A 72,089-nucleotide genomic window follows, 5' to 3' on the forward strand; every position below is an offset into this window, starting at 1 on the left:
GCTAACACTGGGCAATGTTCAACAATTTTGTGTTTGAACACATAACAAAAGCAGTTTGTCTTGTATATTATTTCAGTATAGGACACCCCTTCATTTTATAGATCAAATGCAATAGAACCCCAGTTTCTTTCAAAAGGAACATAAACTCTGGTGTTATTCAACTTGTCCTCAAAGGTCTTTAACATAATAAGTTGGTCTGCTTTGCAAAAGCATTTGTTAACAGTGAAATAAATTCACCTCTTGAAAGAAAACCTTGCAGATTTTTGAGATATTTCCACATCAGAATTTGTTGTATAACTGCAATGCATTACAAAGAGGCCAATAACTATTGAAAGCTAAGAGCTGAGAAGTTGCTGAGACAGCTGAATGAAAAGTTTTGATTTGTGTTGACTGAAACACATTAAGGGGAAAGGGAGAAAGACGACAAGCAATGTAACCCCATCAGGACTAGCTTTCTTTTTAATGGGAATGGTTGGTTTTGAAACCACTTGAAACACTTAATTTTGAAAATAAAGCCAGTGATGGTGAAACAGTGCAGAGAAACTGCTTTGGTTAATTTAAATTTTCAAGATCTCCATTTGTAATGAAGATCTTTTTTTTCTTTATAAACTTGATATACTATTGTGATGAGAAAGATTGTTTCAGACAGGCTCTACACCACTTTTGCAAGCATACGCTTATTATGTTATTGTGTTCAAACAGAGAACTTGACAAATAAGTTGGTGTCCTGTGATACAAATAATAAGGTAATGTTTATGAAAGTTTCACTTTCTAAACACTACAGTAGAGACTACTAGTAGTGTTAGTGCAGTGTAAAAACTACAGTAGAAACAGTACAAAAGTGTATAATTTAATGGCAGTTATAAAGAATCCAAAATGAATGTTAGACTAAAAACAGAGAGAGAGGAAAGACTGATTATGACCGAAAGCCCCAGGTCTTCACAACCCAGACTTCAGTGTGAGTTTCATAAATGTGCTCTGCCTTTAGGAAGTAAAAAGATCCCATTATTTTTAATTTTAGAACATTATAATCTGAGAAAAGCCATGAATTTAGATGTGGGTTTGAGACCTATAACTAGATATTACAGAAAAATTATATCTGTAATCCCTAATGACTGCCTCCTTAATTTAATTTTTTTTCCTAGTTTACTACCAAGGAGCATTCACACTTATTACAAATCACAGCCTCCCCAAGATGTTACAGAAAGCAGTGATGAACAGTCAATAGATAAAAAAGCAGCAATTTTCTGGAAAGAGGAGTCTCATAAAAGAGACATCTCCTATGTATAATGTCAATCTCCTATTGACCCTAGAAATCTCTGTTATTTGCTTATGAAGAACCCAAATTTATTTCTTTTTACTGTGTTTTCTGTGTTGGTTTTTCTTCATTTCCATAATGTTTTTTCCAGGCCCATGGATCACCCTTCAGTAGATTACTGGTCCATTTCAGCAGAAAGAGGCACTTGATATTCCTTTCCACCTTCCTTCCAACCTGTGTCAGGTTTACTTCTCATCTAGCAAAATTTCTGGGCCTTTCCCCACCATCTGAAGAGGCACAAAGTTAGCTACAGTTAGGAGCTGATGACCCATAAGGTTTCCTTACTTCACTGTCATCATAAGGGGAACTGAATATGAAGTTATTGCCAAGAAGCTACCCAGTATGCCCTTAGCTGAACACACAAAATGGATTAGAAAAGTAGAAACATATTGAATGCTGAAAGTATTTGCTTTAAACTACTTGAGTTTTGAATGTTGTGTTAATATGTTTATCAAAGCTTTTATAACTCAAGTTGGTGCCCAACTCTACCTGTATTTTAGACCCAGGATTCCAGGTTTCTGCTGTAGCTGCCATTTGTTTCCTTCCTTTTCCATCAAGCTTGAAGAAGGTTTCCCAGGGCCTCTTCAAAAACTGTCTCTTCAAAATCTACGTCTGAGAAAATACAAAGCAGAACAAAACATTTATAATGCTCACTTTCATCCCAGACTGATAAATTCAATAATTTAATTTTTTTTCCAAGTTGTGTCTATTTTGTAAGCGACAGTAATTGGTAAGGGATCTCCCTGTCTTCATCTCAAGCCAAAAGATCTTTCATCTTATTTCCTCCCTACCCCCAGTCCTGCTGAGGAGGGGGGAGTGAGAGAGCAGCTGGATGGACAGTTGGCAGCCAGTTAAGGACAACCCACCACAATCACTGTCTCACTTAAGAAGAATGCAGCAGTCAAAATCATAGCGCATATGCAGTAGGATTGCATGTGTCCTTTTCTCTCAATACATAAATTCATAACAATGCAGTGGTACCCCAGAAAATACAGTATGGCAACTAATAGTAGATTCCCAGACTGTGCTGGAATCCACCATGAAATTTGTGCAGGACAGACTTTACAGTTTTTGACCAATCTATTTAGGAAGAGTTCGTGAAATGTTATTTTAAAAGACAGTGTTAAGTAAACATCTAAAGATAACAAAATATCTGAGTAAAACTTTGCTCAAAAGTTTGATTAGTAACTTGGAGGAACGCACATCTTCACTGGCATGTCAAAACCCCACAAGACTTCTTAGGCACTCTTACCTACCCATACATCGACATAGCCATCATAATTATAACAAAAAGTAAAAACCCAGGATTCATTACACTGAAATATTATTTCTTCCTTTGGGGAGAATTCACACAACCATTCCTTGGAAACATAGCCTGTGTAACATCAGAAGATACTTAGAGAAATATGTGTGAGGGGCATATGTGAATGGAATACCCGCTGCATGAGAAGGTGTTTGCCCAAACCCTGGGCACTTTAAAGAGGTACACTGGGTAACTTCAATGATGAAATGAAGAATAATCAGGTTTCATAGGAAAACTATCCAATGGATGACACAGTAACCAGGAGGTCATCTGGGCTTTTAAGAAAAGAAGTCAGCTTGACAAGATATACAAAAGGCATGAAAATTTGTGCTTGTGGGGAGAGACCTGGGAGTGGAAAAGCACTCAGAACAGAGGCCAGGCTGCATCTGACACTAGCAGAAATCACCTTGCTGCCCTTGCAACTCTGCCTAGGCCTGACACTCCCTGTTCCATGCAGAGAGCAATCTGTGCTCCAGCTGACAGTGTGGGGTGCAGTGGCAGAAGGACCCACAGCTCAGGGTGCATGTGGGAACTCATGGGATGCCATCTCACCTCACCAGTGCACAGATTAGCAGATTGTAGGGAGCTGCACAAAGCAGGAGCAAACCCACCTCCAACAGGGTAAGCAAACAGGGAAACCCACACTTCCAGTGAGAGCGGGCATGCGAGCAGCCATTCATCCAAGGTATGTATATAGGGGTGGGAGAAACGTGTGTGCAAGATTACAAATTTTTGGCATTACTTTTAAAAAGGGTATTTGGAACATTGTAAGCATTCATTAAGATTTTTTAAGTATTGAGTGAGGCATATCTGTTGTACTGGTGGCGTAGATCCTGAATCAGTTCATTGATTTCCAGTTAACTGTATGTCACTAATTAACCAGAAAATGTTTCATTCCTGATTTGATTTAAACCACAGGAATTAATTGTTTTCCTATGATAAGTTCCCATATGAAGAGAAGAACCTGAGCAGTATTGCTGGACAAGTGCCATATATTAAATGATTCACCTGTGACTCAACTGCTCCATGTGCATATCTAAACTCATTTAGTTAAAAGATAACAATGTTAAAGGACTTGTCACTGTGGGATGGATGATGCCAAGCTGAGTCAAAAGACCAGAAAAGGAAATGCCGCAGCATTTTTCTCTATTTCTGTGGTCAAGACAAAATGTTAGACCTTGAGCAGCCTTGCCTAGAAATTTCAGGCTCCATGGCCACATTCTGTCTTAGTTCTCTGTGGCACAGTCTTGTCTTATGACCTGAAGATAGCAAGAGTTGCATTCTTTGCAAAGGTCAAATGTAAAACCTGACCTTGACTGCAGATCTCTCTCTCTGTTTTAACTTCTTACCAGAAGACTGTCAGCTCTGAACACTCACTCAGCAGAAGTTTGCCATCCTCAGGACACCCTGCAAAACTCTCAACCCTTTGCCCTCATAACCTCCAAAAGGTTTGCACAAAGAAAACGAGATTCGAGAACAAAAGCAAAATCCAACAACAGAACAAAAGGGTAGGGAAGGAAGAAAAAAAAAGATATTTCTAAAGAACATTATTGGCTACTAATAAAAGCCATCAGATACAGCAAATGCTTTAGAAATCAGTTCTGATATTCAGAGCCAGTGCATTTGTACACACATTTAAAATCTAAAATGAATACATACTCCATATATAGAAAATCCATTTGAGGTAGAAGGCGGCTGCAGGGTGGAGTAGACTCCCATAACTGCTGTGGATACTCCTCCCTCCTGTGTGATGACTAGCAGCACTTTTAAGTCCAAAGTACTCCAAAGACTCAACTGAATTCATATCCCCCCTCCTCCCCGAGTCTGCAGCAGAGAAGCGAAAGACTTCAGACTTACGCTGTCAGTAGCAAAATTGGAGTGCAGGATTTGGGTGCCCTTCGGCAGTAGAAGGGGAAGAGGGGTCTTATCCCTTTATTACTGAGCACAGTGAGCCAATCTATTAATAGATATTAATAAATCTATTCTCACAATTTCAAAATTGACTGGTGAATCCACCACGTATATCTGTTGCAAGCCCTGTTAATGCAGTAGCTCTGAGTCAGTGTAACTTTGAGCTAACAGGCTATGACAGCGACTAGAGCCTTACTAATAACTCCCAGTAAACAAGCTACTGGCAGTGAGAGTAATAGAGCCAGACTTTGATGAAAGGAGTTAGGGATAAACCTAAAAATAATAGCTGAGGCAGGGAATTAGCATCTTTTTAATCATGACCCCAATTACAACTCAAGACAAATTACATCCTTTAATACAACACCTAGTGCCAAATATGACCACTTTAAATTTCACCCTCAAAGGAGCTGACAATGATTTCTGGACTTCATGACAGTAGTTATTAATTTCTCTTGTTATGATGAACTTCTCTGAAGTTGAGACACTTCAAATAACTTTTACATTAATACAGGCAGGTAACAAAGGCACTTCTGCCATTGAGAATACATTAAGAAAAGTAGAAAACACACTGGAGTGCCTTGGTTTGATACACAATCATTTTCAGTGCTTTCCTAAATACGTAGGATTTTTTCTTTGGCATATTTATATGCAGAGACATGTACACACTTGAGTGGCCACACAACACTAAGTCCTCAGGTACTAGTGGACAGTTTTCTTATTTTTTCATGCATTTGTGAACTTTAATTTTTCTGTTACAATTACAGATTACTCACACATACTGAACTACTCCTGTCACTTACTTAAAGAGTAAAGAGACCTTATATGCATTTTTACATGACAATACTTTAGTCACTGTTTTTCAGGTCAGGTTCTACTGCTTAAAGCAAAGTACCAGTGAATTTTTTTTTCCTGTCAGCTGAAATTACAAATCTTACACTCTCTTATGCACCTAAACAGGTTTGTTGAAGGCAGCAAGAACATCAGACCTGTCAGTATTGAGTTCATTGTGTCATGTGCTAGACCTTCTGTGTGTGTGCAAATGATTTTTGAAAGCACACAGCCAAATAATCCAAAACCATGGATGATCAGTGCATGAGGTAGCATATTATTTTTAAAAGTAATGTTGAGTAACCAAAGAATGGTGCCTTTATGCCATAGTTTATATTTTGTGTCTCAATCACCTTGAACAACTGTCCTGGTTTCAGCTGGGACAGAGTTAAATTTCTTCCCAGTAGCTAGTATGGGGCTATGTTTTGGATTTTTGCTAGAAACAGCATTGATAATGTGGAGATGTTTTGGTTGTTGCTAAATAGTGCTTACACTGGTCAAGGACTTTTTCAGCTCCCCATGCTCTGCCGGGTGCACAAGGAGCTGGGAGGGGACACAGCTGGGACAGCTGACCCCAGCTGGCCAAAGGGATATCCCATACCATATGACGTCATGCTCAGTATATAAAGCTGGGGGAAGAAGAAGGAAGAGGAGGATGTTGGGAGTGATGGCGTTTGTCCTCCCAAGTAACCGTTATGCGTGAGAGAGCCCTGCTTTTCTGGAGACGGCAGAACACCTGCCTGCCCATGGGAAGTAGTGATTGAATTCCTTGTTTTGCTTTGCTTCCGCGCGCAGATTTTGCTTCACCTGTTAAACTGTCTTTATCTCAAACCATGATTTGCCTCACTTTTGCCCTTCCGATTCTCTCCCCCGTCCCACCAGGGGGGAGTGAGCGAGTGGCTGCGTGGTGCTTGGTTGCTGACTGGGGCTAAACCTTGACAACTGACTCTTGTAATGAGATGGCTTAGTCTAGTACCAAAAGGACATACACAAGCTTTCAGAAATTTACTGTTCTTTACCTAGCTATCTCAAAATTATTATTATAGATGGTTCATGTTAGAGAGATACATTATGTATAAACATAGATGGGATATATTAAACCCAAGTATTAAGGAAATATTCAAAAAAAGTTTTTAAATCTTATTAAATTTACTGATCAAAAAGCAATGATAAGCTAATTGCATGCCGAAGAATAGTGATAATAGATATTGTCTGGAAAATGCATTAAGACTGTAATTATTGCTGCTCATGGTAAAACACTCAAAAGAAACCAACACCTTGCGTGTTCTCAGACAACATTTACAACTAGGTGAACAAGCAATGTCTCTAGAGAACAAAATGCAGATGCTGAAAGGGCCCAGAAAAAAAGGAACTTTGTCAAATTTCACTTGATGACATACACAACACAGAAAACTTGGTTATATTCAGAAGACTGTACAGATATTTATGTTCTGTCAAGATAAGCTACAAAGATTTACATTTCATGTGATTCTGGTTTACTCCTTCCTGTCCTTCTGATTGTCTCTCTTAGTTGTCATGAAGTAAGAACAAGCAGCAAAGAAGTCTTGGAATGGAAATACAAAAGTCTTTTTTTAGTTTGTTTTTTTTTCTTCTATTTTAGGAAACCCTTTAATGGTTTTTTGCCTCTGCTAACAGTACTCAGAAAACTGGCAGAGGAAAATGGAACATTTGGAAGGATAAGGAAGAGAGCAGCAAGGAAAGTGGCAAACTATCCCCTTTAAAGGGCACAGACAAATGTTCCCTTCCAGAGGCTGCAGAGAGCAACCAGCCTAGTTAATGCTGAACAACCGTTCTAACCCAGACACCCTAGTTTACTTGTTCACATTTTTGCCATTCCTGAGTTTTGCAAGGATGTTTACTTGGGACAGTACCTTAACAGCTAGGAGATTACAAATACCTCACTACATTTGCTTTCCAGCATCTAACAGTATTATATTCCCTGGGAATGTCACATCTGGCACCTTGGAATGCATTCTAATTTGAGAAGTGTTTTTATTTCATCCTCGATATTACAGTAGTAATAGCTTATATGGTCACCTTATGCCATTTGTTTCTAAAGAAAGAAAAGGATTTACTCATTGTGCTGGTTTTCATACCATTGCTCCCTGCAAGATTCCTAAGATATCTGGAAGAAAATTCACTGCAAAATATTTTTCAATGTAATCTCTCTATTTGTACAAAATTTCATCTGCTTTTAAAAACAACACATATAAAATATTTCTTACTAATTTTGGAGGGTTAGTTGTGGAAATAAAGGTTTCTAGTATAAAATAAAAATTTTCCAGACTCTCTTCAGCAGTATTGCATCTCAGAGGAAAAGAAAGAATAAACCCCAGATATTCAGTGTGACTTTTGTTCTCAGTTGTTTATGGATGCAACATAAAATTCAGCTGTCTTCATGAAAAGGCTACCTTGGCTTCTGCCATTGTAATGTTGTAAGATCCAGTACTGAGAAACCAGAAATATCACCATACTATAAAATGCAAATATATCACCACTAACTTTAAAAGGTCACAAGACTTTTTAAAAAAGTTTTGCAGTACTCAACTATTTTCCATCATTAAAAAAATTACTGTTACCAAATGTTAATAAAAGAGATAATCCCTGAAGAGTATAGATTTTATTAGTTATAGTTCACAACAGCTCACAGCAGCAATTAGAAAAATGTATTCTTTCTGTACAAGATCAAGTACTGCTTTAGCAAATACGATAGAGCATTTACTTAAATGATATCAGAGTAATCTAATGGTTCAATGTATATTGTAATAGTATGAGTTGTATAGAATAATTCCTATCAACAAATATACATTGGTGCATGTTTTTTTTTTCCCCCCCACATTGTACGAAATGTATTTCAAGGAAAGAAAACTAACTCAAAATAAAAGGGGGCAGGAATATCTCTGGCTTATGACACTTTTGTTATTTAAAGGTTTATGTATCAGATTTGCACCTTACTACACTACAACTTCAGTAGTATTCATTTTGTAGCAATGAAGATTTATGGAGCACTACACATATCGAATTCATTTTATGATTTAAAGTTAAGCTTTAATCAAAGTTATTCTGTGAACAAAAGGTATCCATTAAGCCAGAAGAATTTGGTCTTGACAAATTATGTTTGTCATAATTTATTCGAGATCAGTACTTTTAAAACAATTTACAAAGCCAGAAGACATGAATTTCGGGGTCTTACCAAAATTCTTAGCCATAGTCTTATACAAGTCATCCCCAAGATACCATACAGTGAAAACAATTACTGGAAACATGGCTACAAATCTGGGGGTGGAGGTGACATTAATGTCCATGAATAGCAACATACGTGTCCATCTGATATGAAAACCAGAATATCCACTATTGTGCCATTTTGCAAAAAGAAGAAACTTTAAAAGCACTTCTCCAAAACAAATGATCCCTGTAATTTCTGTCCCACTGGGAGTCCCCAAAAGACAGTATTTGTGAGAAAGTGATTTTCTCTACAGGATGTAACCAAAAGTTTTTTCATTCCAGACTAACTTAACTGAGACAATAAATAAAAAATCTTTTAAAAGAGAGGATAAGAGTGGCCAAACCTGCTTACAGAAAAGTATTTTGTGATATAGAAAAACCTGGCTCAGACAGGCAGCTCTAAGGAATTTATAGTGAGGTCCTCTCTGTGCTGAGAGGTGTGGAGTGTCCGCCATGCTTACATCCATCACCACAGCTGTAAATGAGTGGAGCCTGCATCTCCCATCAGTTTGTCTCTCAGGAAGAAATGGTCCCGTCACTTCCAAGCATCTGCTAGAACTGAAACTCACTCTGATAAAACCACCACAGTCGCTCAACCAGGTCATGAAGAGATTCAGCAAAGGCACAGATTACAAATGTCTCTTTTCTTTTCAGCCTTGATACTGCAAAAGGGAACAGGTAAGGTATCCCCTTCCTACAGGACTAGACAGCAAGAGGGCCCATTACATTGACCAGAAAGATGGCCCAGGAGACCAAGCAATCACTTAGCAAGGTAGCACCTCCAAAATCTGCCCTGGACAGAGGACATAGGCAGTCCTGTATTCACCACATTTTCCAAATGCAACAGAACCTGGCTGTAAACAGGGAGGGATGTCTCTACTTGCAGCAGGCAAACGCACGGTGTCACATCTCCAACTTTGGCATCCAACAGCCTAGGGAGAAGCCCCTGAAGCAGCTAGTGGCTTCACAGTGGCTCTCCCACTTTGTCAAACCATGTTAGAAACCTGCCAGAGTCAGGGTATACAGCCATTGCACTTCTGAGCAGTGTGATTTTGGGGCAGAACTGTTTATAAATGGACTCTGTTAGTTCCCTAATGACTTTATGCCAAAAAAATATATATTTAAATGTACATAGATGAAACCCCAGATTAAAAAAGATGTGTAAGAGTAAGAAACAGTGAAATAAAAGTATTAAAAATATAACATCATACATCACCAACAGAAACTATAGAACCTTTTATCCCTATAGAAGATGAACCAATATATTCACAACCGCTCTTCAGAGCAATGCATGGGGTCTCTTGGCTCAATAAGGCAGCAAGGATGGGCCTTGCTTACCTTTGCCTTCTGTGTAGTCATTGTGCATGACTAAGACACAGAAGAAAGCCAGCAGTAGAGGTGGACCAACACTGTTCCTGCTTTTCTTTGTAACAGTAAGCTGTGGTTGTCTCACTCTTTGATGGCTTCAAAGCCTCTTTGTTAGATGACAGGACCTATTTAGAATTCCTCTACATGCCATAAAAAGTAATCTGTTGTGTTTGCCTTGTCAGTTATACCACCTTTATTATCTCAGCCATTAATTAGGTGAACAGTTCCTCAGCTTTGTTTAGGTGCCACATAAAGCCCAATGTTTCTCCCAGGAATGAGGTAAAAGTATTTTTAATATACTGATCCTAAATAAAGCACTGAGTATCATCTGTCTGTGAAGAGGAAGTTGCAGAGCTATAAGCAACAGCAAGATGGAAAATTAACCATGAAAGTTGCTTTACAGGAAGAACATGAATCATTTGTCAAAACAAAATCAGTCCATTACCTGTCCTGTCATTAATCTTGTTATCTTGCTACCTTTGAGGGATAAAGAACAATAAAATACTGAACACTGAGGCAGAACTCAACTTTTATGTCCTCTGACCTCTGCAAATGTTTATAGCATTCAAGTTCACTGCCTTTTCTCCCACATAACACCTGGGAGATAAGAATGGAAACTTACACAGTGGTGCAGTTCATGCTGCCAAAGCTAAGCGTATGAGTAGGCATTGTACAAGGAGTCTCAATAGTTAGGACCTGACAAAGGTACCGAGAGACATTTACTATAAAAATACCAAAGTAAAACAGCAATTCTCTGCTGTGTCAGGATTTACTGGACTAATTAATCAATGGACATAGTAGCAATGATTTATTTTGAATATAGTTTAACACATTTAGAAATAAATAAATACAATACATATTTGATACTGCAGTGTGCATTTAAGTCTGTGCAAAGTATAAACAATCATGTCTTTGCAATTATTTCTCCTTTTCTGCATTTGACTCCTTTTGCAAAGGAACTCCTCAACACAATCAGGATTACCTCTGAAACAGTGATTCTGAGGAGACCAACAGGAGTTTTGATATAAGAGGCACAATGATGTACTCAGGGAGCTTGTTTCTGCCTGGAACGTCAATCAACTTAATTTGGGTTCTCATGAAGGAAAGTCGTCAAAGACAAGGAGGTTTTTTGTTATGATTTTTTAAGCAGGACCACTGCTTACCAGAACAACTGCCAATGTATGAAGAGATTAAATACCGTACAACAAACTCTGGGAAGCAAGCTTAAAAAGCAATTGTGTGCTTCCTTTGGAACACTTAGCACCCAGGCCTAAAAAACAGTAACACAAGGTGAAAGTGAGGTAATATAAAAAAATATGCAGAAGCCAAAAGAGTTGCAACAGTCACAGTGAGACATTTAAAGAAAAAATAATTCTGAATTTTATATGAATAGTGTAGTTTAGAGGAACTAAGCTCTGGAGGGAGAATTTAGTTAAGAAAAGTTGATGTTAGGACTGGGAGGTGTTTGAAGTGCTTGTTCTTACAGTGAAGACAGGTGGCAAATCAGAAAGGAAAGAGACAATCTCAGTAATTAAACACTGCAACAGTGGACATTATGAATACCAATATATGTGTGAGTAGAAAAACAAAGCCCAAGCTAAGAAAGCAGGTGGAGCCAAAGTGTTATTCATTGTGGTGACGCTGAGCTGAGGCAGCTGCTACTTCACTGGAATACAAATTTGAATCATTCACATTTCCAACCTGACTGGCAAATTTTAATACTTCATCCTGCTGCTGTCTGATGTCAGAGGAAACGGAATTTCCTGACTGCTGCCTTCAAATACCCACTAAGAAAAATGGCATTTAACATCACCACGTAGCTGCCCACAGATGGAAGCTGTTGAAACCTACAATTTTACGCAGAGGCAGGACAGATACTGGCTGCTCCCTGACAAAAGATGATTAAGTTTAATGAAGCTGTTTTGGAATTCAGCCTAGATGGAAGAGGTGGACCCACTCACAACGTGGCAGGCTACTGTCTCAAAACCCTATATCCCAGAACACTGTGGAGAAATCTTCTAGGAAGACATGGATTCCAGCTGACTCTTCTCCACCCTAACAGACAGGAGAGCACAGTACTCTCAGCAGAGTATGAGTTCAGAAAGAGAACATCTACAAGGAAGTCCTTATTAATGGCTTTGCAAAGAGGACGAAATGGTATATGTACTTTTTCTGCTAATTTTGGTGTTTTATAGGATTATTTAGAAAATCTAAACTTTCTAAGGGTGTTGATTTTGAACTCTGATATTGGTAAGTGGCCAGTATTTAGCATAAATCCTGCCAATTAACATTTTGATGGCACGGTCATTAAGCGAGCACAAGCAATAACAAAATGTGAAGCAAAAAGAAGACTGTACATAAAATATTGGTGTGTGGGTAGGGTCATGTCATGAGAGAGATCATAACAGAGTTGAAAATTTTGTCTAAGTGTATAATTACAAAGATGGTACCTCCCCCACTTCTCAAACACAATCAGATCAGATAGGGAATGTGCATTTCTTTCAGCCACTTTCTCATTTTATTCTCTACCAAAGGTAAAGTGATAAAAAGAGTATGTCATGGATCTAGCTGGAGGGGGGAGAAAGACATATTTCACATTAGAATCATTACTATCATTATTTTACAAATCATAAGGCAGTATCCACTGCTCTACTTCAAAGGTCCTAAAGAATTATTAATCCACAAGTAAAATTAACATTTTTGAGATTCTGCACAGATTTTCCAAGGAAAAAAGTTAATGGGTGCCGGTGACAGAACATGGTAATGTTTCCACCTTCATAGGATTGGTAGTTTCTCCTTAGCCCCTTACTTTATTCAGCCCTAGCACTACCTCTCTGGACACTACTAACATAGATTGAAAGACTAGTACTTAGCCTATTTCTGTAAAAGCAGCCTGAACAACAGAGAAGGAAACATACTGAACACAAATTTAAGTGTTGCAGCTGGGACTTTTCATAATGATGTAAAATCTGTAAACCTGCCCTTACTAAAGTAGTGAACATCATCTCACCTCCAGTTATAGTGCAGATAGGAGAGTCAATAACTCAGAATTGATTAAAAAAAAAAAAAAAGGCTGTTTTGTTTTGCAAAATATTGCTGCCATGTAAAACCCAGACCAGATATCTCTGATCTCACTTTATTGGAACTTGAAATTTTGGAGTCTCCCGTGCAACTAACTTGTTCTCTGCACAAAATTGGAGTAAACTGAATCTAAACCATGCCTACTTCTTTATCCTCCTCATAGTCACTTGATCCAAGAATTGCCAGGAGTGGCAACTCCAACCAGTCATGAAATTACAAATGTTCTGGACACATTCTGGTAGAAAAAAAATTAAAATAATTATTTTCAAGACCAGTCATTGAAATCTAGTCATTCCTAACCTAAGAAAATTCACCATCTTCATGGTGTGTACATGTGATAATACAAATGAAACTCCTCAATAGCTCCAATCATTCATCTGTTATCATATATTAAAAAAAAAACTATGGTTGTTGATAATTCCACTGAAAGCTGATTAAAATTCTAGGGGAACACAGTCTGCAGATACTCTTTCTCGCAAAAGACAATGGGATATTTTTCTCTGAGAGATTTTCTGGACGTTTTTCTGAAGATATCCACAAATAAAACTTGGACGTTGAGTGTGAGAAAAAGTCTTCTTAATTTCTCAAACCAATTAAAAGAAACGGAGACTGGAGGACAACTCACGCTCATCACATATTGACAGTTTTTTATGTGGGACTGCAGCATAGTGACAAAAACAACTTCATGAAGAGAGGGCCATTCATTTCACTTTTGAAAATCCTACTTTTGTATTTCAATTCTGTAACAACAAGCTGCACACACCACCTGAACCACTGCCTGAATTCCAAGAAAAAGATTTCTGTTGTCACTCATCAAACTTAAAAACTTAAATATGTACAGATTTCCTTCACTGATATCCAAGGGCGAAATTACCACTCCAGCACCACGGGTCATATATCCATGTTTAATTACCTAAGAAAAAACAGATTCCATTCATTCTGAATACATAAAAATTCCTATCTGGGTCTAAGTAACACCTTTTAGTTACAATTGCCTACAAATACCACAGACAGTGTTAAAGTTTCTGTGATGTAATTATAAAATCACTAGGTTGCTATATTTCACGTTAATTGTTCCCCTTCTTTATTTAGCATTGCCCCCTGGCTCCCACCTTCTTCTTTTAAATACCCATAATAAAATTATTTCACACTAAATTTCTTTTCCTTTAAAAAGAAAAAAAAAAGTCTTACTTGTTAGAAGTTAGAAAAACAGCTCCCAGGGCACGATGATAATATGTGGAAGGGAAGTTTATAGTAACAAACTTTTGAAGAACTCTGATCTTAAAACCTGACCCTAACACACACACAAACACACACACACACACAAGTTTCCACAAACTTTGAACTCATGTGACCAACTTTATCCTCAGCAGCAGCTTCTCCTTTTCTCATGTATTCATATTCAAAACTTCCACTCCAATGTACACAGATTTACTTACTGCATGCAGGTTGTTTTGCATTTACTTCCCCCTTGTGACCTTTATTGTTTACTTCTAGTCCTCCAGCCCTGCAAATACTTATATACATGAATGGAGTACACTACTTACCTAAGAATTTTCTCCCAAAAATAACTGTAGTCTTTTAGGGATTACATTTTAGGAAAGTAGAAGCAACACCAGTAAATTTTTATTTCTTAATTAAAAATTTATTTTCTATTGGAGTTGAAGATCGTAAAAGTCTTTTCTAACCTAAATGATTCTATGATGTTATGATTATATTAAAATTTCCCAGGCAAAATAGAACATAAAATCCATGACATTTTTTTTGGGATAATATCCTTGTAAACTGCCTTAAAATTGGACTTTGAAACCTGAAAGTCAAATTTAAATGTCTCCTTGATATTATCTTAGATTCAATGTTGAATATGTTTTAGAAATTATGATTTTAATAGTTCAGTTAATACTTGATTTTATAGTTGGTTTATGTGGGATATAAATCTTCCCTCAAAAAAAGTCCTCATGTTTATATTCTTTAGAACTTCCTCCCACTACCTTTTTTTTGTCAAGCTCACCATGATTATTGTATACCCTTCAGACAAATATGGGGCTGAAAAAGGTTAATGAACTGTGACTTTCGAATGCTATTATGTATCTATTGAGTGCATTTCTTTAAACTGTAGAACTATAATTTGTCTTCCTCTGGCTCATTTCAGTGTCCATGTCTTTCTATAGCAATTAGCACGGAAATCCTATCTGACCTATACACTGTAATAATGTATTCTGTTCTGGGGAACTCTTCTTATGTCCAAACTGGTCTACACCAGAATTCAAACATCAGCACAGCACATCATATCAGTATACAGTAGCATAACTAGAGGGGGAAAATATATGTATTCATACATCCTTATTCATGTATGACTAACTAGAATTGCCTCCATCAGATTTTCTTATTAAGCCATGGCTAAAACTAGTCATAGTCTACAACAGCATTACATTTAACAATTTAGTCCAAAAAAAATTTCTACAATATCTACAAATGCTCAGAATGACTTAGAAGTGACTTGTCTGTTATAGTTTGACATAAAATCTACACAAGTAGGAATTTCTCCATTGACAATGTTGGAATAGGCTCCACGTGAAGAGTTTCCTTTTCCAGAAAACTTTACTTCTGTGTGGAAACTTGCATAGAAAAGAGTTTCAGCACTTTGACTTTTTGACGTGTATATTTCATATATTTCAGAACTTTTGATGTGTATATTAGGCACCCTGCTTATACAAGTAATGCAAATTGTCATAGAAAAATGTAAAATTATAACATTTGTTTTCCTAAAAGTGACATGTATGAAGAACCAGAATTTGAAGAGTAATGTCTGAAATTCTGTATGACTTCCTCCTCACTCCAGCGCTTTGACTATATTTAGTGTATTATTAGTCATATTGGACACAGACTGAATATATTTTGCACATAAAGAGAGAAACACTGACTAATAAAGTTACTAATTTTTTAATGAGGGGAATGCTGGAACACATCTCAAAGATAGTAAATTTGAAAGATTTTGCACCCTCCCTTGACCCCCACCCTCAAAGGCTTTACTTTATAGTGTTTCCTTACAGATAAATTATGGGAATTAATCTTTAATCCCCAAAACTAAACATTTAGGTGAACCTGCAGACCAAACATATTTCCCCTCATCAGGTCTTCCAAACATATTTTTAATTTAAATGTGAACTAAACAATACACATGGAAAAAAAATCATAGCTTCCCCTGTTTTGGTGAAAGCTCTAGGCTGCCAGCAACTTGGAGTTTGGTGTTTATCTCAGCCAAACATCTATGTGTTTGCTTCTCTCAAACACAAATAAAAGAAGTCACAAATTAAGAGTCAGGTTAGAAGCTTTTTACAGCATTTTTGACAAAACCAGACTCTCCCACAAGCACAACTTAGCAGAAATATGTGCCACTGTACCACAATCACTCAATTCACAAAAAATGTAAAATATATTTCAGCTACTGAGAAATATGAAATGTTAAGAATGGCTTTTAATCTTTAGTCTTCTAATTTCTCCCAGACAGTAAAGTGTTAAAAGAGATTTAAAATCTACAGTAACAGGGAGCGAGTTAAAAATGTGGGGGCCAAACTAATTTGAGGAACAGTTATGCTGCATATTTCTGTTCTGTCAAATGTGCACTCTCGAAGGCAACTGGGAAGAGGAAACTGGTCAAATAAACTTCCCAGTCTTCAGCACTGAGGCTCTGTAAATGGAAGATGAATGTATAAGATAATGAGAGGTGCGTTTTGGAAGTCTGGACACCAAGACCAGTGTACGCCAGTGTATAACTAATTTACTGAGAGCCATGCACTTGGGAAGTTTGGAAAACAGACTTGAAATATACTAAAATCAGTAGCAATCAGGAATTGGGAAATACTCCTTAATATAACAGCCAAAGCGTTCACCTGTTTTCTAGGACTTCTGCATGAAGAGTTTTGCATTCATGGTGATTATGCGCTCAGAGTTTGCTTCCACAAAACTTGTTAAAAAAATCATGTCTTGTAGCATGATTAAAGTCCTAGTGTAGTGCTGGCTATGACCAAATGATCACATAATACTCAGTGGAAATAATTGTTGGGGGGAAAATCTCAACCTTCTGAGTTATGCTTCTGGGAATGACTGACAGAGTAAGACATATAGACATTATTGGCTGAAGGGAACTGGCCTGATAATATATCTTCTAACCTTCACCAACAAAAATTCCCAGCTTTCTGCTGCAGATATTAGTGTTGGCATATATCACTGTGATTACCCTACGCCACATGCAATAATGACTGTCCTGAAGTAAGTCGTAAATAGGAACAAGAGGAACAGGCCTCACTGCATAATGAGCACAATATAGTAATAACCACACAATTAGGCTGCTAGAAATCACTGAAAAGGAGAGGGAGGAACTTTAAATGAAATTCTGTATTAAATAGAAGTTCCTTAAGGGACACTTAAAAGTAACAGTAATAACAGTTGCAGGAACAGACGAACAGAAAACACCAAGCAATCGTGAGTAAGATGGAAGAGTAAGAAACAGGAAGAGGAGCCAGTATTGTAGTGAAGTAAAAACATGCTCATGCAGTACTGAAAGATAAAAAAGAGGAAATGAGAATAAACGTAAATCAATTGTGGATTTTTCTTTTAGAAAGGACACAGGAGAAAGCAAGAACTACCAGTATAATGGAGATTAATATTTAAAACCCAGGTGTTTGCTTATAAATGGTATGCATCTCTTGAAATGGAATCAAACAGAACTTTTTTGGTAAAGTAGGCAGCCTGTACTCATACTGATGTTTTTTAAGGTAAGAAAGGCACACTAAGTGGTTACTAATAATACTGCACAACTCAGGTGTGTGTACATGTGAAGATGAATACAAGCTGCAAACATTAAGCTTTGAATTAAAAAATGGATTCACTGATCAACATAAAACACACATATACAAATTTCATTAAAATCACTCCTAAATTTGTTTAGGAAAAGCCTATATTTTAAACCTGTGAGCTAAACAAACAGGCCTGCCTGCTTTATTATTTCTGTTCTCCCCCAATGTTCCCATAGAATTTTAGTTGCAGTGAAGTATCGCATTTCTGTGAAAGCAACTGACAGCTTCTGAAATGTCTAAGCTTTTGTGGGAGTTGGAGAGAGAAGGAAGTGAAATGCTATTCTGGGAGGAAGTGTCTCTTTGTCAGCAGCAGATTAGATTCTTACCCTCACTACCTGGGCTAAGCTGTGCAAAACAAAACCTCAAAATTTTTGGTCAGATTCTCCAGCCTGTTACAGCTACTACAGAGCTGCTTCTCAAAAACCCCAATAGAAGTAATTTTTTATAAGTGAGGAATGAAATATAATCATTATTTCCAGTGTCTTTAAATAAAAAAAAGGTGTAGCAAATTGCATCAATTTACAAAAGGCACCCTAGGATCATAGGACAAGAAGTACAACATCCTCAAAAGTTATTAAAGTCTTTCATATTTTGCCCAGGAATCAAGGCATCAGAGATCAGAACCAGAACTGTCAAGTCATTACCTTGAAGAGAGAAGAAAATAGCAGAAAAATATTGGTATAAATCCCCTTTCTTGCTGATGGAAAATTACCCCATACAGCCCAGAAAATAGAACTGCTGACAATCGAATGGACTAGGACATAGAGTCCTGGTTTTATCTTCACAAATTTCAAAATGGCAACCCAGAATTACACAACCAGAATCATAGTTGGAATCAAATATGTGTTGTTATATTTTCTAACTGAAGCACCACAGAACGCCTTGGTAGCATTAACCATATACAAGTTCTTCCCTTTCTTACAGACACAGTTTTTCCTTTTTTGGGGAGCTGGCAATAATCCATGGAACTGGAGTAATGGAAAGGTCAAATAAATGACAAGATTTTCTGAATCTTCAATTTCATTTACCTATCCCTTCAAAATATTAATTAGATAAATTAATTAGACATTAAAGATCCAATTTAGCCCATTAAAAACTATTAAATTAAAAATAAAATTTACTAGAGGAGATAAAATATTTTATTTCTTATGGCTAAAATTAACACACAACCCTTTTCACAATTTCTAATTATTTGTGCTTTACAAGGAGGAAGGAGGGATTCATCCTTCTGCTTACCTACCCGGCAACTGCACTGCAGCAGACTTGCTCTGTTGCCAGACTTACTAAAAAATGTGGGTGGGAGAAGTATCTGTACAGCTCCTTCTTTTCTAAGTATGACTTTGAGTTAATCTTCTCAAATACAACCTCCACTCTCCATCCTCAAAAGGCTGGTGGTTCCATCGCTACCTTAAAATAGACAGGCTACTATCTCAGCTCTGCAGCCAAAGAGGGGTACAAAATACCAATGCCTCTGACTGTGCCCCTGAGAGACCATAAACTAGACAGAAAAATGAGGACATTAAATATATGGTTGGCCGTCCCTTTCCCCTCACAACTACATAATCTTGTTTGTTAGAGCTACAGTTTCAGATATTATTGAACAGCAAAAGAACAGATACCTCTCCTATTACTTTGTCCCATTGCACCATAAAAGAAGGCAACTTTTTCAATTCAAAACAGATTTAACACAGTAAAGAAAACACAATTTTTTGACATTTTTGTGCTGAAAAATATTTTGCTTCCCTGGTGAGTCAGTGGAACTATTAGCCCTTTGGGACTGTTCTTTTGCTAATTTATGGCATGTTTATCTGAGTTGCTTATGGAAGGCACTGTAGAGATGCAGATTTTCTTCTCTAAGACACAGATTCTTCTCTGACCTGTAATTCTGAATTGTTTCTCCTAGTGAAATATCACATAGACTTCCATAGTGTAGTTTAATAATCAAGTGCTCTGAGGTTCCTGATTTGGGGTTGAGATACAAACTTGGGCAAGTCTTTCATACTGTTGTTTTGACAATCAAATTCTAATTTCTTCTACACTTGATTTTGACCTGAAATTACTGATTTCAGGTCAAGGATCACTATGATCAGAAGCAGCTTGGAGTAAAACAGAAGAGTCAAATATAGATCTAGCATGAAGTCAACCTGTTTTTAAAGTTGTTACACATATATATCAAGACTGCATACAGCTTAAGATTAACCTTATGTGCCACTGTATATTGTAACAAGCTGAAAAAGATTTCCTGAAAGATTTCTTAAGATGGTTAATGTATAACATGGTTAGAAAATGAGAAAAAACCTAATTTATAGGAGAGAATAGACTCTAACTGACTAAAGTCAGATAGAAACTAAACACTAGATATTCATCAGTAATCCAAAAGGAACACAGAAAATATAAAATTGTTAGTCAGAAGACTAATCAGGAAAAGACATCATTTGCAAACCTTGGAAACATTAGATAATACTAAAGAGGAAATAAATTGCTTTCCATTTTCTTGATTTTAAAGCAGAATGAAGTTAAGGGCATCTTGACAGATATGCATAACAACTTGTACTACTCTAAAATGATTTTACTTTTAGAATTACAAAATTATGCATTTCCCACGGTCAGTAAAAAAATCAGGATCATAAACCTTTAAATATTGAATACTGACTTTTTATATCCCTCTTAAGGATACCACAAGCCTCTCAATAGCAAAAAGATCTTGTAGCAGCTGTTTATTAGGGGACTAATTATGATATTTGCCAACATCTCTGTTGTACATTTAAACTTTTTCTAGTTCTCAAATGGACTACTCAGTGGGGCATCTATTTGCTTTCCTCAATACAGTGTTAATGTTCATTTTGTTCCCTGAACTCTTTACATTATAAATAGTACTAATTCCATTTCACTCATTTTCTACTTTGTAGGATGGGAATTGGGGCTACTGAATTTTTCAAGATGACTGTTATTGCTGACAAAGTATGCCTGGCACAGTTCCAGCTCATTTCTTCCTCTGTTGAAAACTCATTTTCTGTAATTGTTGTGGTTTTACCCCAGCCAGCAACTAGAGCACCACACAGCCTCTCACCCGCACCCCCCGTGGTGGGATGGGGAAAAGAATCAGAAGGGCAAAAGTGAGAAAACTCATGGGTTGAGATAAAGACAGTTTAATAGGCAAATCAAAAGCCATGCATGCAAGCAAACCAATACAAGGAATTAATTTGCTACTTCCCATGGGCAGGCAGGTGTTCAGCCATCTCCAGGAAAGCAGGGCTCCATCATGTGTAACAGTTACCTGGGAAGACAAACGCCATCACTCCAAACATCCTCCCCTTCCTTCTTCTTCCCCCAGCTTTATATACTGAGCACGATGTTATATGGTATGGAATATCCCTTCAGTCGGTTGGGGTCAGCTGTCCCAGCTGTGTACCCTCCCAGCCTCTTGTGCACCCCCAGCCCACTCGCTGGTGGGGTGGGGTGAGAAGCAGAAAAGGCCTTGGCTCTGTGTAAGCGCTGCTCAGCAACAACAAAATCATCTCTGTATTATTAACACTTTTTTCAGCACAACTCCAAAACATAGCCCCATAGCAGCTACTATGAAGAAAATTAACTCTATCCCAGCAAAAAGCAGCACAGTAATGTTTCTTCCTATTTGTTTCTGCCACCTCAGTACTCTGATACACACAATAGAGTGACATCAGGTTATGCGGGTGTTACCACAGCAATGCAGGGTCCTTACATTTAAACAGTAGAATGTTTAAGACGGAAACTTAGTGGAACTAAGTAATATTGAGGAAATCCTGCCTTTAATTTTAATGAGGACCAGCACCCAGTGGAAAAATATGCAACAGGACTAATAAAATAATTACATGAATGAATATTTATAACCTATGTCTAGTGAGTTGGGCACTTCTGAAATTGAGAGTCAAACTCTTTATGTCTCTAGCAAGGGGGGGGATACTTTCATTTATGTTTGTTCATTCTTCTTTGAATGTTCAGAGTATATTTAGTTGTATTTAATATATTTAGACACTGGAGTCACTAGATAGTCACTGGAGAGTGCCACTATATGGTGATGTAAGTTCATTTTCTCAGAACGTTATTGCTAAAGGTTCTCTGACAAAATTCTGTAGCGCTAGTGGGCCAGCATAAGCTCCTTGGGGCCAGCTATGAGAAACAGCAAGGCACCTCACTTCCAGCATCATTAGAGTCAAACACTGGTAGTGTTGGCATGCAGGTTGAGGCTGAAAAGGGAACTGTGGTCTGGAATAACATTTTGGATCATGTGTGTTCAAGAACAGTGTATAGAGCTTGAACAAGCAAGCTTCATTAAAAATACTGTTCTTTTCACCTAACTGCTACTATCTTGTGCTACTACCTGTAATACACAGGATACAAGTTATTTCAGCTAAATATTTGCATTCTGCAGATGTCTGACAATTGTTAGCAATTGCAAGTTAATTGCAGGACTACCACTAGTAGCCCTTACAACCTCTTCCATACACAGATGCTACTAAGTTTCCAAGCTGGTGGTGTAGAAAGAAGAGACTGAACAACCTTCCGCATTGTAGATAGGGACCTCTTAGAGACAAATTCTCAAATAAAAAAAATCTGACCTCTTTTAAAAGTAAGAACTTCCCTGCCAAAATTTGCTTTAGATATTTATGTTCTCGTCAAAACAGAGAGGCTTTCTGAAAGGAAATTAAAGCTATTTTTATTTGAATTAAAATCACTCTGGAGTTATACAAAAGTGGAGGTTACTCACAGTTCTCTTAGAAAATTAATCTCCATAAAGACTATTATTATTATTTACTTAGACAGGCTTACTTAAGACAAGATACTCTTTAATGGTTTCCGCAGTAAAATAAATTAAATCCACAATTTAAATATAAGGAAGTTATTTACGATTGACTATATGAACAGCAATTCCCGACCCTGCTTTTATCCTGAATCACTTAAAAATGGCTTAACAGCATATTTAGCTCTTGGTAAGACCTAGGTTCAATTGCCTGTTCAGGCTGAGGAGATTTGCAACACTATCGTCCAAGTGGATACATTAATCACTGGACTTTGTTTCAATGACAAGATAATAACACAATCTCCTCCATGGGAACATCCTGCCGTGAACCTTAAGAATCACGCTCATTCTTAACAATTAAATACTTCTCAGTGTAAGTGACATTGATCTTGTTAAATCATATTTAAATGAATAGCCTCAGCACATGAAATGACAGCACACCATCCTTGAATATTTCAAAACACAGGAATTCTACTGGTCACAACATAGATGCCTATGGAAAAGTATGCAAAAAGTATGCATATGGAAAATAAGAGTGGGTTATAACTAAATGTAACAGCTCTGCAGGTTTTTCATTGCCAGTGTTTCATTTCTGTTCCAGTACTCTATAACTGCCTCATAATGCCTACATTATATCCTTTAATGGGCTAGCTCATTCAGAGGATAACTGCCTCTGCAGGTCCCAGCATTTGCTTATACACCAGAGAAGAAAGAAGCTATCTGCAGCATCCAAAGGCTGTGGTCCCAATACTGTAACAAAATGTCGGGATGACAAAAATCTTGTGTGTGATAATAGATGGATTTATTTTACAAAACATGATTCTTAAAAGTAAATACAGATTTTCTTTTATCCAGCTATTATTGCCTTTTTGCTGTATATACAGCAATGCATTGTCCCTGTAAGAATATTATAAAAATATACAGATTGACTCTTCATTTCAACCCAAGCACAGGAGTTCCATAAAAACTTGACTTTAATATAAAACACCTCTCCATTCTCAAAGCTGTCATGTCAACACACATGGGAGGAAGAAGGATGAACAACCTGAATTTTAGGACAATATTAAAGAGTATTAAAATTTTCAAGTGTTTCAGTTGGTGATAAAAACTCTTCCAGGCAGTCTGTTTTATGGATGTCTACTGGGCCTTCTGTAAGATTCCTGTCCCTCATTTCCAGCAGCCACAATACAGACCTTTCACCATGTTTGTCACTTTTGTGTGCCTTTCAAGACAGGTTTTCTCTCCTTATGGCTTTGTATGAAGGGTTCTCTGAGGAGAGGACACCACAGTAAGACAAAAATCTCACTTCAGAAAGGTCTGTAGGTGTTGGAAGCTATTCCAATCGCACATATGCATTTATTTACAGCAAGCAAGGGACATACAAAAGATAGAAAAGACAGATCAAAATATACTACTTTTTAATCTCCTGACTTGTGGTCCAGTCTCTTTAAACAGTAAAGGTAATGAACTCAAACCAAAAAGCAGATAAATATTGAATCAGTTATAAACAGTCCATTAATTCTGTCTTGGCTGTCTTGGTTTCCTGCTTTAAGCATCAGTGTGCTTCCACAGCACTTACCAGTCAAAGCCTTGGAACCAGAGAACAAGTGCATGACTTGAACATAGTAGGAAATAAGTCTGGGTCAAAAACTGAATTAGTCAGCATAGGATTTAAAATAACTATTAAAAAAGGTATGGTTTGCAACCTGGTTTACTTTGACGATTTCTTATTTTTGAGATGTACCAAAATACTAGCCACTGTAGCCTGAAGTGATTTAATTCATTTGGGTGTTTCATTTTAACTGAAGTTTTAGACACTCCAGCTGGAAAGGTTTTTTTGTTTTTTGTTGGTTGGTTGGTTAGTTGGATTTTTATTTTCTTAGTGAGGCCAATTATTCCTTCTTGAAATCATAATTGTATGTGTGTGACCTAACCGCTTTCACAGTAATAAATCAAAATATTGCAGGGAATACAAGCACCACAGAAAGCACAATGAACACATTCTTCATATGGAGACTATTAGTAATAATAAGAAAGGAGAAACTAAGTCATTAAACACAAACTGCATTGTCTGAATAGAACAGTCATCAACATTTCCACGAACTGCTAGCAGGCCTTCAACAGACGGCTAGTTCATATTTCCCTGGCTAGGAACTTAGTGCAATGTACTGTCTTTGGAGACTACGTATCGCAACACATGAATATCTTCATACAAAGTATCTGAGAGTACATACAACCTTGCTAGATCAAAACTGTTGTGACCAGACTGCTTTTTGCGCTCATCCCTTTCAAATCAATGTAGAAGCATTTCCGTTGATGTCAGAAACAGTTTGGGTGGAAGGAAGTCACAAGGACTAAATTAAATTTTAATTATTTCTAAGGAGAAACTCCAATATTTTGCAAATATGCAAACACACCTATGAAGTTTTTTAAATTGGATTAGAGTAATTATGTTATTTTTATCATGAGTTTTTTGGATTTTTTTTTTTTACTTAAGCACTATTTATAACTATTATTAAAGCAATGGGATGTCTGAGAAAACAACGTTTCACTTCCTTGTTTTTAAAATGAAAATGAAACAAAACTATAACAAGAATTGTAAAATGTTCCTTCACTCATGTTCTTATATTTGATTTGAGACCACATTTGGAGTAGTGTGTCCAGTTTTGGGCCCCACAGTTTAAGAAGGACAGGGAACTGCTCAAGCAAGTCCAGCAGAGAGCTACCAAGATGATCAGGGGACTGGAGCATCTCCCTTATGAGGAAAGGCTGAGAGACCTGGGTTTGTTCAGCCTGGAGAAGAGAAGACTGAGGGGGGATTTCATCAAAACTTATAAATATCTAAAGGGAGAGTGCCAGGACAATGGGACTAGACTCTTTTCAGTGGTGCCCAATGGCAGGACAAGGGGCCATGGGCACAGGTTGGAACACAGGAAGTTCCACCTCAATATGAGGAAAAAACTTCTTTCCTGTGAGGGTGACAGAGCAGGGGAACAGGCTGCCCAGGGAGGTTGTGGAGTTTCCTTCCCTGGAGACATTCAAAACCCGTCTGGATGCGTTCCTGTGCCCCCTGCTCTGGGTGTCCCTGCTCAAGCAGGGGGGTTGGACAAGATGATCTCAGAGGTCCCTTCCAGCCCCTACTATTCTATGATTCTGCGATTCTGTGACTTTCAACATTATACCTGCTGTGGACCAGTAAGTTATACTGCGAAGGAAGTATTACTGTTTAGTGTAATACTTGAGCTGACGGTAAAAATTCATCTTCAGGTTTTCTTCTGCTGTGAATGTATAACAAAAGACAATGTTTCCATTATCAAGAAGATCTGCTTCTTAGGGTCACTCAAAATACACCTCCTCAATAAAGTTCCCCATCAGGTTTCTCATGAGGAGACACACAGGAAGGACACGTCACAATTTTCACATCAGCTCAAGACTTTTTTTTTCAGGAAACTCTTTTTATCCTTGTCCAATTTGATGGTTTGCCTTCCAATAGCACATAGTCATAATTTTCTTCTAAATTCAGTTTCTCTGAAAGCTGTCCCGGATGCATGCTTTACAGTTATACTGTACAGTGGTAAACCAAAGATTAGCAATGTTTTACAGTTGAATTCATACCTTACAGAAAGTGTATTAGGAAGATTTAATGTTTAGTTCTTCAGGTCACTTCACTCTGAGTACACAGGGTTCCTTTTCATGAAAATGTTTTGGGTTTTGCCTATATGCAAAACTTGAGAGCTCTCTGTTTCATTGGTTTTGCATATCCGTCTGACATTTAAGAGCCACAAACAATAGTCATCAAGCATCTTGCAGCTGTCTACCATGGACTTTTTTCATAGTATCTGTAAACTCAGTGAGGATGATGTTCTAAAATTGAACATGAGAGCTCTATTCATACTGATGGAAAATATTAATTTTGTTTTATACTGATGTCAGTCCATTTTTCTTGAGAGTCATTCTCTTGATGTTGGTAGATTATCTTGAGTAGGCAGATATATATATATTTTCCTACAACTTCCTTAAATGTTCATCCATGACAAAGTGCACTTGAAAAAAGACATGGAAAGTATTTAGTGAAAGCTCTTTTGTTAGCTATTACTATTTTGCATGCTAAAAATAGAGAAAAGCACATTTGTAAACCACCACAGAACACACTGTTAAAGAATATGGTTTGATCAAACTGCAAATAACAATTTCTTCCTAACTTTATCTTACAGCATATCTAACCAGAAAAGGGCAGGGAACTTCAGGCTATAAGCTGGCTGGTTTTGCTATGTGTATGTTTAATGTACATACCTATATAAGGTCCAGTGAAAGATGTTTTCTTCAGGAAGGAGTACTAACTAGTTACCTAATGAAAAAGAGAACCAAAAGCATGGTCACTAACCAGGAAAGTCATAAGATGATTCTTACTATAGCAGAAAACTTATACCTATTATGAAAGCTGCAGGAAGCAGCAGCAACACTGCCTAGAAGACTTCAAAGGGGAGACTGGGTATAAAAGGTAAAGGTATCATCCAAGAGGAAGGAGAGGTGCAGAGACTGAGACCCTGAGCATTTCTGGACCAAGAGGGAAAGGGGTGGATGAGGGGGAAAAAAAAGATACTTTATTTGGTACAAGCAAATTAAACACAGATTTTCTGCTATTTATCTAGGAGTGCATCACCTTGCAAAGTTACAGATATTTGTAACTGTGTTGTCTCTTTTAGTTGTTGCAAAGAAGTGCTTGTATATGTATTTAGACTGTAACCTGACAGACAAAGTACCATTTTTCCAGTTAGAAAACAAAGTGTGTCCTTCCTCCAAGGCTATGGTGAATCTTTCAACCAGACCTGTGGCACCAATGGTCTACCCAGTGTGCCCTCCACTGTGTCTAACGGTGCTCTCTGTATGAACCAGGCAAAGGCCAGGTGATGGGCAGGCACCACGAGGGTCAAGGCAAGCAAAAGTGTCTTCCAGTGGCTCTTAGTTGCACTGAAAGCTCCCTCACATTCATCAGAATGAGCTGAGGGTCACAAGGAAAGTGTCCCAGGGACCCTAAACTGTGTGTTACTGCATCTAAATTCAGTTACTGGAATTTGCTAGCAATATAAATTTGAGCTAGTTTTATGTTTGATTTATTCCATCGTAATATAAATTTTAATTTTCTGGAGATATACACTTTCTCTACTACGGTAGACCACAAATACATGGTATATAGAACTTTTAGACAACTGAGATTAGCACAATTCCCATTTCCTAAAAGCCGTATTTAAGGAACTAAGGGGGAAAAAAGTTTCAGTATTTTTATTGTTCATCTTTTGAACCTTTAGGTCATGTTTTAAGGCTTAATCCTGCAATCATGAAGTCTAGAAATTGGTATCTGAGACTCTCGTGCTATTGCTGAAAATGCATTTTTAAACAAGAGATCAAAATTGGAAGGCATTGTTAAATTGTAGGTAATACACATTAAAAAAACATAGTCAGAACATAACATTCCACCACATTTTTTCCCCACTTATGAATTAAGGCATTTTCCATTGTTAAATTCAGTAACTGAAAGCCTACATACAGTCCTGATGTTTTGCCCTTTTGCAACAGGTCTGGAGTTTGCCTTGCATGTGCAACACCCTTATCCATTTATAATGCAAACAAAATACAAAGGAACACATATCAAACCACCACTTGCTGAGATACAGCTTTTTTGTGTTGACACAATACAAACAGTGTTATTTCACCCTCATCTATTAAGCATATTTTATTAACATTACTGAAAGGTACTGTATCATCGTGGAGCAGTTAGGAATGCTTTAAAATTGAAATATTTAAAGTGCATGAAAACTACATTTGGAGAATGAAGAAGGATGTTTCCACATTTCTAACAGAAGATTATAGCAAGTGTTGATAAAATGCTGTTCTATTTTATTCAGAACAGGCGCACATTAATCATCAGTAATTTATAGTCTGGATGACTAATATAATCAGTCACAAGAAAGTAACATTTTATATCTTCTCTCATTCAGCATTCATTTGCAATATTATCTGTAATTATCAACTACTTTGACCAGAAATAACCTTCCTATAGAAAAGAAAATCTCTGAGTCTACAAAACAGATCTTTTTGTATAATCTTCTGGACATTATTTACTAAGTCAGGATTTTTAATCATCATTTATTAAATAAATGGGCTATCAAACATGTGGGCTGTAACAGTTTCATTTCATGTCACTTTGGAAATACAATGCAAACAAATTTTAATACACAATATTACTCCAATTCTGTTGAATCCCAGCCCAGGATCTGAACTCTGAAAGGCAAATTTGTACTTACAGAAATGCAGAACAAAAACTACTGGGTTCAGCAGCCAGCAAACACTACTTCTGTTGCTGTCACAGCCTTAGAGTTAATGTTCTAAGTTCATAAGGATTTAGGAGCCAGTGGCTGGCCTGAGAACTCTGGCTTATAGTGTAGAAATCGTGAAATTTAGGTCCTAGATTGACTCATTATTAATAATTTCTTAGGGTGAAATTGAAGAAAATAATTCAGTCAAAAGGCTGAACTTCATTAATACAATACAAAATCCTTCAAACATCTACATGAAGTTTTACTGTGGTTCCTCCCTAAAAGGCTTGTATTAGGCTATGATTTTTTTGCTTTTGACATAAGACTCAGATATATACATATTTAAAGGCTTTGACTCTATGCATGAAACTATAATCTTTTTCCCTTACAAATGATATGTATAATAATGTACATTAAAAGCACAAAACCTTACTGAAGAAGAATAACATATTCTTCTTGAAACTCTCGCACAGAAGAAAGGTTAAAAATATCAAATCCTCAACTTCCTTGAGAAGCTTAGTAAAAATTTGGTAGTGTCTGTGCTATACAATCATCCAGTTTATAAAACCTTCCTCTTCCATCTTGAGCTTCTTTTCACGCCAAGGTTAAGTTTACTTGCTGCTGCCAAATAAAGAGAGAAAGAAACAAACAAAAATTGTTTGAAATTAAGGCAGTTTTGCTGTTCAGAGAGAAAAGGCAACTGTGGAGCGATACGACATTTTCAGGAACAGTCTACATATCCACATAAAAAATTAACTTGGTAGCAGAACAGTTTCTAAACTGGACATTTCTCCATGAGGGTACAGTCTTTCCACAGATTAAATTCACTAACACTTACTTAAAAAAAAACACAAACCCAAACAAAAAACCACCAAAACCAAAAACAAACATAAACATTATTAGGTTCCTGGAAATTTTTTGTTCTTGTTGTTGTTTTTTCCCCCTTCCAATTCCATATGAAATTGTCTGAATAAAAGTAAAAAGTAAACCATAGGAAAAAATATGCTGAGTCGGTACCACTAGTCAAACACAGAAAAGTGCCTTGTCTGACATATACATCTAGATCAAAGCCCCTGTACTGGCTACAATTCCTTTAGTGTACAATACTGTACAAGTTTAAAAGTAGAATGCCACACTTTTACTGAGAAAATAAAGAGCCAAAGTATGAATCTTCCTGCTCTTACAACCCAGGGAACAGAGTAGTGAGGAAGATGAAAAACAGGATATAAAAGCCCCCGAGGAGATGATTAGACATCTCCTCTCTCCCAGTAAGAACAAACTGAGAAGTAGAAAGATGTGTATGTGTGTATGGTCAGCCTAACACTGTCAGTACATGTGGCATCAGAGTCCCCTTGCCCTGATAACAAGGTCCACTGCCTTCCTCCAAGGCTGGGTGCCAGGAGGAACAAGCAGCTGGCAAAGCACACAGGGTTGCCACTGCAATAATGACAGGAAAGCTGAGTTGAGTACCTTGTCAAACCATTTTAATCCCTAATAACAACTTGGAAACTAATTTTCAGGGTCTGGAGACCATCTGCAATCTCCCTGGTTTCTGACCAACATTGCCTGTTTTGTAGCTTGACTTTTTAAAAAAACTCTGCTTCACCTTTAAAAACTATGCCTACTCCTTAGAAATCTATTAAAGAGCTAGTTACATTGCTTATTTAAAATTGAAAAGACCAGGGCAGAAAATGTGAGATACTATCTGTTGCTATCAGGGCTAATGTGAACTTGAACTTAAGAAACCTTCACGTAAAGCAGCCCCCTTTACAATGCCTGCTTCCTCCAGGAGTCATAGCAGTGGTATAAGGGATGATGACAATATTCTGGGAAATGTACAACTCGTATGAGGTTACAGCACATCTGTCCCTTGATTCCCCATGCCTGTGGGTATCAGGCTTCACTGGCCAAAGAAGAAAACCTTTCCACTAAATAAATCCCAGCCGAGCCATGCCACTAGAGGGAGAGCCAACCATATTTATTAACACAATCAAGCTACGTGTTGCTCAGTGGTACCACTGGCTGGATGAGGGTGGTGGAAGCAAAAAACCAAAACCCTTCGACTCCAGCCAAGGACGACCCAATTAAAAATAAAAAAGCTACAAACATGTGTAGGCTAGCTTATATCAAACATTTGGGAGAAAGAGATGAAAGTGGAGAGACTTCAAAGAGCTTTTCCACCCACTGCTAGCAAGACGAGAGTAATTTATTGCACTCCTGGCAAGTATCTGTTAAGCTGTTCGTAAGAAGCTCAGTGATGAACGCTGGAGTTTCTGGATAGAACATAATCGTTTTGGAGATCACAGGAGCCTATTTCACTGTTTAATATTCCTCTGTGCTAGAAAGGTTTTCTTCCTGCTAGCCTTAACGTTCCTCAGAGTCATTTAAGCTCGAGACCTCTCTTCATCCTTTCCACAGTGACTGTGGAGAAGATTTAATATTTATCTCTCCCTCTTTTTGTTAGAAACTGTTAAAGTTTTTAAGGGTGCCATCAGATCGCCTCTCAGACTTCTCCAGTGTAAACCATCCTAATTCCTGCAACTAGTCCTTACACACAGCCATTTCCAGACCCCTGATTGTTCTCATTGCTCCTCAACTCAACATTCTCTTGGTGATCAACACCTTTCTTACACTGCATGCCTCTGAATGCAGCCAGCAACCTTTATACATACCACTGACTGTTGTTACCTGAGTGTGATTCTTATGTTTGATTAATTAGACTTGTGGCTGGAAAAAAATCCCCAAAATTCAGTTCACCACAGAAAAGGTCATCTGAATGTTACTTTACTCTTGAAGGGAATTTGAGTTCCTAATGCAATGATAACTGCATATTTGGTAATTACTTTCAGTTCCAATTCCAGGTCAAAACTGTAAAGTATCGACCAATACTAAAACCAGAAGAGACTCTTTCAGAATCAAATTCAATGAGTAATTTTAAAACTGTGTGCCCCTCCCTCAATTTATACAATTGTATAAGATATGTCAGGTTTTATTTTTATCAGGTATCCATTGCTTATGACAGTGTATTCAGCAACTGCGTCAAAACTTTTCTCACAAAGTACTGTATTAAATGCTTCTCCTCTATGCAAAAGACCTATTAGTTTGTTCTGGAGGAAAGCTAGATTAGTTTAACCTAGCTAGTTCCTGGCATGTCCATAGTTTTATTTCCTATGCATCTGACAATGATTTTATCCAACATGTTTTTTTCCAGGAATTAAGTTGACCATTTTTCATATTTCCACCATTGCTTTTTGAAATTGCAATAAATCTCATCAGGTCAAGTGATTCTTAGATCCACTAATTGTTCTGAGGTCTAACAAGACCAAGTGCCAGGTCCTGCACTTTGGTCACAACAACCCCATGCAACGCTACAGGCTTGGGGAAGAGTGGTTAGAAAGATGCCCAGCAGAAAAGGACCTGGGGGTGCTGGTTGACAGCCGGCTGAACGGCAGTGTGCCCAGGTGGGCAAGAAGACCAACAGCACCCTGGCTTGTATCAGGAATAGTGTGGCCAGCAGGAGCAGGGAAGTGATCGTGCCCCTGTACTCGGCACTGGTGAGGCCGCACCTTGAATACTGTGTTGAGTTTTGGGCCCCTCACTACAAGAAAGACATTGAGCTGCTGGAGCGTGTCCAGAGAAGGGCAACAAAGCTGGTGAAGGGTCTGGAGAATAAGTCTTATGAAGAGCATGTGAGGGAACTGGGATTGTTTAGCCTGGAAAAAAGGAGGAGCTGAAGGGAGACCTTATTGCTCTCTACAACTACCTGAAAGGAGGTTGTAGTGAGGTGGGTGTTGGTCTCTTCTTCCCAGTTACTAGCGATAGGACAAGAGGAAATGGTGTCAAACTGCATCAGGGGAGGTTTAGATTGGCTATTAGGAAAAACTTCTACACTGAAAGAGTGGTCATGCATTGGAACAGGCTGTCCAGAGAGGTGGTGGAGTCACCATCCCTGGAGGCATTCAAAAAAACATGTAGAGGTGGCACTTCAGGGCACGGTTTAGGAGGCACGGTGGTGTGGGGTTGACGGTTGGACTTGATGATCCTAGAGGCCTTTTCCAGGCTGAATGATTCTATGATTCTTTAGTTTACTATTTTCCTATATACGCTAGTGTTTTTACCTCTGCTTCTGACAATGTGTTGACTACCTGATTAAAGCAAAAGATCCTTCGGAGGCAAATCTGGTATACGTCTGAGAAATACCTCTTGATATTATTTTGTATGTCAAAAGTTGGTGGCAAAAGGGGAGTAGTCCCTCCCTGACAGTGAAAACTAGAGCAATCAACAGCTACTTGTTGATCTTAGGGAACAGTTGATACCTGAGCGTCATGGGAAGCAAGAATTCATGATTGGAACAACTGAGTGAAGGAAAAGCTATTAATGATACCAGTGGAAATTCACCAGGAGAGGGGAAGAAAAGATTACAATTCCTAATGAAGAAAGAATGATTAAACAGCCACTCACTCTCCTTAAGGTCACTAAGAAGTTAGCAGCACCAAGATTTCCAGGAAGCTGTCCAATAAATCAGGAAAGGGTCATGAGAAGTTGTGGATTTTTTGATATTTAGAATAAAAATCATACTCACTTCCTCACTAGCAATCCCACCCGGCACACTTAGAATTGTATTCAATCATTATGGGTAAGAGACACATACAAAAAACCCAACCTAAACCAAACAAAAAAGCCATGCCAATGTCAAAGTCCTGCTGAAGCCCAAAAAGCCAACATATATTTCTGCTGTTCTGAATGGCAGAAACATGTGAGCTGTCTAGAGCCTCTTCTGAGAAAAAAACACATAAACTGTCTTCCCCATTTTCACATTTTTCATATTTTTAAGTTTGCTCTTTTTAAAAACTACATTAAGAATAACAGAGTATGTCAGATCATCATTCATTCTCTGTAAGCCAGCTTTAACAAGTGTTATATTTTAGCATAATATGCTGAAAAGCTTTCCTGGCAGAAGAATGATTTATTATTTAACCGTATTCTCTTTCTTCAATTTTTAGATTTACAAAAATCATTGTGGTGAAATCCCTGTCTTTATATAGGTTGAAATCCATCATAAAATCATAAAAATTCTTTTTCTTCTAAATCTGTTTCCCAAAGAATGGTGACTTTTAAGAATTGTGGAAGGTAAATAATAATCTCTTTTTCATTTTGGCTAATCAAGATGGCCAAAATCTCCTGATCAGGAGATTCTTGGCTCAGCCAAAGCCAAACCAGAATCTTGTCTGATTTAGCCTTAAACTGACAGAAATGTTAACCTAAAGCTGATCCAAAGCAAAATGCTGTATTTGTATCTCTTTCCTATTAAAACCTAAGACTAGTCAGAACAATTCTTGATTGTTGTTATTATTGTTTCAGGGGATTTAGATAGTGCCTTCTGTAACCTTATTCCACAAAAGCAAGAGTTGATAGTATTCATATGCCTTTGAATTTTCATGTTTTATTTATGTTATTTGTGTATTATACTTCTGGGCTACTGTGATATCAGCCCTTGGGAAAATTAAACCTTTTTGCTGAACAGACTCCAAAATAGGATTGGAAAGCACCACCACAATTCATGTTTACTGAAATATCACCCTTATTACTTTTTTCCATTATTAGTAGGATCAGTGATGGATTTGGCTGCATCTGGAGCAAGGATTTCACTTTCTAATTTAAAGAATGATAAGCAAGGGGAAGATAAACAGCTATGCAGGAGAACAAGGTAACATGTTTTTGCCATTTTTTGGCATTAGTTTAACCATTACCAATATGGTGAACAGAGGGGGTCAGACAACAGTCAGCAAGGAACAGATGCACTAAATATACATGCAGAACAATTTAAACAGTTTAGAAGATTATTACAAAAGTCAAAGGGTCTACAGAGTAGTACTGGGGAGCAGGGGAAGGACATCGAAAGGGAACTAACTGGCTCTTTGACATTGTTCAGCAGGTGGCTAACATTACCTGGTACGTGTGATGAAAGGGTTATTGCATTAGAGGAAAAGCTGATGCGTGCTTGGCAACATTTACCACCAAAAGCAACTTCTGCACACTTTTCTGACCCACTCATGTTCCAGCAAAAAGTTTTCATTCATTTGTTACAGCAGAGCTTCACGTCTGTGAGCACACCGGAGGTGAAAGTTTCATGCAGGTACCCAAAATGCAAGGGAGTGGCTGATAGCTACACTTCTTAAAAGAGGGCCCTCATGGGGAAAGTAATGGGTGTTGATGTTTATATCGTTTCATTCCATTGTGATTCGAATACTTGCAAAAAAGAATTGCTTCCAGATGTTGTCAAATTCACCTACTGTTTTTAGTACCATATGGTGTAATTTTAGGCCCAAAGAAAGTCACTTTTTAAATTTAAATCTTTAAACCTATTTTTATTTAAACCTTTATTTAAACATACAAGCTAGACTGATCTTCTGAGTCAATGTCTCCATGATACAATATCCAGAAATATAAAAGAATAAGTATTATAGAAGACTAGAATTTATTCTGGGAATTCTTATACAAAGAACACTATTTATAATACAAAATACACCATTACGCCCACTTATATAGCATTTATTTAACAGAATCTTCCTCAGAAGTTTGGAAGAAAATTCTCTGTTCCAAAACTTTTATTTGAATTTTATTCCGATTCCTAGTCCTCATAAGAAATTCAGCAGCTTCTCAGCCCATCTCCCTGTTATTGCCAGTTCTTTGTAGGAATTATAACATGAAATCTCTTTTCTTTTTAAAATGGGAGAGTTCTTGAAACTCTGTCATTTTCTTATGTTCAACATCACATTGCTAAAGATGGAAAGTTTTCCTCAAAAATCTTCCTTCCAACAACCCCGTGCATTAGGACTTTCCTATAAATACTGACATTCAGGCTCATTCACTTTTTAAAATAAAAATAATTAGGAGAGGCTAATACTTTCAATTCACCATCATTCAGAGTCTGGCAGGTAATAAACAATAAAAATGATTATACAGAAGGAAAGAATGAAATATTCCAAAGCTTCCTTCACTAGCAGTCAGGCTTAATGGTTATTTCTATCTGTCTCCTGACCCATCAAAAATAGTAATTATATTGTATTTTGACAATAAAAAAAATAACTGTTGAGTAGATCAGGGAAAAAGCTCTCAAGGCAGTCTCACCACCAGCTAGTACATCACAGCTATTGAGTCATGAAACTTCTAAAAAGTTGTTTGTTTGTTTGTTTGTTTGTTTGTTTGTTTGTTTAATAAAGACATTACAAAACAATGATTCATAATGTGAAGTTACACAAGACAAAAGAAATAGAATCTCCTTCTTTTATGTGTTTAAATGTTGAATTAATTACATCAATGTCCTTTGAAATCTCACTTATATGGGAGTGATAGAACAGTGCTGAATACAAATGCAGAAAATGACTGTTAAACTGTCTAGTTGCATTTGGAGTATGCATAGGGCTGAGGAAGCCGTTTCAGTGAAAAAAAATCACTGCTTCCTCAGAAGTCTTTTAAATAGATTCTAAGCATATTTGGGATAGAAACTATGCCAAGATTTGCAGAGTCAAAATAATTAATGGAATAAACACATTCACCTTAATTTAAAGCACTAGAAAGTTCTTGTCTTTGGTTTGTGTTAGTTTTTTTTTTCTTCCAGTCCAAAATATTTACATTCTCTTCACAAAAAAGCAAAGCGCAAAATATTCATGGTTTAGGCTAGGGAGTAAGACTGCCTTCCCACCTCAGCCTGTAGCTTTCTGGTAAAGACCCCCACAGAATACAGGAGCTCAGAGTTCAGCTTCTGTTAAATGATGGCAAGCTAATCCATGGGAAATCCCTGTTCATCAAACAGGCCAGCTGAGTGCTTTCAGGTGCTGCTACTGACTTTGTTCCATGTTTTTAAACTTTTATGAAAACCTCTGTATAAAACTCCTAAGATGCAGTACACTGTGGAATAGCCCTAACCAAAGGAATTAATGGAAGATCTTAAATGATACTTCAGATTTTGGGTTCTCACCTTAAAGATAAGAAACCTGAGTTTAAACTAAGTCCTTTCATCATTCAAGCCAGGGATCTGAATCTTGATCTTCTGCGCCCACACAAGTACAGAAGAAAGCTAAAATTGCTTTCAGCCTAGCAGGTAGAAAACTTGAGTTTCAGACATTTTCCAGCAAATTTTAAAATATTTTTGAAGTGACCAGGTCACCCAATTAACACCTCTACTATTTTAGAGGTGTTTTCTTTAACTAAGTGTACAAAATGACAAAGAATTTCCTTCTTGTTGGATGACAAGTACTTCGATATATATGGAACCTGAAAGTCTGAAAGGCAGAAAAATAAAACCTTAGGAATTTACATATGCCAGTAAAATGTACTGCAGTAATTGTTCTCATAATCCTACTCATTGTATAGTAAATGTAAAATAATGAGTCACATACTCTATTTCCTTGTGACTTGGAAGAATGCCATTCGTCCATTTAAGTCAGTCTTTTCCCAATATCTACTTTGGCTATCTGGATAGACGGAAAGCATATTGCAGTTAATGTTTTGTTTGGTGTTACGCACAGGACACTTCTCAAGGAGTCTGAAATACTGAAAAATGTAAAATAAGTTCTTAAGAACATTAATTTGGAAGCTTGAGCATGTCTGCATAATCCAAAACAATATTGAATAATAAGTCTACCTTTGTTAAAACCACTGGGCTGGATGAAAAAGGTCCCTTTGAGATGGTCATACTGACTTCCTGGTTACTGCCAATAACCACATCACTCACTAAGTCCTATTCTTACAAAATAGTATATCTCTGTCCTTATTATTCTTATTAGAAGATTGTTTTGGAATGTCACTGCTATGATAACTGTATAATGTTGTTTAGTTTTCAGGCTAAAGTAATTCTGATGAGTTTGCACACACTTCTTGCTGTGCCTATCGCACCTTATCTCATATACCTCTCCTTCCACTAATGTATTTTTAGATAGTGTTTATAAAACTGAAATTTGATAAGGATCTGCTCAAACAAGAACATTCAGGTATCTTCCCTGTTTATTCCAAGCTGAGTACATCTTTCTTGAGTATCAGTGCCCATAATCTTGCAGAGCATTTCAGAAGAACTCATACTTATCCTTTCTACAGTGATGTTATATGTGCCTACCTCTGCTGAGGTAAACAGAAATTGAATTTACTATTCTTATGGCACTATGACATGACTCATGCTCACAGGATAACTGAATCACTGCTTCATGTCCTTCTCTCCAGCTGTTGAAAGCCAAAAAGCGCCTACTTTACATCTGTTCTTAGTAACTTTTCAGCTTAAATATTACATTTTATACTAGTTTCTTTTATTCCAATTCTATTCCTTGAGGTTTCAAAATCATCTAGATATTAGTTATCTTTGAGATCTCAGATGTTCTTTGTATTGATTACACCTCCTAGCCCTGCATCATCAGCAAATTTCACTGGTACACTCAATATGTGAAAATAGCAGAGTTAAGCTCCCTGAAGATTCTGTTTAATAATACCTTTCTTGCAATCAATACTCATCTTTCAGTATTGCCGGCTTTCCCCTCTTCATTAGCTGCCTCCTAAAACATGTTACTATAAAAATCTAATATTCTCTGTCCTAACTAGTCATTCCTCGTAAGTTTTGGCCATAGCAGCTAAAAATTGTAATGAGGCAATTCTTTAGGGAAGGTTAATATTTCTTAGTCAGTCAACTGAACTGAGCATGGGCATAATGGGAAACACACTAGCACCACAACACTCAGGAAGAGACCAAACAAACTCCTCATTACTCAGGAACAGGCTTTGTGTGTCTCAAAATACACCAAATACAACAGTTTGTCAAATAGAATATTACATATATTCCACTTCTCCCAGAAAATAATACCTCCCTTACTGCAACTCAGATTGACAGATACATTGCATCCCTCCATTACTTCATTTGGTGTATGTAAAATTGTCAACATTTATTTAATAAACAATAAATGCCCCCCTTGACATTAAAAGGTAAATATTTGGTCCTTAATTTTCAACTTAATTCTTTTTATTAGAAAGACTGAACTATCCTTCAAAGTATCACTTACTTCCCCAGTGCCTTTTCACGAGTATTTAGTCAGAAATACATGAAAGGTGTAATATAAGTATTTGAGCAGAGTTTGTTTATTCATTATCCCTTTCCAACCAGGTTCAATCTGCCCTGTACTGCACAAACCACTACATAATTAGCAAACTGCTATCTCCTCCCATTTTCTCTAGTGTGAAGTAAACTTATCGTCAGCATTTGAATAGCATAAGTATCTCAAAGATAGGCTACTTCTGGACAAAGAATGAGGGGGGAAAGAAAGAGGTCAGGACAGGAGGAAAGACTTACCTTGCTTTGCACTGGGTAAACTGTTTTGTTCCTTCATAATGAATTGCTACATTCCTTTGACTACTGGGTAGGTCAAGGACTGAAGGAAGAAGAAAATTAGCACTGTATGGGTTGGCTTTTTTTTTGTTGTTTTTTTTAAGGAGAGACAGTTTGTAGGAGAAAACATGTTATTTTATTTTATAGTCATATGCATAATGAAGCAGTGTTCTAAACAGGACTTAACCATATTTGTTTTCTTGTTTTCCTTCACTGTCTGGTACTCACATTTCAGGAGCACATTTCTATTTCCCATTGCTTTGTAACATTTAACACATTTTAACACTTGAAAAAAAGTCCTGACAGAGGTATTATACATCTCAAAATATATAAAAGGAGATATGAAGTTAATAAGTGCATCGCTACTTCTAGAATGAATTGTTAGTCAGTCCAAGAAAAATATTATTCCTTAATATTTGTATTCTTTCTGCAAAAATAAATGTGAATATTAGTTACCATGTTTCCAGCATTTTAAATGGCAAACAGCCAATTCAAAGCTGTATTGCTCCCTATCATATTCTGTGATAGTAAATAGGAAAGATATTTTTTAAAAGTCAAGAATTATGCATTCTAATGTTTCTAGATTTATTTTATTTTTCAAAAGATCTTGTCAACAAGCATTACTAGTCAATACATTAGTACTCAATTGTTACATTAGTGTTCAGTCTATAGAAACTCAGAATAAACCGGGAATATATAAGCTCCGCCAATCAAATTTCAATGGCTTCCTTTAGAGATGTCACAAACTGTCTTGCTGGGTAGCTTTATACAACATGACACAAAACAGAACCCAGCTACCTTCATCAATGGCCACAAAAAGCCCTATAGCTAAAATCTTCAGTGAAGCTGGCATCCACGCAAAGCCCATTATAGTTCATGGTTAAGTTACCTGAACAAAGACTGACTAAAATCCTTCTCGCACTGACTACTAACATCTAACAGCGGTGCTTCAGCTCACCATTTGGAAAAAAAGGTGATAATGGACTTGAAAATCATCCATAACAAATACTGAAGGATGGTGAGGAGGTAAGGAATCCTTCAGCTGGTGGAAAATACACATAATTTTAATAGTATATATCGATGTTGCAAATATTGTGGGTCTTTTAAACAAATGTCACAACGATTACTGCAATGGATCTAAAATTACACTAACAGCAGTTCAGCTATGCCCGATTTTTTTTTAACAGAATGCCAAAACTCAGCTGCATGTTTTCACAGCTCTGCTCCAGCCTATTGCCAATCTGACTGTCAATTCTCACACACACTCTTGACAATGTCGACGTAGTTGATAGTTTTAGCTAAAGAAAGAATTCTTCAGTGAAAGTTTTTTCCAATAGAAAGAAGGAGGAGCTAATTATGTTGATTCATATTTACTTTTCTTCTTTTGTATCTGGTTTTATTCAAACTCAACTACATTTGATATTTCTATGTAAAGCAAAAAATATATTTTTCTCAAAAAACCTTTTAAGTATCTTATCGCAACACAGAACCCAAATTTTACTCAACCTATCCCCTTTCACATGTAATTACCATGTTCTACATTGTAAACCTTAAGAAATTACGAAACAAAAGCCCAAGAAACAATAGAGCATAATAAAATTTGCAAAGTTTGCTAGAATGGTCTAAAGACATATTTCTTGTGTAATGAAGCAGCTAAATGCTCGTCAGTAAAGTTATTTTCCCTTCACCTCATACTAACATAAACTTACCATTTACTTACCATTTACTCAAATTTTCACAAAAAGTTATACGTATGGAACCCAAAATACTGGCAGTCATCTTGTCTTTCTCTCATGCCATGGGTTCTGCATTAATTTCCTTTCCTGTCTTTACCATCTCACTCATAACCTACTATGTGCAACTGGTATGACCCTTACCTAAAGCCTCTGGTGTTAGTGCATGATAATTCCTGCTGTTTGGAGCATTGGCTTTTCTGAAATGCCATCAGACTTCGAGTGTTTGCATGGACAGATGCTCACAGCCATTCTGTCAAAGGGGTTTTTGATCCTTCGCACAAGTCCATTTAGACCTGCTATTTAACTAGCACAAAATGCTTCCTTTAGCGCTTCAATGACCTGGAGTGTCTATGTCATAGTTTAATCCCAGCTGGCAACTAAGCACCACACAGCTGCTCACTCACCCTCTTTCCTCAGTGGTTTGGGGGATAAAATCTGAGGAGCAAAAGTAAGAAAACTGCTGGGTTGAGATAAGAACAGTTTAATGATAATAATAATAATAAAAAGTAATAATAATAATAATAAAATGTAATGAAAAGGAAAACAATGAGAGAGAGAGAGAGAGGAACAAAATCCAGGAAAAACAAGTGATGCAACTGCTCACCACCCACTGACCAATGCCCAGCCAGTCCCTGAGCAGAAATCGCTGCCCCCCCGGCCAACTCCCCCCAGTTTATATATGGAATATGACGTCATATGGTATGGAACATCCCTTTGGCCAGTTGGGGTCAGCTGTCCCGGCTGTGTCCCCTCCCAGATTTCTGTGCACCTGGCAGAGCATGGGGAGCTGAAAAGTCCTTGACTAGTGTAAGCAATATCTAGCAACAACTAACACACCAGTGTGTTATCAACATTATTCTCATACTAAATCCAAAACACAGCACTATGCCAGCTACTAAGAAGAAAATTAACTCTATCCCAGCCGAACCCAGGAGAGCCTGGCAACTCCATATTGAAATTTCCTCCCTCTCTTCACAAGCAATAGACTTATATTCCGAGTGTAAAGGTGCTTTTTGCAATCAAGAAATAAAATTCTTTTAAATTAGTCTATAAATCTATGAAGAGCACAAAGACTCAACAGAGGGGACAAACCAAAGGAAAAATATTATGATCTTTGCAAAGATGAAGTAAGCTAATTTTTTTCTGAGGAATAACTTTTGCAGCAGCCAAGTAGATATATTTTATTTAAAAGAACAGCAACTTCTAGAACTACTCAAAGAAGCGCTCATTGCGTAAAGTGAGAAGTTTGAGAGTAGCAATAAACTTTCTTGGTTTGGGTACGTTTATGTTCCACTCTTGCTAACCATACAGTATATTCAATTCAGATGACAGAACCAAGTTTCTAGTTGGGCAACTTTGTGCAATTCCTTTACCTTCCACTGAGTCTGCAACTTGTGTAGAGCTATGAGTTTGAGCTTAAGGGTGCATTTATTCACACGTTTTTTTAATAAATTAGAGATGAAATCAAGTCGGCAACTCAGTGCTCAGCAAGAGATTACAATAGATCTCAGAACATTCTTGCTCAAGGGTGGCCTTCTGCTTGCTGAACACCTTAAGCTGAAGCTGCCTGAACAGGCTGTGCTGTTTCTGGAAGGTTAGTACTGCATTACTTTCCAGGTACACAGAAATTGCCATTTTTGTCATAGTATGACATCTTGTGGACTGCTGGTAGTACTACCAAAGGACTCACCGTTCTTAACCTAAATATTACTCACATCGAGTAAACCAGTACATAGAGCTCCTGTTTTAAAGCTGACTGGGTCATATACACAGCTGTCATCTATTTATGGATAAAAAGCATTGCAGAGGATAAGCTTGTGAGAAAGGAGATACATAGGCAAAACCTATTTAACGTACAAGCACTAAGCCCTGAGATGGCAATACGCAGGGCTCAGGATAGGAGAGGACACCTTTGGTTGCTCAGCACATTACTGGCAAGGGGAGGCTTCCAAGGCTGGCTCATTCCCATCTTCAGCCTACATTTTTTCTTAACCCAGTTCCTGGCAAGCAGTTGGAAAAAAAGATAAGGGTCCCCTGACATGTTGTCTGGCAGGCAGGTGGTAGGTCTTTCTTTCCAAACCTCTAAGGAATTAAGAATGGGAAAGGACAGAAAATACTGAAGAGCTTGAGGGTTGGGGTTTTTTTTCCCCTCATTGCTAAAAATGGAGAGTATTCAGGATTATTTTAAGGTTTAGAGCATGACTAAAAAGCTTGCTTACAAGACATGTGAGCTTGCCTGGTTGTATCACTGGCCCTCATCACTACCTCCTGATTAACAGAAATGGAAAAAAATCTGATCATTAGGCTGTCTGACTACATTTGAATACATCCCCATATATCTTCATCTAAATCTTTCCTAATGGACATATTCAAGGAAAACCTAGTGCTTTATTTCAAATAACAAGACAGCACTGAGTTATGAGCTAGCAGAAATGTTGAACTGTATGAAATCTATAGCCTCTTTTTCACAGGAACTGAGGCCAATAGCTTTAGACAAAATGTTTCTTTGCTTTCAGATTCCCTTGTTTTATTATCATTTTGCACACAGGGTCTCCAAATCTAGTCCCTGTTTCAGGTCACCCGTTAGCTCTTGAGATGTAAGAAAATGCCATACACCGTTCCAAACAGGAAGATATTATGAAGTGTGAATGTGGACAAGGAAAGGGAAAGGAGGCTGTACTTTAAAAAAGAACCACAAAACCCCTCACTATCATTATTTAGATGATACTGTAAAATCAAGTATCATGAACAGGTACATTCCACTGAAATTATGAAACACACTACCATTCGTGAGGGTGAATGACTGAGATAGTGTCTTTAGAGTTTTCCTCCACAGTTGAACTTACCTTTATGTTTTTGACTAAGCAGGGAAATGCCAAAATACTCTGAGAACTTGGCAGGAGTTTCCAATTCTAATTTTATGGGTTTGAAAGAGGTGGATGTTTCACCTGGGTATATAACCTCTGGATACCTAGTCTAAACAAAGGGAAATTCCAAAGCTTTCTCTTCTCCATCAGCTTCATTTTTTTTTTCTAGTGAAAAGATTCAGCAGCTTAAGAATGGCTTTCAAGTTAAAGTCTCAGTAAGTACAGAGCAACTGCTTCAAAATTAGGATAAGATTAGGGGTAGGGTTCAGCCCAGGATTAAGACCTCATTGACAGTGGCTATATCTGCGTGGTACTGGAAGCCCAAAAAGCTATCATGCTTTAGGAAGCTAAATTCAGCTCTCAGTCTCAAGCTGAATCCTATGCTATACTAGGCACAGGGAAAAAGATGTGTGGCTTATTAGGTAACTGTCAGTGCTGTACCAGTTTTGCAGACACAAAGATGAAAGACAACAAAAAAATCACCAGACTAATAAAGTACAGTATCAGGGTTAGGTATGATTATTTGATTATTAAAGAAAAAAATATAAAAGAAAGAAAAAAAATGAAGGCAATTTCTTTCCAAGGACATGCTACCAAAGTAATTGTACTCAGTTGAATTTGACCCACATTGCATATTAAGCCTGGCACAAACAAGTATGAACATAAGGAGAGCTAGGAATGATGATGTAAAACACTAAATCTAGCTTTCAGTGGAATCTACCAGCCTCACAGGGTCAAAAGCTGAGCTTTGGAGACCAGGGGGAAAACTAGTCTTTTTCAAATATTTGCAAAACTGGAATGTCCCTTTGAACCCTTGCCTTAGCTATGCTTTCTAGTTCTCAAATGATTGCTTAAGGAAAAGAAGCAGAAAAAATCATGTCCCATAGCTTAAACATATTTATTACTAGCAGGCAGCTGGAGGTTAAATATTTGCATCTATATAAAAAGCAATGGTAATGACTTAGGAATCAGTAAACTGATAAAGACCAGACATATTAAACAAGAAATGATCAGTAATTATTAAAAAATTAACACAATGCAGTTCAATCTCCAGATTTCTTCCCTTCCTTCCTTTTCTATAATTTTTATTGGTTCTGCTCATCATTCATCCCTTATGTCCCTCTCCCCAACTTCTACCTGTAGTTTGCACTGACCATCGGACTTGATCAGCCCAGTCTGCTAGCTGTAAGGTCTAAAGAACATTAAATCATGTTGTTGTTAGTTCTAGTGGCCTGCTACATGTCTTCTGTGCCCTATGAGGATCTGAACCTGTATTGACATTTCAGAAATAGATTTGCCAATAAATTCAAATGGGATACGGCACCTCCATGAAGGCAGGTAAGTCAGGGCTGTGTATCCCCTCAGCTGCTCACTAGCCAGCACAGACTGATTCAGTGCATAGGAGAGAGTCAGGCTGTAATTCTGAGCAACCTGCTAAAGGCAAGCCATCAGACCAGCTTTTCAGGATTGTGGGTACAGAGGTATGTTCTGAATCTATGTATGCACAAAAGTTTTTTAATGAATAAAGAGGCTTGAAAGGGCCTGAGAGATAACAAGTGTATCGGAGAGAGGATATTGGTCATTGAGCAGTATGCAGTCTGTAGCTGAGTTTTTTTGGAAAGTACCAGGGGGATGTGGATACAGAGAAGACTAGGAGTTAGGATGTAGAGAATGTGGGGATGGAAATAGAGATGACTGATAACTATTTCTCAGTCCAAAGTGTGACTCCTGGATAAAAATTCACTGTCTGTCATCAGCTGTTACAAGCTGCTCTTACTAAGCAGTCACCAGAAAGGAAAGCAGACGAATACATTTCCAACAGTTAGCTGCTCCAGGCACCACAATGAAAATGCACACAACATTCCAGCAACACCATGATGAAAATGCACACAACATTACAGCAACACATTAAGACCAAAATAGCTTCTTGATCACAGGCAGTTATACTCTGCAGTACCCAGGTGTTATCCACTGCATACTTGTGTAGGATATGCTCGCTTCTGGTAAACCGAAGTCTTGGAATTGCTTCGAGATCTGCACAGTTAGTTTACTGATGGAGACAAGATTAATATAGACAGGCTTTAAATTGCAACCATTAAACAAGCATGACCCAATAAAATTCTTTGGTATTCTACAGTTTCTGTAAGAAACTGTAAACTAAATGGATAACACCAAGGGAAAAACACCCCTCTAACTAGAACTGAATTCAATGCAAAAGGAACAAAATTAATCTAGACAACATAAAACTTAAAAGTCAAAGGACACCTTCTCATTTCAAAGAAAAAAATCTTGTATATTCTTGAGCACCAGCAGTATGATATTCATAGAATCATAGAATCATTTGGGCTGGAAAAGACCTTTAAGGTCATCAAGTCCAACAGTTAACCTAACACTGCCAAGTCCACCACTAAACCGTGTCCCTAAGCACCACATCCACATGTCTCTTAAATACCTCCAGGGATGGTGAACCAACCATTTCCCTGAGCAGACTGTCCCAATGCTTTACAAACCTTTCAGTGAAGAAATTTTTCCTAATATCCAATCTAAAACCAATCAGCAAAACTATTACCATGGACTTCAGGAGGGCAGACTCTGGACTGTTCAGGACACTGGTTGGGAGGATCCCTTGCGAGGCAGCCCTGAAGGGCAAAGGGGTCCAGGAAGGCTGGACATTCTTCAAGAAGGAAATCTTGCAGGCACAGGAGCAGGTTGTACCCATGTGCCACAAGACAAACCAGCAGGGAAGACGAGTGGCCTGGCTGAACAGGGAGCTTCTTCTAGTAGTCAGGAAAAAAGGGAGAGTCCACCACTTCTGGAAGAAATGGCAGGCAACTCAAGAAGAGTACAGGGATCTCGTTAGGTCTTGCAGAAAGAAAATTAGACAGGCAAAACCCCAGCTAGAACTCAACCTGGCCACTGTTGTAAGGCATGACAGAAAATGTTTTTACAAATACATTAACAACAAAAAGAGAACCAAAGAGAATCTCCATCCTCTATTGGATGTGGAGGGGAACACCACCAGTGAGGATGAGGATAAGGCTGAGGTAATAAATGCTTTCTTTGACTCAGTTCTCAATAGTGAGACCATATCCCTGGGGTATTCAGCCCCGGGAGCTGGAAGGCAGGGACAGGGAGCAGAATGAAGCCCCCATAATCCAGGAGGAAGCAGTCTATGACCTGCTGAGCCCCCTGGACACTCACAAGTCTATGGGGCTGGATGGGATCCACCTGAAAGTACCGAGGGAGCTGGCAGAGGATCTCGCCAAGCCACTCTCCATCATTTACCAGTAGTCCTGGTTAACAGGGGGAGGTCCCAGATGACTGGAGGCTTGCCAATGTGACGCTCATATACAAGAAGGGCCAGAAGCAGGATCTAGGGAACTAGAGGCCAGTCAGCCTGACCTCAGTGCGGGGGAAGATTATGGAGCAGTTCATCCTGAGTAAGCTTATCAGGCAAGTGCAGAACAACCCGGGGATGATGCCCAGCCAGCATGGCTTCATGAAAGGCAGGTCCTGCCTGAACAACCTGATCTCCTTCTATGACAGGGTGACCCACCTAGTGGATGAGGAAAAGGCTGTGGGTTGTATACCTGGACTTTAGTAAAGCCTTTGATACTGTCTCACACAGCTTCCTCCTAGAGAAGCTTGCAGCTCATGGCTTAGACAGGTGTACTCTTCGCTGGGCAGAAATACTGGCTGGATGGCCGAGACCAGAGAGTTGTGGTGAGCGGAGCTAAATCCACTTGGCAGCTGGTCACAAGCAGTGTTCCCCAGGGCTCAGTGTTAGGACCAGTCTTGTTTAATACCTTTGTCAATGATCTGGATGAGGGGATGAAGTGTGTCCTCAGTAAGTTTGCAGATGACACCAAGTTGTGCAGGAGTGTTGATCTGCTCAAGGGTAGGAAGGCTCTGCAGAGGGATCTGGACAGGCTGGATCGATGGGCTGTGGCCAATTGTTCTGAGGTCTAACAAGACCAAGTGCCAGGTCCTGCACTTTGGTCACAACAACCCCATGCAACGCTACAGGCTTGGGGAAGAGTGGTTAGAAAGATGCCCAGCAGAAAAGGACCTGGGGGTGCTGGTTGACAGCCAGCTGAACGGCAGTGTGCCCAGGTGGGCAGGAAGACCAACAGCACCCTGGCTTGTATCAGGAATAGTGTGGCCAGCAGGAGCAGGGAAGTGATCATGCCCCTGTACTCGGCACTGGTGAGGCCGCACCTTGAATACTGTGTTGAGTTTTGGGCCCCTCACTACAAGAAAGACATTGAGCTGCTGGAGCGTGTCCAGAGAAGGGCAACAAAGCTGGTGAAGGGTCTGGAGAATAAGTCTTATGAAGAGCATGTGAGGGAACTGGGATTGTTTAGCCTGGAAAAAAGGAGGAGCTGAAGGGAGACCTTATTGCTCTCTACAACTACCTGAAAGGAGGTTGTAGTGAGGTGGGTGTTGGTCTCTTCTTCCCAGTTACTAGCGACAGAACAAGAGGAAATGGTGTCAAGCTGCATCAGGGGAGGTTTAGATTGGATATTAGGAAAAATTTCCTAATATCCAATTTTCCTAATATCCAAATTTCCTAGGTCAGGCATTGGAACAGGCTGTCCAGAGAGGTGGTGGAGTCACCATCCCTGGAGGCATTCAAAAAAACATGTAGAGGTGGCACTTCAGGGCACGGTTTAGGAGGCATGGTGGTGTGGCGTTGACAGTTGGACTTGATGATCTTAGAGGTCTTTTCCAACCTTAATTATTCTATTCTTTTCTTTTCTATTCTATTCTATTCTATTCTATTCTATTCTATTCTATTCCACCCCTGGTGTAACCTGAGGCAATTTCTTCTTGTTCTATCACTTATTACTAGTTGTAGAGAGTAATAAGGTCTCCCCTTAAGGTACCTCTCCTTTTCCAGCTAAACAACCCCAGTTCCCTCAGCTGCTCCTCAAAAGACTTTCCTCTAGAAACAAGTTGCCTTAATTAATTTTTTCACTCTTCTGAACAGCTATCAAATGCCAGGTCAAGTTGTACTTCATTTGCTTATCTTTTATATCAGGTCAAAGGTAATGTGTATCTTTACATAACTGTGAGGTATATGATTTTGCTCTAAACTCCAGACCAATAACTGTTTTCAAATGCTTATAATATAATTTTATTTTCATTTTTTAAATACAATTTTTTTTTTTTAAAGCAAACCATAACTTTCTAGAACTACAGAGAAAGTGATTGCTATAAAATTTGGATAATGACTGTGAAGTCTGCATTTAAGCAGCAGTTCCTACACATTGCTGTAGGTCAAGAGGACCAGAAAAAAAGAAGTAAAATTGTGTAGACATCTCCTGTCTGACAGAGGTAGTCAGAAATGACAGAATGAACCTCATAATGTTTCCCAAACTAGTTTAATCACTCCCATACGTTACAAACCATGCATTTTGTTTTTTCTTGGCTAACAAAATTGTCAAAGCATTGTTTTAGTCCTAGGAAGGAAGAGATAGCTCTCACACAAATGTGTTTTACCCGAGTCACTTTGTGATTAAATCGTTTAGTCCTAATTGTTTGTTTTAAAACCAGGCCTTAACTATGTGAGGAAGCATGTGGTTCTGTTAGTGGACACAGAACAGGCTCAAGTCATTAAGAAAGATGTAAACGAACTGGATAGAGTCCAGAGAAGAGTAATAAAAATGATAAGAGGTGCAGAAAATGACCTATGAGGAAAGGTTGAAATAGTGGAGCTTGTTTAGTCTACAAGAGAAAAGACTGAACGGGGACATGATCACAGTCTTCAAATATGTATAATGCTCTCCATATAGAGGACAATGATCAACTGTTGTCTATGTTCACCAAGGACGGTGCAAGCAATAATTTACAAAATTTGCAACAAAGGAGACTAAAGTTTGATATTAGGAGCAGATCTCCAACTAGAGCTAGCTAAATCACGGGATCCCTGGCTTGGAGAATCTTCAAAAGGCTTTTAAAGAGTAAACTGAAGTTTTGGACTGAAACAGAGTACTAAAATGATCTTGGAGAGAATTTTCTCATAGTGGCTTTAAAATCCTATAAAAAAATTAAAGAGTTTTAACTGGTCAAAAAACTTGGAGTGGCTCTGTAGGGTCTGTAGAAGTCTTTTTAGTGCTTGTCATTCTTAAATCTGATGGGTTTTCTTCACATATGTCTTATTCACGCAAATATATGGTTATGGCTATTAACACAGCGGAGTCCTTTAATACGCACTTAGAAGCGGAGCCTTTTAAAATAAAAGGACAGTATTTATTCTTTAATATTGTGTCCTGGTTTCAGCTGGGATAACTCTACCCCAACTAATTAACTTTAATTTTCTTCCTAGTAGGTGTTGTAGTGCTCTGTTTTGGATTTAGTGTGAGAATAATGTTCATAACACAATGATGTTTTAGTTGTTGCTAAGTAGTGCTTACACTAGTCAAGGACTTTTCATCTTCCCATGCCCTGCAAGCGGGAAGCTGGGAGGGGATGCAACCAAGGCAGCTGACCCCAACTGGCCAAAGGGATTTTCTACACCATATGATGTCATGCTCAGTATATACCCTGGGGGGACTTGGCTAGGGGGTGGCAATCACTGCTCAGGAACTGTCTGGGCATCATTTGGCAGGTGGTTAGCAATTGCATTGTGAATCACTTATTTTGTTGTTTATTATTATTATTATTGTAATAATTATTTTCCCTTCCTTTTCTGTCCTATTAAATTGTCTTGATCTCAACCCATGAATTTTACTTTTTCTTTCTCAGCTCTCTCCCCTATCACACTGCTGGGAGAGGGGAGTGAGCAAATGGCTGTGTGGTGTTTAGCTGCCTGCTAGCCACAGGTTAAACCACAAAAGTTCTTTTTACACCCAATGTGGGGCATGAAGGGCTGAAATAATGACATATTTGACCAGAGCATGTTAAAACAAATTTGTGATAAACATTAATTATATTGGTTTAAGAGTTGCTGGTCACAATGTTGATTCATATGCTCTTAAACTCGTCGTGCTTGCTCTCGAAGTTGTGTTATGTGACACCTTACTTGCCGTGTATGTTCCCTGTTGTGCTGTTCATCACCTCTGGGAGCTGGGTCAAGGTTATTGTTTTGCAGCACTGTGTTATGCTGTCTTGTGATATGATAAAATTACTGGTCACAAGACTAATCTGGTACTTGTACTCAGCATCACCATCATCGCAGTACCTCAGGAGCCACCTCTCGGAAACTATTAATAATTACAGTCCTGTAATTTAAGCCAGGACAACTGACCCAAATTGTTAAAAGGAATATTCCATACCATATGATGTCATGCTCGCTATATGAACTAGGGGGAGTTGGCTGGGACAGGGGCAACCACTGCTCAGAATTGGCTGGGCGTTGTTTGGCAGGTGGTGAGAAATTTCATTGTGCATCACTTACTTTGTATATTCTTTTATCATTGTTATTATTTTCCCTTCCTTTTCTGTCCTATTAAACTGTCTTGATCTCAACCCATTAATTATTTTTTTTTTTTCCCATCCTACTGCTGGGACAGGGGAGTGAGCGAACAGCTGTGTGGTGTTTAGCTGCCTGCCCGGTTAAATAGAAGGTCATTTACCTAGATGATCAGGATAGTCGTCTATGATGTAGCGCTTTAGAAAGCTATACATTTACAACTTTGCAGCATGCTACGAACCTTAGTCCATAATATTAAATGATAGTAATTTGGGGGAGTGGCACATTTTTAGTACATGTTTTATAATATTCTAATATAATTTATCTTTAATATAAACTACCAGAGTTCAACTCTGGTGTTACATATTTTGTTCTCTATAATTAAGACAATTCTCTATAACTCTTTATAATAATTACCTATAATTAAGAGAACAAAATTAAGGGAATAAAACAGATCCAAAGTGAAGTGAGGGGCCTGGTCAGGGACTAGTTGCTGCTTGGTGAATGTTTAAGCATATGGCTTATATTATGCCTTGTAATATTTTAATATTGCAAAATTATGCAGTTCACTATGATGAACATGTTAAAGCAGTTTGTTCCCTAAGGAACACTGCCTTATTGTCATTTAAACTTACATAAACATACTGGCTATATAAATGGCTATTAAAGTATCCGCTATATACATTGTAAAACTCTCCTGTATTGTCACTGAAGATAAAATTTGCATTAGACATGACAACATGACTAATGGATACACTTACTTTCAGAGGTGCTTTACACATGAAAGATTTAGGGAACTCCACAGGCAGGAAATCAGGCAAAACCCAACCAGACTGATATTTTAGTTTTCCAGCACTAACTGCAGTATACTCTCCTTCACAGAGCATTTAACATAATGAGTTTTCCGTTGGAATATGGAAGATATTTATGTTTGAACAAGGGTCTACATATAAGAAAGCCTAAAAATACCCTTAAAAAGATGGTAAGAGAAAAGAGACTCTTACATATTTTGCAGAAGCTGAAAGAAACTTAGGACATCGTAATTATATTACTAGATATTTTGGTGAATCATACGTAGATTGCTATAGGTGGAGGAACACCCTCAGCTGGAGAGTTCATCTGAGACACATCTGGCCAAATTACTGACAAATACATCCCTAATTAATACTAGCTGTGAATCTGGCCCACTGTCTCTGAGTTAAATCCTCCCTTAAGAATGACGTTCACTGTCAGGCTGGAGTAGTTGCAAGTGTTGTTTTTTCTGACTTGAAAAATCCTAAGTGACTTATCAGACCTTCATATTCATCCATTGGACAAAATGGTACAGAGGTATATTATACAAAATTTAGCATCTTGACCCTGCATGAGAAATGAAAGTTTTCAGAGGTAACTGTGTATATAAAATGAAAAATATGTACTAGTTCTTAATTGTCTATGTGTATAGACACAGATGGTTATAAAGAACTAGTTAAAAAGTTGGTTCCTTGGCAGTTTAACATATATGGAAACTGAGTAAAGGACCTATTATCCAACTAGATAAATCCATTTATTTGCATTGACCCTCAGCAGAGCACAATTAATATGCCTTCTATTAAAAATTTGCTTGTGAATGTATACTTATCACATAAATTGATATAGTGAATAATCCTGCTTTTTCTTGACCTTTTCTTGGTTCTACTTCTGTCATTACTTTATTTTCTTCTTTTAAGTTGTTACTCAGTATGTTTAATCTTATTTTATTTTCTAAAGAAACAGATTCTTTCATTCAGAGATGAAGAAGGAATCCAAAGGCAATTAGAAGTTTGAAATGCACTCTCTTAAACTTGTTTTTCACAGTAGGCTTCTCATAGCTGATCAAAAAGTCTATAAATTCGTGAATGCTAGGGGGCACCTCTGAGCAGCGACTTTCCTTGAAGGGCCTCAGTACACAAGTTGAACAGAGACAGACAGATACCACCTCTCAGAAAGAACTTCTCTTTTTACATTTAAATATTATCATCAAAATCTGTATTTCTACTTTCATTGTAATTTAAAATTACTTCAGTCCTGATTGTTATGGCTTGGTACTCTCATATGTGTTACAGAAAATCTGCATCCAGGTAAAGAATCAGATGCATTTTTGAAGGTTATGTGTAAAGTCTGCATGTTTCCTTCATGAATCACATTTTATCTGTATCTTATTAAAGCTCAATTGTTCATCTAATTAATACCTCCACTAATCAGTTCAGCTAAAGAAATCCAGACTTTACCTGACATTTATCATAGTATTGTATTTTATGTATAAGATGTAATAGATCACAATATGACAGCTTAAGGCATTTATTAACTATTTTAATACTTACATCATCACTTCCATCATTAGGGCTGATTTTGACAAGGCTGACCTTGGTAGAGGGTATGCTGTCAGTTATTCTACTGATACCATAAGCCAGCAAATATAAGAAACCTCTAAAATGCAATTTGTAGTTTTAGAAAGCAGGCATTCTCTATTGCAGTGCCAGGCACACAGGGAGTGGCTCAACCTAGTTTGCACACTGAGTTGCTCTACTACAGCGGTTACATGCAATCAAAATATACATATTCATTAGATTTCTAGGAAACTATTATCATATTCATACTATTTTTGGAACTCATTAATATGTGCAAGTGTCCTTAACTCATGCTCATTCATGTTCATTGGTGGTCTCCAGGGTCATCTGGTGGTCGTCAATAGACTTCCTCACCATGTCTGCTGGCTGAACTCTTTGGGCGTGCTCAGTTCATTTTTTGTCTTGGTTACACAATTCTTACTGATACTAGACTAGCTAATTCTAGCACATTTCCCTTATTAATTCTACTCAAGGATACAGTGTCTCCAGACTCCCTTCTATTAAATCACATATAGCAAATTCTAAGACTATCTTATTCGCAAAGTATTCCGAGTATTTCAAACTTAGCTATGTTGCTCCAATTAGAGGGGACCATATGTTGCTTTTGAAGTTCGTATGAGGTATCGCTATAAATTAATATACGTTATGCATTCTTATCAATGTATTCACATCAATGCACTGCCTTAGGGGAGGACAAAAAAACAGGGATTGAGATCAATGAGATAGAAATACAATTTTAAACAGAGGTATACTGTGAATCTCTTAAATAATGTTTCACTAGCAATTTGGATACAGAAGAATCCACGTATGTTTGAACTAAAGCAGATGAGCGCAATTATAGCTCTCTGTGTTCTTTCTGGGATTCTTAGTGCCAGACATACAACAACAACTTTACCTACATAATAATGAATATACTTCATCCCTAAAAATTAAGAAGAATGTAGTTCTGTAGCTAGGCTAATTTTATCAGTAAAATAAGAAGGTACAATAATTCAAATAGTTTCCTGGACTAGTAGCTTTCTTATGCTTTCTTAAGATTTGAAAATTGGTGGTTTGTTAAACTATGCTGCCTTTTGATAAGTTTCGGTTCAATAATTTTATTTAAAATGCTCATTTTCACCTATCTCCATATGAAAGTATCCTCATAGATATATTAATTTTCATTACTTCCATTTTGTTTCTTTCTGAAAGTTTTAACCCTATACTGCTAAAGTCAATGGATAAAGGATCCGGTTGGTAAAACTGGCATAGTAGAGGCTGTAAGTTTCTCACAGAAATGAGAAAAAGGAAGAAAAAAATGAAACCTAACTATTCTATCCCCTTACATCTCCAAATACAGACTTGATACCGCCCAATGTAGAATTAATTATTTAGACAGGCAACTACTAAAAAGTTCTTGGAATCGTCACAAGCAGTTCTTTAGAAACATTAGTCAAATTCTCAAAAGAGTAAATAAAAATTGTGAATCAAAAACTGGACAGTATGGAAAACAATATGAAGGGCTATATGCATCTGTGTGGCAGCTGAATCTTTAAAACATTTCTAAGAATATTGGTTAGCTTTCTGTAAATTTGTTTTTATTGCTGTAGTAATGTACATATAAAAGCTTTGAACCTGTGCTTTGCACTACACTTTGAGAGTCCTCAGAGATAGCCCTGTTCCCAAAGATATACATACAAATCACACAGAGAGCTATTGCTTTAGTTCTTTTGCGGTTACCCAGGCTGATTAATGAAGATTGATGACAAATCCTAAGCTTAAGAAACATATACTAAAATTAATTCTAAAGTAGAATATCTACAAAGACATGGTATTAGGACTAAAGGGTATTTGATAATTTAATTACCAGGCAAGTTGAGTAGATGAGCTGTTTCCAACTTGAGAAAAGTGTCAGACCTCATTTCTTACTTCTCAGAGAGCAAGCTATTTCACATCTTTCACTTTCTTAGTCTTGTTCAGAGAATCGAACTAGAAATCTTTAAGTTATTGAAAAGCCACTTATGTTACAAAGTAAGAAAGGAAGATGAAAAAGATAACATGCAAGTAAAATAAATCTGTCACATGAAAAAAGGAAGCTATTTAACTGAACATTAGAGCCAATTTGAACCCTGAATAACCGGTGGTGCTTTCTCAAAGACTGTAACATGGTTCTCCAGGAAAGCCAGTAAAGATAACTTCTAACAGCAGCAGCAGGAGGAAATTGGAATAACAGCTACTATCTGGAAGCTCAGTTCATTTTAGAAGTAGGATTCAGGGAAGAAACTAAATTGAAAACAGATGAGAGAAGTTGCCTCTTCAGTTATGCTATCCATTAAATAAGTCTACATTTTAGGCCTTAAAGGTGGCAAATGCCAAAGCAGCTTTAGTCAGTGTCTAAAAAGAAGTACTTTGGAGGCTTAATCAGCAATGTGCAGGTAATTACTGATCCCTTTTGCATGATTTTGGGAGACATAACTGCCTGTAAATACTGGAGGAAGTATTGATATGATTAAAAACTTGATGTGCCAAACTATCACTGTTTTGGAAGATACTTCACAAGCATCAGCACAGGTTGTTTCATCATTATATCATCATATATAATCACATCGATTCTTTAAGAATCACCATCAGCAGATGACCAAATAGTAAATCACTGGTTGTGAGAAAGCTTCTGTTGCAAGGTCCTTGCAGCTTAACCCTCAGCTGGACTGGATGAGACTCTCCAAATCGGTGTTCTGCTCAGTTCTTACACCAGGCTGTCCTGTGGTCTTCTGTGACCACATTATGATCTGTCCCTGCTGCTTATCTTAAGCTATGTATTAAAAATCTTCTACCCACCTTACCTATATCCAGACAACTGTCCTGCATGACTATTTCTACATCTGCAGGGACAGTTTCTACTAACTATTTACAAGTACAGTTTGATCAGCAGGAATCACCTGGGGGTGTTGTGTTGGGGCTGCCAGATTCTCCACACAGGATGTCAATGAACACATTTAGGAATAAAGGAAGGCCTGGCAGGGGCTGCCTGAGGGAATCTTCAGGACTGCCCAAAATTCCCACCTGGAGAGTTCCAGTAACAGTTAGTCAAGTATTTATTGGGAAAGTGGCTAGAAGTTCAGTCAATTATCTTGTCTCAAGTCAGCCTAGTGATTCATCTATGTGATGGCTATATGGGGAGTTCCTGGACCACCCAGGGAATTAACAACCTAAATGCACAGGGTGTGTGCTCAGGCACAGACCTTATACCCAGCTGCACCAGAGCTATAGTTACAGCACAGACATGAATGTCATCCTTCCATCACACTTACAACTTAAATACTACAGTTCTATAGCTCTTGCCACAAGTAACACTTCCCTTTTTTACATGTGTACTGATGTAACAGCACATACATTATTTCATCTTACATCTCAATACAGGCTACCAAAGTATCACACAGTTTCAACATTTTTCATCTGGATTTGTAAGAATGTCTTCATCATTTCCTGGGGACACAAACTGTATTTTCACTTTTCCTGCTCCTTGATAAGCAAATGCCAACAGCTTAATGAAATGATGGGACCACCTCTCTAAAAGTTACTATTCCCAATATTAATTTGTGCTGGTTTAAATGTGAAAGCAACTGCCCATTACACTGACAAACGTTCTCACCTGGAATTTCCCATCAGTTGTGATCCAGGCATAGTCTTGTATTTTATACGTGCAATGTAGATTATTCTGGGAACCCAAATCTTTGTCAGTGTATTTGTAGTGTGAGTATACACCAAGGATAACACTAAGGTACAAGGTAAGAAATGGTGTTCGAAGATGCCAATGTAGTGCAAATAATATTTAAAAGTACTTCTTTATTCTATTCTTTAAAGTTTGTGCTCCTTCATTCCCATGTGTCCAATGTCTGTATGGGCTGTCCTTTTTCTACAGCTGCTACAATCATAAATGGAAAATTATGTTTTATTTATCTAGAAAGCCCTGTTTTCTACCAAGACTAGACTTCAATGTGACTGGTTTACTATTTCATAGTGTTGACTAACAGGTTCTTTATCTTCCTTCTAAAAGAGCAGCCGAGTACCAACAGCAAATCTCACAATTCTTTTTTCTTTTACAGACGTGATTCTGCTGACAGAAAGTCAGAATTTGCATGTATTTAACATTTAAATTTCTCAGAACTTTTTCTCCCATACCTAATCATAAATAACTGTTAAGTCTGCAAAACTATTTGCAGATCTATCTCCCTGATGTCTACCCAAAGTTGTTTTACATTTTCTGGTGAATATGTGCCAGAGAATTATAAGCCACATTCATCTATAAACAAGATGCAGTTGGGAATTTGAAATTAGCAGTTTTATGTACCCAATTGCAATGACATTCAATAAAATACTGCACCTAAAAAACAGATCCTTAGCATGCTTCCAGAGTACACAACTATAAACAAATACAGAAAGGAGAACAGCTACTAATGTCAGTTTTTTAATCAGATTTATTTTCTTCATGAAAACAGTCAGGCTTATACCACACATGGCTTGGCAGGGCAACTTTTTATCAATACATATTTTTGTCTCATCATTCCTTATCAGACTACAGCTGCCAACACTTTGTCACACAGAGAATGCAAACTGACCAGCCAGCCATCAAATAACCTGATATGCTCTGGTAGCTTCAGGCCTGTATTCTAGTCGGCGAAAGCAGAGAGTAGGAAGCAAAGAGCAGGAAGGTATTTGCAGTGCTCCTAGCATTAGTCAGGGTTGGTAAATAAAAATTTTTAGTATCTGGCTTTCCCATTTGATTTGTGCATATTTAATACAGATAAATAAATGATAGATTGGCAAATCTTTTCAGATAGGATACTTTGTTTGGTTTTAATCTGTTTAATCACACTCTTTTAATATCATCATGGTTTAACCCTATCTGGCAACTAAGCACCACACAGGTGTTTGCTCACTGCCCCCCGCTGGGAAGGGGGAGAGAATCAGAAGGGCAAAAGTGAGAAAACTCATGGGTTGAGATAAAGACAGTTTAATAGGTAAAGCAAAAGAAGGAATTCATTCACTACTTCCCATGGGCAGGCAGGTGTTCAGCCATCTCCAGGAAAGCAGGGCTCCATCATGTGTAACAGTTACCTGGGAAGACAAACGCCATCACTCCAAACATCCTCCCCTTCCTTCTTCTTCCCCCAGCTTTATTTGCTGAGCATGATGCCATATAATATCCCTTTGGTCAGTTGGGGTCAGCTGTCCCAGCTGTGTCCCCTCCCAGCTTCTTGTGCACCCCCAGCCCCCTCACTGATGGGGTGGGGTGAGAAGCAGAAAAGGCCTTGGCTCTGTGTAAGCACTGCTCAGCAACAACAAAATAATCTCTGTATTATTAACACTTTTTCTAGCACAACTCCAAAACACAGTCCCATACTAGTTACTATGAAGAAATTAACTCTATCCTAGCCAAAACCAGCACAAATCCTTTTGTAAATGATCTTGTTTTAGCTGGCAAACAACATCCAAAACTGCCATTTTCAGGCAGTGACTTCAGTGGAATTAGATTTTTCACCTTGAACATTATAGAATTCACATTTCCTGCCTCTTGAAGCCCTGCACTCTTTAGAAAGGTTGTAAATTCTCTTTGTGGACAACCACAGCAGAACGTACTAAATGTGCTTTTCCCAAAGAGCAGGTTAAAATACATGAAAGCAAAGGTTTGGCTAAGCAGTAGAATATCTCTGTAAATGCTGTGCTACTGCATGAGAGGCCACTTGTGGGGAAAAAAAAGTAAGGTTACGTTTTCTCTTTCTTCTCTATAAAGACTTTGGGAGAAACACTGCTAGTATGCTCTGAAGGAAAATACTAGAAGTGGTCAGTAACCTATTTCTCAACAGTGAGCAGCAAAAGCTTTTAAGAGTATAAAACTAGAGCTCAATATGGAGACTTTAAAGCCAATTTAAAAATAAAATAATTTGCATTCTTTTACTGAATTCAGCCAAAAATTCTTACCATTCACAAATAGCTTGTCTTCTTGACACATATTTTTGAAAAGGACACCAAAAGGAGCCAAAACACTTAACTAATGATTTTTAATCTGCTGTTTCACTCCCACAGCCAGTTGTCCCAAAACACTTTCTCCTTTCTAAAATAAGATTACTGACTTGGTGAAAGAGGGGAAAGCAGTGGTTGTTGCTTATTTCAACTTAGTAAGGCTTTCAACAGTGTTTTCCACAACACCCTCACAGACAAGCTGAGGAAGGAGAAACTAGATAAGCAGACAGTGAGGTGGACTGGAAACTGCCAGGGTCTAAATGTTGTGATCAGCAGCACAAAGTCCAGCTGGAGGCCAAGCAATAGCGGTGTTGCACAGGGACTGAAATTGAGTCCAAGACAGTTTAACATATTCATTAATGACATGGGTGGTGGGCCAGAGTGCACCCTCAGCAAGTTTGCAGATGATACAAAATTGGGAGAAATGGTTGATAAACCAAGTGGATGTGTTGGCAGTCAGAGGAAAGTCAACAGGCTGGAGAAATGGGCTGATAGGAATGTCAGGAAGTGCAGCAGAAGGAAATGCAAAGTCCTGCACCTGGGAAAGACAGCACCCCAGACACTAGTCCACTCTGGGGGCCTACTGGCAGGAAAGCAGCTTTTCAGAAAAGGACCTAGATGTTCTGGTGGACAACAAGTTGAACATGAGCCAGCCATTTGTCCTTGCAGAAAATAAGGCCACAATGTCTTGGGCTGCATTGGGGACAGTGTTGTCAGCTCTTCCAGAACATTACCAGATATGATTACTGCCCTCCCCAAAGGGGAGACACACCTGCAGTACTGTGTCCGGTTCTGAAATCCCCAGGACAAGAGAGAGATGGGCGTACCAGAGTAAGTCCTGTGAAGGAACATGAAGATAATGAATCATCTGTTACAACAAGAAGAGGCTGAGAGAACTGGGACTCTTTATCGTGGAGAACAGAAGGCTCAGGGAGGATCTTACCAATGTGTATATCTACCTGATGGGAGGGGGTAAAGAAGATGGAGCAAGGCTATTCTTAGTAGTACCTGGTGACAGGACAAGAAGCAATAGGCACAAATTGATATACAACAAACTCCACTTAAATGTAAGTGCTGGTCAAGCACTGGAACAGGTTGCCCACAGAGGCTGTAGAGTCTCCATCTTTGAAGACATTCAAAACCCAGCTGGAGACAGTCTTGGGCAACCTGCTGTAGTTGACTCTGTTTTGAGCAGGTGGGTTGGTCTCCAGAAGTTCCCTCCATTCTCAACCACTCTGTGATTCTGGTCTCTGCTGTAGGTTCCTCTGACCTAGGAGAACTGCTGATTTTGCATTTAGACTGTTAAATATGACTCAGTATAAGTCATAGCAAGCTTAAAAACAAGACCACTAGAAGGGCAAGCAGAAAGAAGAGCTAAACAGAATCAAACCTCACATAACATGCAGTAGAAACTGTATATAATGAAACTCAAGCTAAGATCTTTATATTTGATTGAACTGTAGCAAAAAGACTTCCAGAAAGATGCCCTGTGAGCCTTATACACTAGAGGACTGCCTGGCCACCTGACCTGTAAAACACTTTATCAATGTCAACCAACAGAGATGGCATTCATCAATACAGATGTTTAAGTGTATGTGGTATTGATTTCCCAGGTCTCTAGCATACATGAATATGTAATGAACAAGGCTTTAGTAACCTAGGTCCCTCTTGAAGCAAAAAATGTTAACTAGGGTTGTGATTAGGACATTTGACTACCTGCATCATCAAAAAGCCAAACCAGCAAACAAACCACAAAACGAGATTATTTTGAAGTGGAAACTTCTTTGGAAGTCAACCTCATCTACTAAAGTGTTCTATTATAAAAAATTTGGCTGCATCACTTGCAAGTAAATGATTTAATTATTTGTTTTGAGTTTTTTTTGAACTTTTTTAGAAAGACATGCTGTAGTTCATTTGAGTGGTTAGTATCTGCAGGTAAGATCTTCCTTTTTCTTGAAGAAGGAGCTAAAAAAAATCTCAGCAGTTGCACTGATTAACTATAGGAGAAAATTACTGTGCTAAGTACTGATGGAAGAAAGTGGAGATTAGGCTATTAAAGGATGTCAGGGCAAAAAAAGAACTCTAACAATTATGAGCTAGTAGTGACAGGAGCTTAATGAAAGGATTTGAAAAGATTTCATAGACAGCTGAAAGAGTTGGAGAGGAAGAACTGGCTTACTGAGAGATGAGAGATAAAAGTGCTAGGTGAGAAAAATTTTCGCAAAAGGTACTTTCAGTAAGCAGCAGAAATAATTCTTAGCTACAAGAGATTACTATGAGGAAACAAGGCAGGTCAGAGATCTGATGGGCCATCTGCTTGGACAATAAAAGTTACAAAGCAATGAAGCTGGGAGATAATGAAAGAAAAACAAGATAACCAGTAACAAAAATCAAATAAGTTTTTTCAGTCTCTGCTTCTGCTAATGGTTAAAATAGTTTCCAAGTTGCTGTTATACAGTTTCAAAAATCTAGAGAGTAAGAAGAGACTAGACAAGATCCGAGTGACAGATGGAGATGTCAGCACAGATGATACAATGCCATAACATCACGGACTGAACAGTAAGACTTGTCTTAATGAAAATTTTGCAGCAGATGATACCTTTTTTATTGCAGATAATCAAAAGTGTCACTGCATTATAAATTACAATTTTGCTTGATCAGTGGAAAATGTAATAGTCTATACCTATAAAAGTTATTTCCTTTCCTGTTAGTATCTCTAAATTTCTAGTATCTTTTGCAATATCTACAACTGCTGCCTTACAGAGGAACTTGTATCTTCAATTTGTAGAATTTATCAGAAGCACAAGAGACCACTGTTTGGCTGCCTGAGATTATTAATTGAATACAAGACAATGGAGTGAAAAACTGACATAAGATAATGAGTTAGGCACGAAAGATGAACCATGCAGTGACTGAACTGTGAATTTAACTGAAACTGATAGTTCAAAAGTTAAGCAGCAGATAGTCCAATCCCCTTCCAGACACTGTGATCACAAACTTCCTTTCATTAGAAAATCAGGAACCCTAAACATATGCCCTATTCTTTGCAAACTGAAAGAGTAAGTTGGTCATATACATCTAACACTGATTAATCAGATTACAGACAAAATTATGCACAGTACTTATTCCTAAAGGAATACAGAAGTATTTTTTTAGTGCTAGAGAATACTAGCATTTATTTATAATAAATAATATATTTTGTATTTTAGTGTAGCCTTTCTTTTGATTTTCTTAGCTCATCTTATAAATACCTGATGTCCCTACAATTACTGAAGAACATTTTTGGTTGCCTTAGAAATTTTTCCAAAGTACAAAATCTTTTACTTGAATATCTCACCAAATCACTTCCCTGCAAGATGACCTAAAAGGCTATATCTCATCGCTCCAGTGGTTTATTTAGACCATACTATCCACTGAAACTAGCATTGCTGGTCATGTTATCATACACATACAGTTATGGATAATTATTTTATGGTTCCCTTTAAGCTGGAAGCACAAGTTTCCTCTACAGTTTCAGCCTTTATGCCTTGGAAGACTAATCTTTGTTGTAACTCATTTAGAGAGGTATTCACAAGAACAAGCTGTGATTTAATAGACTTTTTTTGTTAGGCTTCTCCCTGGTGCATGGAGAAAGAGAAGGTCATTCAGAACCTTGTTCAAAAGAGGTACTAATCTTTAGGAGTTCAGAGGTGTTTGACTAGCTGAGGTGCTAGCCAAACATGTTCTGAAAAGAGGATGTAAGGTTTGGTCTTTCACTGCTGGCTTTCTCTGTTTCAGTGCTATAAACTTTTGGAATAGTACACAAGGTTAGTTTAACCTACTGTTCCCAAGCATCCAAAGAAAACAGTAATCACTCACTATTCTACCTAGCATGCTGAAATTGAATGGAGAAACTAAAGAACAAATGTGAAACCTACTATAATTTTTATTCAATTTTCTGTTCCGTAGAAGCCCTTACATGTGGAGACATGTGAGATTTTTAGTTTGTTTTGAATGCAATGTTTCATGAAGGTAGTAAAGTTTATTGCAAATTAATTATGGGGTTTGTGAACGTACACATTTTCTAATCACTCTTAATGATTTGTAGTTGCTTGGAGACCACCTCATTTTTCAGCTCACACTTCTCACCTAAATGGTCTCTAGCTGGTTATGAGTCACATCATGTGTTCTACTTTCCAATCTGAGGAGGGAATCTCTTTAAATATGGAAAGAATGAACAGCAAGCAGTTCTGTTTATCAACAATTATCTTTGCTTGTGTGTTAATACAAAGAAAAGCCATTTTAAAAAAATTCTTACAAAATGCTGTTCACCTCAGTTTTGCAAGGCAGTCTATTTTAAGAAAATACGAATGGAAGAGACATGCATTCTGACCTACCCCTCTACAGAAAACACCTCCCCAAAAAACAACAGAAATGTCAGAATAGCTTGTAAGGTAATACAGTATTAAGTGCTTTGTGATGGATATTTCCACAGCCCTAGGCTGTGTCCCATGTGGCTGTAACCTGGGCTATGTAATTGAAAACACAGGGCACTACTAGGAGCACAGGAGTCCCCCTGGTGTAGCACATCACTTTACCGAGTACTCACCAAATAAGCAAGCAGAAGTTATGAAGAGCTTAATTCTTATTTGATCTGGTTCAAATATGAGATACAACATTATAATGAAAACCTCAATCCTGAATGATGATTTGCATGGGCAAATGATTTTTCAATTTTTTTTTCTCAATATCAGGACCTTTAGCAAGAAAATAAATATAAGAACTAAAAGAGTACATACCCAAGATTTACAGTGTAGTTTGTAACTCAGAGTTATTGTCTCTGACAATTCTGGAAAGAATAAACAATGGAAAGTGGATTAGATTAAGTCTCACTAACTCTTTTACAGTTCATTCATTTATTAGTGATGTTACTACTGCATGACAACCCATCCTTTTTCCCCTCAAACTCAGAGATAAATTTCACAGCATTGACTTATTGGGAAATTTTAACTTTGCCAAAAGGGAAATAAGAGAATTGTTAATAAATTTGATCTTTTTACTTGATAAAAAAAGGAAATGCCAGTCTATGCGCTGCACTGACCAGCACTAGATGCTTACATTTTACAAAGTTCTGTCATGCTTTTGTTGAAGCTTAATGATTATAATGTTACCTTGTAATGTAATCATGTAAGTTTGTTTTTATTTGCTCTGGTTCTAATTAATCATGACATTAATAGGGGGGTTTGTAAGAAATTTTAGGCTGAGGTCAAGGGAGTATAACAGTCCTATGGATCAAGGGTTATATATCCCGTAGACGTTAATTAAACAGTTAGGTTTAAAAGGCAGAGAGATTTCTGTGCTGAACCCCAAAAAATGTTTAACTTTTTCATGGGTTAGGGTCATCAGTAATGTTTTTGTCAGTATCTATAGGTATCCACTCTGGCTCCTTGTGGAAACTTCTGTCAGCTTCAGATGCAGGTGCTGAACCCCTGACAGGGAAGTTCAGGCTTACTGAGAACAGTAGAGGAAGACATAATCCCTCTCACATCTGTTAGCAAAGCTGAGTCCAGCTGGGATGTTTCTGCCTGGCCCTGGGCTGAACGGAGGGGCTGGGTCATCTTCCCAGGGCTCGGAAAGTGGTGGTCTGTCCCATAAGTGACATTGCTTAGTAGGGCAGGGGACTTGTTGCAAAGTGATTGGGAAAAGGCTGAAGTACTCAGTTTCACTGGTGAGGTGTGTGCTCAGGCCTCCCAGGTGCCTGAGACTCATAGAAGCATCTGTGGGAGTGAAGCAGTAGCCACAGGAAGAAAGAGATCACTTAACCCACCTAGGCACATGCAAGCCTGTGGTCCCAGATGAGCATATAACCAAGGGTGTTAGAGGAGCTGGCTTATGCTGATGCAAGGCCATTCTCTTATTGTGTTTGAGAGGTCAGAGTAATTGGGAGGGGTTCATGATGATTGAAAAAGGCAGACAACACATCTGTCCTGAAGAGGGCAAGAAGGAAGATCTGGGGAGCTACAGGGCTCACCTGCTTTCAGCCACATGTAAGTCCCTTGGGAAACCATTTCTAAGTTCCATGGCATTCAATTACATTTGAAGATTCTAGAAAATATTCTCAAAAATGTGGAAACATATTTTGAATTTTAACCAGAATTTTAAGAAGTGAACATTATTTTTATGCTTTAGAAGAGAAACTACTGTATCAAAACAGTAAACAGGAAGTTAAAAAATTAGGTTCATTACAGCAAAGAAAAACAGACAATCATTTAGTGGAAGAATGATGGATGAGAGCTAAGGACATAATTAAAATGAGATGACAATGAGTAGAATAAGAGTAGAGAAAGTAATTACAGTATCTGCATGGATTTTCTAACAGATTACATTACCAATGCTTATTTATAACTAAAAATAAATATTATGCTGCTTTCTAGAGCCTTTGACAAATTGAGATAATTAATAATGTTATACCACATAAACATGCATATATTCTTATTTCCTAATAAGAAAAAAATACAGCTGAGATGAGCAAATGTATTATCTAGTTAACATTGTAATTTGATTGCTGCTGTGGGTTACTTTTGTTAAACTTTCAAATGAAGAATACTTAAAGTTTATCTGAGACACCATTTGAAAACTGCCATATTTACTTATCTAAAGATAAAAAGCAAAAGGAATTTGCAACTGTGACTGAATAGCCTTCATGTATTATCTATGTATGTACACAAACATGAGCTTTGGAAATTCATTTGCTTTGAAAACTAAAATGATTGTAAAAATGTGTTTTCTTGTAAGCTTTTACACTAGTTACAAGATGAATTTTCTGTTCCCTAGCCAATGAATATCACTTACCTATTTCTTAGCAGGATGTGTTGCTCCTACACATTATCTGCCAAACTACGTGGCATATCTCCAGTCACAGGGAGACCCAAAATCTGCTAGTTAATTTTTTTGGACTTGGCATGTATGCATATTTGCTTGTAAAACTATGGTTGCTTCCTTCCTTCATTTATTTATTTCCTGACTTTAATGGTTTTGGTTAAAACATTAATGCAAGTGCCAGAGAAGTTACTGCTTGAAACAAAAACTCTATGACCTCGAGATCCAAAATATCAAGAGGGCATGTATTTTTATATAATTTGAAGAGAAGTCTTCCTTAGGTTTAAATGCACGTCTTCGTCTCCTCATACTTTACAAAATAATTTGTATTTTTAGAAAATTGCACTGTTGAGATTTCTGTATAAAAGCTACAGGTACCAATTAAAATGAAACCTTTGTCTCACAGAAAACATATGAAGAGAGTTTACTTTCTATCAATATTGCAAATTTATAGTCATAATATGGCAGTGCATTGCAAAGTTCCTGAAGACTAGTACTAACAAGATCAGACACAGGCATGGGTGAAGTAGACAGCTGCCTGGGTGGCAGGGTGTTTACTTCTCCTGGTGATATGAAGAGGGTGATACCTGGGATGGCTCTGCAGTCTAGCTCTTGATGATGCAGTGTGGAGAGGAAGGAAGAGCAGGACCCTACTAGTCAGCTAATATGAGCCTGGTTCTGCCCCTTTCTCAGCAAGGGTAGGCCCAGTCCAAGTTCTTTGCCTCTCTAGCTCTGTAGCTGCAACCAGGAACAGTGTGTGAGACCAGCTGAAGCAAAGGAGTAAAAGTCAGGGGCAGTTAGAGGAGATGGGAGGGGTTGTGGAGGGTTGGGGCAAGAAAGAGATGAAAGTCCTGAACTCTACAGGGGCAGAAGAATTGATAGGGGAGAGGAGATACCCGCCCCATACCAGGTTCCTCCAAAATCCTGTCCTAGGTGAAGCCTACCAGGGCTCTTCCATCACAGAAAATCCAGCCTGCTACTGTTAGAAATTTTAAGTTCTCCTCTTCACCTAGCTCTCACCCAGAACCCACTGACCTTTTTCAGACTCTCTGTCTTTATCACTGTACTGCAAACCCCATCAGCCTCTTCACCAAATCATATATTCCATTTCAGTACTATTGTGGGTGAATTTTCCTAAGGGGCACTGAAGCAAATATGAAATGCAGGTGTTTCCTTAATATTCAAGAGCTATGCTGTCAGTCAATTAAAAAATAAATGCCCTCTGGTCTCCACAAAAGTGACTCATCCACCCCCTGTCTCTCCCAGCCTCTGCTGAATCTTGGGACATGGTGCTGCAAATTCTTCTACCTCTTAATTGACACAGTTGTAGAATAAGTGTTAAACTGAGATATGGGCTCAAAAGGGAAAAGCGATTCAACTGTGCAAAAGTGTTAACATATTTTCTGCCTAGGAGTTTTGGTAGTTTGTTTGAAACATGGTAATTGATAATGCAATTTCATTCCCCTTTTTGTTCTGTGCTCATTTCAGCATTTAAACACATTTCCTTTTATAGTTGATGCTTGCAAGGAATTTAGAAAAGCACATATATGTCGTTGGTATGAGGCTAACAACCTCCCAGACTGCAAGAGCATGCAGGGGAAATTTGATGAGGTTTATAAGTTTCCCAAACCCTTGAAAGAGATGTTGATGTGGGGAACAAGCATAAAGAGGAGAAAGAAAAGTTTAAAATGTATATGTAGTAAGGCTGGAAGCAGGCTGAATATTGAAAGCCATCATATCCCTCTCAACTGAGAAAGAGATCAGAAGGACTGGGCGACTTGGAGACCTGAAAAAAATGGGAAAGAAATGACAGACCAGTTGAGCTGATAGGAAAGCCTGATCCACAAGAATTAAATGAAGACCACATATCTCCAGAAGAAGAGGGGTGAGGGGAAGCTGCTGCAGTTCAAATCTCTGCTGCTATAGATAAGGGAGATAGGCATATGTCGTCTCTAAGATAAAATTTTTAGGTAGGAGATAATGTTTTGAAAGAAACCTTGGTTTCTTAGGGAAATAGTATTTGGGCAAAAAAGGTTAAGATCCTGAGAGAGACTGCAGGCCACCACAATATGCTGATTTCTCCAGGAGAAACTAGAGGTGGATTAGTCAAGCTACTTGAGTCAGTGTATTTCTTTCTTCCACAGAAAACCAGTGCTTACTCCTGAGCTTCTCCACAGGTGGATGCCAGCAGTAACACTTTCACTGCCTCCTCCATGGCTGGATCCTGCACCCTAGTTGCTTTCCAGCTTCTGGCAGGTCCACAGGCCATAGCTCCTATTCTGCCCAGAGAAAACAACCTGCTCTTCTCTGTTAAATGCAAAATCATCATCAGGTAAGGCTAATAAGTGTTCTCTCCCATTCTTCTCCAAGATGTGGTAGACAAGGCTTCAAGCTCTACTTTAGGCTCAGGACCTCCATATGAGCTTCTTCCCACAGGATATGTATGTGGTTCTCCTGCCAGGAACATTTTGGTTTGATCACTCACATTGTTCAATGGAGACTTGAATAATTATTTCAAGGAGTTGTAACTCCCCTGTCACTTCAGCCTTCTCAAGTGCTTTGACCTGGATATCTTCTTCCAGGAGCACAGCTGTTCTCTAGGTTTCAGGTCACTGATCATAAGAATCTCTCCTCTGGATGTCCTCTGGCAGTTTCCTCCTGACCTGTACAGAATGATAGAATCATAGAATGGTTTGGGTCCGAAGGGACCTTTAAAGGCCATCTAGTCCAACCCTCCTGCAATGAGCAGGAGCATCTAAAACTGGATCACATTGCTCAGAGCCCCCTCCAACATGGCCTTGAACGTTTCCAGGGATGGGACATCTACAACAGTAGATGTAGTAGCTGTACTGCTACAAAATCATACTGGATGGCATTTTTGGGTGACATAAAAGCATGCATTTAATTCAATAAGATCTGTAAAATTTGCAGCTCTTTAAACTGTATCTGGGAAGGAAGCTACTTTAAGTAGGACAAAGAGTACTGGTAGTTATATATTAGAATGTAACTGCTGCCCTGTAATTAAAAATTATTATAAACAAGACTTCAAATAAGTTTTAAAATACTACTAGGCCTTATTCCAAACAGAGGTTCATGTTGCTGCCGAAGTAACAGTAAATGAAAGGGCTATTTTGACCCAGGTTTTACGATGGCTATTTTGCAAAGGCTTGAGAATGACAAAAATTAAAGCATATTGTTAGGAAGCAGCAGATAAGAAGATCAGCCCCTGGGGATGTGACCCTGATAAACTCTCTGAACTGAATTCCTGGGTGGTGAATAGGGATTCTGTCTCCTTTTTTAGTCATTCAGTGCTTGGGGAACTCAAGAATAGTTGTAAATTAATTCCTAGTAAATAAACAGCACTTTCAAAACCCAGTGTATTAATTCAGTGATCAATTCCTTTTCCAAACTGGAAATGTCCATAGTACAAAATTTCTAGCTGACATCTCAAATCAAGAGGAGCAATACTTCTCTTAAAATCCTGTTTAGAACACACCAGAATATTTAAATTAATTTCCTGTTTGTGTTAGCTCTTTCTTTACCGGTTCCATAGTGTTCTGATATTAGCATATTTTGAATAAGAGATGAAATCATAAATCTTTACATCTCTTACACTAGTAACAAAGGAGGTAAATTCTGCTGTACCACATGGGCAATCTCATGTAAGTATGATACAGGTCTTTTCTCATTTGAGTTACAAGATCCAGGTGCTATTTGGTATTGAAATTCACACATTTTCCCTGATCTATGGGAATTTTTTATGCATGTTTTCCATTATTCGCCAAACGTCCTGTTATATATGTGTTTTTTTTACAGGATCAAGGTTTTAGATCACACTCCTTGCAGTGCCTGTTTTTTTTTCCTTTTGCCTCACCTCCATAAGTGCTAACTCTTAAGGAGCACATGCATGAAAAGAAACTGACTTCCTCATAGGCCATGACCTTTCATGCATAATATAAATTCACATATTATGATTGTAGTATAGTTAAAGTCATTCAAAAGTACTGCAGAGAGATATTTGACATTATTGTATATAGAGTGAGGGCAAAGGGAGTTGAGCTACAAAGAGAACCAACTGTTTTTATTAATGCACAATTTCATAACTAATCATTTTGTTGAAGCATAACATACATCCTGGGAACTGATGTATTTGTGTTAGACGTTTGTAAATCTAACTAAGCATAAATGCTTGACTTCAAAGCATTCTTGTAAGGGAATCATCATATTTTAACAAAATGCTCAAAAAGACGTGTCTCTTTGTTTGAAATAGTTATACCTGAGGGAAGAAGTGTATTATGAGCTACACTCCTGAATATTGGTATATATTACCATATCTTGCTTTGGCTGGCTAGAAAATATGAATTAGGTAAACATAGTCTAGGGATGAATACTTCAGGGACCTGATTTTTGTTATTAACCAGCACTAGAAAACTGTTGTTTTGCAAACAAACAAATCCTCAAACCTTTAGCTTTTGTATTCTCAATAGATATTTAAATTGACAACAGCAGCTTCAAGACCAAGATACATAATCATGTTTCTGTGCATTATCCAAGCCACAGTAAATGATGTATACACATGTAGACCATGGGAAAATAAGAGAGAAAGTCATTAGCTTGGACATTTTATTGAGTCATCTTGCATGAAAGTTGACAAATTTTACCTACTCATTTTGGTGAAGCATGCATCCCCATTTAGTTAGTATGACTCATCTGACAGGCAGAAATGTAGTAATCTTCAATATTACTAGAGCTGCTAAATTGGAACATTAAATATAGTCCACATCATGTAGCATTCTTAGCTTGGAAGCAGGCCTGACAGTCCCACCACTTTCAATAATCATTTACTAAAAACACTAATTATCTTCTTTGGAGGATGTGCTGGATATGTGGAAATCCAGGAGGAATGGCTACTGTATGCTAAGGGCATCTCTGCCACAGCTGGGCTCAGAAGTTTGACTAAAGCTATGTAGGTGTAGCCCACTTTTATAATGAGACTGCTGTGGAAGAAGGATTGGACTTGTGCAATTGATTGGCACACTGAGGAGTGCCTTGGATTTCCTCTGAAATTCAGTGGTCTGCAGGAGCACAGGCAAACATGCTTTAAGATAAACTGTCTTATGAACTTCTGTTTCAAGGTGCTGAAGATGACCATATAGATGTGTTTGAAAGAAGTGATAAAAGAGAGGGAGGAGGTGTTTTTGTGAATATGTGGTAGAGACTGGTGAAGAGGACAGGAGGATAACGCACTGCAATAAGAACTAGTGATGCTGGAAAGTAGCTGTTTCTCCACTACTTCCCAGTGCAAGTCAAGGAGCAAAGGACTGTAGTTTGAATACACCATAACTTGGGTACAGTCTGCAAGTATACTTATAAGGCAAATTCACACTAAAAAGAACTCCATCATACCAAACTGTTTCCATTAACTCTATGGAGTTCACCAAGCCAAAAATAGAGAAGAAAAT

The sequence above is a fragment of the Phalacrocorax aristotelis genome, chromosome 2 (assembly GCF_949628215.1).
Source record: "Phalacrocorax aristotelis chromosome 2, bGulAri2.1, whole genome shotgun sequence".
In the NCBI taxonomy this organism is placed as follows: domain Eukaryota; kingdom Metazoa; phylum Chordata; class Aves; order Suliformes; family Phalacrocoracidae; genus Phalacrocorax; species Phalacrocorax aristotelis.